Genomic DNA, 72,089 nt, shown 5'->3' on the forward strand with positions numbered 1-72,089 from the left:
TCTTGTGGAGTGGGCTATGTTCCAAAGGAACCAACAACTTCAGAGAAAGCAAGATGGATTTTTATAGGGTAAGGACACAATTATATAACAGAAATTTCCATGGAATACAGGAATATGATTAATATTAAAAAAACAGGAGGAGTTTGTTAAGGAATTAGGTAATGGAGGAGGGGTCCTAGCCTTAGTGGAATGCACAAGTCCTATCACAGAGTGGACCCTTCTACGGTTTGGTAGTTAAGCATTTTGGTCATGCTGCCCTCCAACCGGCTAGCTACTTTGCTTCTGTCTGGTCAAGATGGATATGTGATTGTAGTTTGAGTACAAGAACACACCTGTTCAAATATATGGAAGGGGTCTGTTGGGGGAGCAGTAGCTAGGTAGAGGAAGTGGCTGGGTTCCCATCACATGGACACATCTGCTGAAAATTTCTGTGGGAACTAAGAGTTCAGGGACACACCTGTTGTTCTAGTGAGTGGTGAGGCATAATTTAGGACACTGATGGGAATGGGGGTGTGTGAGGGTGGGGTAGGTAAGTACAGTGGACCTATAATGAAGTTAGAATATTGGGGCTGGGGACAGCTCTTTTAGGACTCCATCAGGCAGATTGAAGGAGGTGGTGGTCAGAAGCATAATTTTGGTGAGGAGGGACAGCAGCACTTGGCACCTACACAAAAATTGGTGGTGTATTGGGGTATAAATATCTCACAATCAAATGAAGAAAGGAAGAAGTTTTAAATGCATCATTTCACATTACGATGCAATAAAAATTATGCATAATAAAGGCCATGAAAAGATAGACTAAAAACTCACTGGAAACTAAATAATCTAATCCTACAATTGAGTGAGTTAAACAAAAAATCATAGAAACCATTAATAATTTCATAAAAAAGAAATACCATAATGAGACAACATACCCAAACTTATATGATGCACTGAGTAGTTTGTGGGAGAAATTTTACATTTCTGAAAACTTACAAGAATAAAATAGAGAAAAATGAGATCAATGAATTGAGCATACAACTAAAAAGCTAGAAAAATTAGAAATTACATATCCCCAAATAAATTGTTACACCCAAACCAAATCCTACCATGAAGCCCACAATTTGAGCCCACCATTAATCCCCTTTGAGCCCATCATTAATCCCCTTTATATTCCTCTCTTTGTCTCTGCCCTACATCCTGAAATGGCTTGAAACTACTTAAGGCATAATTCTGGGTACTGCCCAAGGCTAGTCCCCTGACCCCCACTTCCTCATGATTCAGCATTCTGTATATTCTCTCTACATCAGCATTATGTGCAAGGATCAGTTGCTAGGGTAAGGTATGGGTTTATTTTAGGAAGGAGCCCCCCAGTTGCCAGGTGACCCCACACCCTGGGTTGTGGTGCAGCTTTTCTGCTGGTCAAGCTAGGTCCCTCTACCCAGACCATAGCTGATCAAGTAGAGGTTACTTTCTGGAAAATTCCACCCTGAACTCTCCACCCAGTTATAGGAAACTGATTATGACCTAAGAGGGCCACCCATTCTAGGAAACTGACCACCTTGTGTCACAGGATGGTCGCACCCCTGAATCTCACCATATTTCCAAACTAGCTCTGAGCTGCTTCTACTTCTGCTTCTGCTAGCAACCCTCCCTAATTGTGTAATTGTGGTTTTTGCCTTTATGAACATTATAGTCCCACAGTTCAGGGCTGCCTGATTTGACTGCATACTCCAGGTAGTCATGTGCTTGGCCAATAAATCCACACCTAAATTTTCCTTGAACCCAGGTCTCGGGTCACTGTTATTTCTACACAACAAAATACCATATTAGAAATTCTGAAAATCAAAAGAGAGATTAATAAAATTGAAAGAAAACTATTGAACTAATATAATAAATAAAATTAAGAGCTAGCTTTATGAAAGAAAATAATAAAATAGTTGTATCTTTAGTTGACTTGGTTGACCAAAATTTTAAAGAAAACCAAATTACCAGTATCAAAAATGAAAAGCTTGAATTCACTACCAAAGAAGAGGAAACTAAAGCCATAATTAGGATTTATTTTGCCCTATTACATGATAATAAATCAGAAAAGCTAAGTGAGATGGATAAATATTTATAAAAATATGAATTGCCCACATTAACAGAAGAAGAGATAACCCCATTTTAGAAAAATAAATTGAACAAGCCATCAATGAACTCCCTAAGACAAAAATCTCCATGACCAGGTGACTTTACAAGCAAATTCTACAAACATTTAAAGAATAATTAATTCTGATTTTATATAAACCAGGGCTGTCCAAAACATGGGCCATGTGCCCCCATGCTGCCCTCCTGTGTCCACCACAAGCACAGAAATTGACGCAAATGATTTAGTTAAAGCATTTATGTCAATTTCCATGCCTGTAATAAACACAGGCGGGCCACAGAAAATCAAACTGTGAGCCACATGTGGCCCAAGGGACACACTTTGGACAGCTTTGATATAAATTATTTGGAAAAATAAGTGAAGAAGGAATACAACCAAATTCCCTTTATGGTACAAATATGACGCTGATACCTAAACCAGGAATAGCCAAAATGGAGAAAGCAAATAGGAGACAAATTTCCCTAATAATAAAAGTGCAAAACTTTTAAATAAAATATTAGCAAATAGTTTACTGCAATTTACCACTAGGATAACACATTATGACCTGGTGGGATTTATAACAGCAATACAGGGCTCATGCAATATTAGGAAAACTAGCAGCATAATGGAGCATATCAATAAGAAGACTAAGAGAAGACATATGATTACCTCAATAGATGCAGAAAAAGGCTTTAGACAAAATACAGCATCCATTCCTATAAAAAACACTAGAGAACATAAGACTAAAGGGAGTTTTCCTTAAAATGATGAGCAGTATCTATCTAAAATCATCAGCAAGTATTATATATAATGCAGATAAGCTAGAAGCATTCCCAATAAGATCTGAAGTAAAACAAAGATGCCCATTATCACCACCACTATTCAATATTTTACTATAAATGATAGCTTTAGCAATAAGAGAAGAAAAATGAATTGAAAGAATTAGAATAGGCAATGAGGAAAATAAACTACCATTTTTTCCTGATGATATGATGACCTAGTAAATCCTAGAGAATCAACTAAAAAAATACTTCAAACAATTAACAACTTTAGCAAAGTTGCAGGATATAAAATAATCCCACATAGATCATCAGCATTTACATTTAATACCAAAAGACCTGGCAGTAAGAGATCAAAAGAGAAATTTCATTTAAAGTAACTGTAAATATATATATATATATATATATATATAATATTTGAGAGTCTATCTGCCAAGAGAAACCCAATATGAACACAATTTCAAAACACTTTTCACAGAAATAAATCTAAATAATTAGAAAAATATCAATTGTTCATGGATAGGCCCAGCTAATATAAGAACAATGACAATTCTGCGTAAACTAATTTACTTATTCAGTGTATACCAATCAAATTACAAAAAGAATATTTTATAGAGCTGAAAAAAAATATTAAACCATCTGGAAGAGCAAAAGGTCAAGAATATCAAAGGAATTAATGAAAAGGAATGCAAAGGAATGTGGCCTAGCCATACCAGATCTAAAACTATATTATAAAGCTTAAATCATGAAAATTGTCTCTTACTGGTTAAGAAACAGAGTGATTGATCTGTGGAATAGATTAGGTACAGAAGACAAAGTAGTCAATGAATCATAGTAACCTAGAGTTTGATAAACCCAAAAGACTCCAGCTTCTGGGATTTGGCAAAAAAAATGCTGAGAAAACTGGAAAAAAAAAAAGTATTGCAGAAACCAGGCATCGACCAATATTGCACAGTCTGTACCAAAATAAGGTCAAAATGGGTACGTGACTGAGACAGAAGTGATGATGCCATAAGCAAATTAGGAGAATAAGAAATAGTGTTGTTGCCAGATCTGTGGAGAAGGGAAGATTTTATGAACAAACAAGAGATAGAGAAAATTATGAAATACAAAAAGGACAATTTTGATTACATTAAATTAAAATGGTTTTGCACAAACAAAACTAATGCAACTCAAAGTAGAAACAAAACAGAAATCTGGGAAACAACTTTTAGAGCCAGTGATTCTGATAAAGTCCTCGTTTCTAAAACATACAGAGAACTGAGTCAAATGTATAAGTCATTCACCAACTGATAAATGGTCAAAGAACATGAACAAGCAGTTTTTGAGGAAGAAATTGAAGCTATCTATAACCATATGAAAAAATGCTCTACTTCACTACTGATTAGAAAAATGCAAATTAAAACAACTCTGAGGCATTACCTCACACCTATCTGATTGGCTAAGATGACAAAAAAGGAAAATGATAGATGTTGGAGAGGATTTGGGAAAACTGGAACACTAATGCCTTATTGGTGGGGTTGTGAACTGATTCAACCATTCTGGAGAGTAATTTGGAACTATGCCCAAAGGGCAACTGAACTGCATACTCTGACTCAGCAATACTACTACTGGGTCTGTATCCCAAAGATATCCCAAAAAAAGGGAGGAGAACCCACGTGTACAAAAATATATGTAGCAGCTCTTTTTGTAGTGGTAAGGAATTAGAATTTGAGGGTAGGCCCATCAGCTGAGGAATGGCTGATCAAGTTGTGGTATACGAATGTAGTGGAATACTATTGTTCTCTAAGAAATGTTAAACAGGCGTATTTCAGAAAAAGCTGCAAAGACTTACATGAAGTGATGCTAACTGAAGTGAGTTGAACCAGAAGGATGTTGTATACAGCAACAACAACATTGTGCAATGATTGACTATGATAGACTGAGCTATTCTTAGCACTACAATGATCTCAGACAATTCCTGAAGATTCATGATGGAAAATGCTAACCACATAGAGAAAAAGAAGTATAGATTTTGAATGCAGATTGAGGCATACTCTTTTCATTTTTTTGTTTTGTTTTTGTTCTTTTCTTTTCTTGGTTTTTCCCTTTTGTTTTGATTCTTCTTTTACAATATGATTAATGTGAAAGTATATTTAACATGTTGGTACATGTATAAGTTAAATCAGACTCCTTGCTGTATTAGGGAGGTGGGAGATAGAAGAGGGAGGAGGGAGGTAGAAAAATTTGGAACTAAAAATGTTTCAAAAATGAATGTTGAAAACTATTTTTACATGTGATTCAAAAAATACTATAAAGGGAAAAAGTAAGAAAAAAAGAGGCTATCAAAGGGATTAGGTTATATTTTCCTTAGAAAACAATCCAAAAATTTTCATATTCCTTCCCAAGAATCTTATCCTAAAAAGATAGGTAGTTGCAATATTCTCTGGTTAGAAGAAGTTTTACTAGTTAAATATTATTCTCAAATGTATAATAAGTATATTTAAAATAAAAACAATATTTTCAGAATAAAATCACATATATAGCAAATATTAAATTAAACATAGTATCTATCAAAGTCACTATCTAAAATCTTGGGGAGTATTTAAAAAATAGTTACTTTTTCCTATGCCATGTTCCAGACCAGAATATGTTTTGTGTGGGCAAGGAATTATTTTCTTATTCTTTTCTTTTAAAACATAGATACATTTGTATATACCTTTCTACATAATAATATATAGAGAAATATATAAAAGTTTATAGAGATGTATCTCCATGAATATTTAGAAAGATATATTATATATATATATATTTGATTTTTACTTTTCCTTCACCTCCAAGAAATTTCTCCCCCCTACTCTACCTAGCATGAATAAAATTAGAAAAAAAAGGAAAAAAAATAACAGTTTAACAAATCTGACTCTTCAAATGATTGATTAATATCCATAGTCCCCCACGTCAATAAAGAAGCTTACTTCTTAGTAGCTTACTTCTTTTTTTATTAAGATTTTTTATTTTTAGTTTGCAACACTCAGTTCTGCATGATTTTGAGTGCCAGATTTTCTTCCCTCCCTTCCCCCTTCCTCCCCAAGACAGCATGGAATCCTATATATCTTCTACATATAACTTTGCATTGAACTTATTTACACAATAGCCAGATTGTAAAGAAGAATTATGACCAATGGAACGAATCATGAGAAAGAAGAAACAAAACCAAAAAAAAAAAAAAAAACAAAAGAGAAAAAAAGAACAAAAGAAAAAAAAAGGAGAGCGAACATTTTGCTTCAATCTGCATTCAGACTCCATAGCTCTTTCTCTGGATGTAGATAGCTCTCTCCTTCATGAGTCCTTTGGAGTTATCTTTGAACCTTGTATTGTTGAGAAGAGTGAGATCTATCAAGGTTGGTCATCACAGAATCCATATATCTGTGGTTGTGTATAATGTTCTCCTAGTATTGCTCCACCTACTCAGCATTATATCGTGTAGAATTTCCCGGGTTATTATGAAGTCTGTATCTTCCCCATTTCTTATACCAGAATAGTACTCCATTACATTCATATACCACAACTTGTTCAGCCATTCCCCAATTGATGGGCATCCCCTTGATTTCCAATTCTTTGATACTAAAAAAGAGCCACTACAAATATTTTTGTACATATGGGTCCTATTCCCACTTGTGTGATCTCTTTGGGATACCACCCTAGAAGTGGTAATGTTGGGTCAAAGGCTATGAACATTTTTACAGCCCTTTGGGCATAGTTCCAAATTGCTCTGCAGAATGGCTGGATCAGTTCACAACTCCACCAGCAATGTAACAGTGTTCCAATTTTCCCACATCCTCTCCAGCATTTGTCATTTTCCTGTTTTGTCATTTTAGCCAATCTGACAGGAGAGATGTGATACCTAGAGTTGTTTTGATTTGCATTTCTCTAATCAGTACTGACTTAGAGCATTTTTTCATATGCCTATAGATATCTTTAATTTGTTTCTCTGAAAACTGCCTGTTCATGTCCTTTGACCATTTCTCAATTGGGGAATGACTTGTATACTTCTTCCTTAGAAGAGACATTGTTTTCACATCTCCCTCAGGCCAGTATTTTGTGGTTAAAATTACATAGGATTAATTTATTTTGTTACTCTTTCCATTTTTTTTCTAAATTTTGTTTTCCTGGTTCTGCTTACTTTACTTTGCATCAATTCGTATAAATCTTCCCATGTTTCTCTGATGTCAATTTAGTTGTCTCTCAACGTACACTAATATTACATTGCAATTATGTAATATTACATTACAATTTGGTTATTCATTCTCAATTGATAAACATATCTTTTTTTTTGTTCTTCATTACTACAAAAATTGCTTCTGTGAATAGTTTGGTGTATATGGGAAGCTTCTTTATGTCTTTCACACTGTGAGGTAGGGCTGAGTCTTAAAAGCTTTGAGTCTCTCCCAGTGTCTTGGACAGGACCTTGCATGGGTTATATACAATATAAATGTTAACTTAATAAATAAAATTAAACTACTCATGTACAATGATAATTCTACCTACATGTCCAAAAGTTGTTATGTAACCTTTGCTTTATTCTCTCCATCAAAAACAGCCACCATCTCATAAAGCAGAACATTCCTTTAATAGATTGCTCTAGTTTTTACAAAAGGAGCTAACATAGACTTTATAATTTACAGTTGTTAGTTCTGCTCTTTTCTCATGAGTGAAATAGAACCAGTTTACTCCAATTTCCACATGACAAATCTTTAAATACATGAAAAGAGCTATCATGTTTTCTTTAAGACTTTTATCCTCCAGGAGTGAGATATTAGCAAAGTACTTTGCAAACATAAAACCTCAATGTGTATGCTACTATTACTATCACTACTACTACTACTACTACCACCACCACCACCACCACCACAACCACCACCACCGCCACCACCACTACTACTACTACTACTACTACTACTACTACTACTACTACTACTACTACAATTTCTTCATCTACTTTTTACTTTTTCTGGGATATGGTTTTCAGAAAGCTTAAAAATCTGGCCACACCTAACAGTGTGCAATCAATTTTGTTAATATTCCAATTAGTATGTGTTACCAAGAAACAAACATAACACATCAGAGATGGCCTGCTCAGCAAACTACTGTAGAAACATTATGTCCTGTGACCTAGACACTCTATTTTAGAGTAAGAATATGTTATGTTTTTTTAAAAGAAACCTCACCCTGCTGGATCACATTGAGTTTATTTATGGTCAGTTGAAATTCATTTTCACATTCATTGCTGTCAAATCATATTCCTGCCAAGCTAACCTTCTGCACTCAATTTTTAAAAAGTTAAATAGTGGACTTTTCTTCCCCATTTTTTCACGCTAAATTTCATCTTGTTGGTCTGCACCCAGCAGTCCAATCATAGAAAATCATTTTGAATTGTGATTCTGTGATATATCAGAGTACCTATCATGCCCAGAGTTGGGTCATCTGCAAAGTTGACAAGCATGCTATGTATTTATCCAAGTCACTCATAATAATATTGGATAAGTCAAAGTATTACTATGTTTTGAGCCCTCTAATCTTCAAGACCATCCTTTAATAGATAAATAGGAAAAAGTAAGAAAATAGCTAGCTGCCCTGAATAAATTCTAGTTATTAGAACTAAATGAACTACATCTGAGGAATTTGAATGAATTGCAGATGCATTTTCGTAGGTATTCTTAGCAATGTTAGAAAAATCCTTGAAAATAGTGCATTTTCTGAAGCATAGGGTTGAAGATAGGTAGATATGGTACCATATTCCAAAACAGAGGAGATTTTTTTGGTTGTTTTTTTTTTTTTTGCCCATCTGTAGATTGAGGAGTATGTATGCAATGAGATCACTATCTGGTCAAAGCAGATGTTAAAATCCATAACAAAACAGGAAATAGGATCAGAATAAGATATAGTATCTAATTAGAGTTGCTTCAAAGAAACATAATAAATATAGTACTAATTGAATTGAGTCCTGAAATTCCACAAATCATCCTCAAAGAAACTCATATTTACTCACAGAAAATTAGCCCAATCGTCCAGATGAAAAAAAAAGTGGATGAAAACTGAATATTGTTCAGATTTAAAATATACAATTGAACAGAATGCCTACTGAGGTTGTGGAGTTCAAATATAGTGTCTCAACTGTTGTTCCTAATGGAAGATATGCTGATAGAGGTATTTCATTTAAAAAAAAAAAGTTTTGCCCTGATGAAGCCAAGTTAAAAAAGTAAAGTCAGAGACTTGCCTAAGCTCTCACAAAATCTCTAAACAACTTTAAAAAAAAAAACCAAAACTAGTCAAAATGATTCCTACAGCAACAAAAGAATAGGGCAAAACAATTTTCTGGTCCAAGACAACTTAGAGGGTCATCAGAAAAGGTCAGTCTCACTTGGGTGAGAGTGGAACACCACCCAGAGTAGGCCACACAAGTGCAGGCTTTACCCCAGAAAGCCAACAACAGGTCTTAGAGGTGACTGAATTAACAGCTGCTCCTTCGAGAGCTTTCAATCCTTTCCCAGGTGTGCATCTGACTTTCTGGACTCCTGTGTCATGCCTCCACTATGAGTACTTTTATGCTTCCTTCTTTTCTAGTCTCTTTTGTGTGCAACTCCCCCCCCCCAAAAAAAAATAAGCTCCTTGAGGAGGAAAATTATCTTTCTTTTTGCTTGTATTTGTATTCCAAGTACTGATCACAGTGCCTACAGCATAATTAGTTACTCAAAAATGTTTGGTGTCCCATCTACATACCTCCCTATTAGCCAGTTTTAGACACATTTTAAAGGTGTCACAGAATTCTGTTCCAGGCATTAAGTTAATGTACATTATGATTCTTTTATACTTATCACTATTCATTCTGTATAGAAATAAGCTACGTGTCCTGAGACTTCTGCTATAATAAACATCACATATGGGATTCTGGGTATGTGGGATTGTTACACATTTATTAAACACCTACTGTATTCCAGCAATAGTGCTAAGTGTTGGGAATATAAAAAGAAGCAAAAGACATTCTCTTCCTTCATAGAGCCCATAATCAATGGAGGAAACAATTCACACACACACACACAATATACATATACATTATACACATATACACATATATGTATGTTTATATATACATGTGTGTTCACATAGATGTACATACATGTGTACACATATATACATATACGCCTACACAATACACATACATATGCATGTACATATACATGGAAGGCTTCCTGTAAGAAGTAGGATTTTATTTGAGACTTAAAGGAAGCCAGGGAGGTCAGTAGTCAGAGCAGAGGAGGGAGAAATATTCCATGAATAAAGGAATACAGGAGTAAATGTTAGGAGCTAAGAGGTGGAATGTCTTGTTTGTAGAATAGACATGAGGCCAGTGTCACTGAATAAAAGTACACATGGTAGGGAGTAAGGTGTAAGAAGACTAGAAAAGCAGGAGAGGTATAGGTTATGACGAACTTTGAATGCCAAACAGCATTTGTTTCAAAGGTGAAATCAACAGGTTTTGGCAACAGATTCAGTATGTAGGTAGAGCAAAAAATAGATACTAATAAAATGAATGAAAATGTGGTGCTTAATACAATTAATTAGAGTCAGGTATTCCAAGAATGAACAGAAAAGACTAGGTATGAAATAAGAAGCAGGAGACTATTCCAGCCCATGAACTCTACTCTACTCAATAAAAGATGTGCTTTTGCTCTATTGTTGAAAAGACAAGCCCTCATCAAAATCTTGACTCCCATTTTCTGCTGCGATTCCCTGGACTCCAGCTTTTATAGGTCTCTATTTTCAGACTATATTCAACTAAGGCTTGCATAAAATAAATCAGCAATTAAAATAACTCAGATAAGATCCCTGCCCAAAGATTTAACCGAGGTGAGGTAAATGAAGACCCTCATATGTACCGTCTACCTAAAACAAGGAACTGGCATAGAAATGTGATTATTTTAAGAGATCTTTGAGCTGAGATTAAAAAATCTTCTGTCATAATTTTCTACCTTGAAGCAATCCTGCAAAACCAATTTGTTTTCTTCTCAGTCACTTTCCACACAAAATAAAGTATGCCAAATACCTTGTCATATGCTGTATTCCTTTATTGTCTTTTCAAGAAAAAAAAAAAAAAACAATTCTAGGCCACCAGACATGGATCTCTCCAACATTTTGTTGTGTTATTTACCTTTGAGAATCAAATGATGTCTTCATAATAGAGGCCCTCAGAAGGCAAATTTTTTAAGATATTTTGGTGGGTAAGTAGTTTAAATTCCTCAAGGATATTTATTTATTGGCCACCCCTGAAAATTTTTGGCCACTGGCCCATCTGGAATCCTATGCAATTAATTTTCTAATTTGATCAACCTAAAAAACTTATTCAGGAATGTATCAAAATATTCAACACAGGTGGTGGTGGTGGTGGTGGTAGTGGTGATGGTGGTAGTAGTCAATTAACATTTATTCAATGCCTACTATGTGCCCAATATTCTAGTAAGCACTATGGATAAAAGGAGAGGCAAACAAATAAAGGTGTTCCTGCTCCCTGTATTCCATATTACTTTTCTAAGTATATATGATAACATAAGATTAGATAAATTGATAAATTTGGACAACAAGTGGCCTTGACTAGTTTGGCTTTTTCCCCTGAACTGAATGCTGTTTGTATGTTGGACTGGAGTAAGCTTGTCGGCCCCTTCACCTTGCTTCCCTTGCTTAAGCTGATGGAAAGAACCTGTGCTTTCCCGGTCAACCCCTTCACCTTGCTTAAGCAGATTGAAAGAACCTGTGCTTTCCCCGGCATACCTTACACCCTCGCAGAAGCTGGATGGTTAAAAGCAGCTCCTGTTGGAGCCAGAGGCTGCCACAGCCACAGCCACAGCCACAGCTGAAGCAGGAGCTGCCAGTAGCAGAGCTGACCTACGGGAGGAAGCTGAACAAAGACTTCAGGCCAGTGGGTAATCTTTTTACCATAGAGGGGGAAGCATGATTTTGCTTTATGCAATCATGCTTCTCTGTAGCCTCCTGGTTACTCTTGTAAGGCGTACTTATTGGGCCTGGAAACTTTTCATTAATATGTCAAAATGGGGATGCTGGTTCATGGGTTGGTTACTGTGGAGCCTAAATATATGTTTTGATTCTTCTGCCTTCTACTTTGAGAGTTTCTTATATCTGGCGGTTCCGAACCTTTCAGACATGTTTATGATCCTCTTTGAGATTATAAACTCTGCCCTCCTAATACAATTGTATATTTATTTTTCTTGTAGGGCAAACCAGTCAATTAGATATAATACAGCTGGTCCTGACTATTGTGAACAATGATATAGATGAAGTGGTTGAATTCACACTATACAAAGTTATAATTATATGAAATGTTGCTATTGTTTCCAACCCAATATACATTCACTAATACAGCTACTTCCCAGGATTCTTTATTCACACTAATCACAACCTACTTGTAGCTTAGGAAATATAACTAGATTCTCTGATTTTGCATTTATCTATCTATATATCTATATCCACACACACATGTTTATTTCAGTAAATATTTTCCAATTATATAAAAACAAAATTAATGTTTTTGTTTTTATTTTAATTTCCAAATTATCTCCTTCCCTGGGCTACCTACCCTCCCTGAGAAGGCAAACAATGTGTTATTGACTATATATGTGAAATCATGCAAAAAATATTTGGAAACTATTCATGTTGCATTTAAGGGTTTTAATTGGAGATTTTAAGTTTATTCTTTTTCTGGTTTTAGATTATTTATTTTTCAATTAATTTTAATTCATGACTCCAAGGCCCTTTACTGAATGCAATTTTCATTGCATTATGGTCTGAAAATGCTTCATTTAATATTTCTGCTTTTCTGCACTTGATTGTCAGGTTTTTAATGCTCTCCCTAATACATGGTCAGTTTTTGTGAAGGTGCCATATGCAGCAGAGAAAAAGGCATACTCCCATTCCCATTCAGTATTTTCTGGAAGTCTATCATACCTAACTTTTCAAAGATTCCATTTAACTCCTTGTCTTCTTTCTTATTTATTTTATGGTTAGATTCATCTTGATCTGAGAGGGAAAACTGAGATCTCCAACTAGTATATTTTTTACTATTTTCTCTTGAAATTCATTTAATATTTCCTTTAAGAATTTAGATGCTATGCCATTTAGTGTTGTTTAGTATTGATGGTACTTCATTGGCTCTGGTGCCATTTAGTAAGATGTAGTTTCCCCGCTAATTCCTTCAATTAGGTCTATTTTTACTTCTGCTTTGTCTGAAATCATGATTGCTAATCATGCTTTTTATACTTCAGCTGAATCATAATAGATTCTGCTGCAACCCCATATTCAACTCCATGTGCGTCTCTCTGTTTAAAATGTGTTTCTTGTAAGCAATGTATTGTTGGATTTGGATTTCTTATCCATTCTATTGTTTCCATTTTATAGGTGAGTTTATCTGATTCATATTTTCAGTTATGATTACTAAATGGGCATTTCCATTCATCTAATTTTCTTCTGTTTATCCTTCTCTTTTTAACCTGTCCCTCCACTAAAGTTTGTTTTCTTTGTGACCACTGACTTTTCGAATCTGCCCTCACTTTTTACCAGCCCTGCTTCTTTACCTTATTCCTTCCTTCTTTTTCCCTGTTGGGTAAGATTTCTGTTACAAGTTGAGTATATGTATATATGTATGTATGTATATACATATGTGTGTATCTGTTTCTGTGTGTGTGTATTCTCTCTTTGAATCCAATTAGATGTGACTGAATTTCAAGTATTTCCCACCTTTCCCCTTTCATTTTAAAAGTTCTTTATCATTTTGTTACTGTTGTTTTATGTGAGATAATTTACCCCATTCTTCCTTTCCCTTCCTCCTTATCCTGGGGTATCCCTCTTTCTCAACCTAACTTTTTTTCCAAAAAAAATATTGTCCCAACATAATCTACTGATTCCTCCACCCTTTCTGTGTAGAATCCTTCTAAATGTCCTAATAATTAATAAGCTCTTAGAAGCTCTCTGTATCATATTTCCATATAGAAAAGTAAACAGTTAAACCTCACTGAATTCCTTATGATTTCTCTTTCATGTTTATCTTGTTATGCTTCTCTTAAGTCTTGAATTTGAAAGCCGAATTTTCTATTCACCTACAATCTTTTTTTTTAATTAGGCATTCTTTAAAGTCCTTTATTTCATTAAATATCCATTTTTTCCCTTTAAGGATTATACTCAGTTTTGCTGGGTAGGTTATTCTTCATTATAATCTCTGCTTTTTTCTCATCCAGAATATCATATTTCATGCCCTTCACTTTTTTAGCATGGAACCTGCTAAATCTTTTTTATCCTGACTGTGGTTATGCAGTATTTGAATAGTTGCTGCTTGGCTGCTTGAAGAAACTTCTAGTTGAATTGGGAGTTCTGGAATTTTGCTATAATATTTCTAAGAGTTTTCATTTTACGGTCTCTTTCAGGTGCTGATCAGTGGACTCTTTCACTTTCTATTTTATCTTCTTGTTCAAGAATATCAAGGCAGTTTTTCTTGGTAATTTCTTGAAAGATGGTGTCTAGGATCTTTCTTTCATTATGGCTTTCAGGTAGACCAATAATTCTTAAATTATCTCTCCTCCACCTATTTTCAAGGTCAGTTGTTTTTCCAATGAGAAATTTCATATTCTTTTTTTTTTTTTCGCTTTTTTGCTTTTGTTTGATTGATTCTTGATGTCTCGTGAGGTCATTTGTTTCCAGTTGCCCAATTCTAATTTTTGAGAACTATTTTATTTAATGATCTTTTTTACATATTTTTTCCATTTGGCCAATTCTATTTTTAATGTGTCTTTTTCTCCAATATTTTTGTGCCTCTTTTTAGCCAACTGTTAATTGTATATTTCATAATTTTCTATTTTCTTTCATTTCTTGATTAATATTTTTCCTCTACCACTCATTTTGTAACACCTTGAGGGATTTTTGTTAGGCTTTTTCTTTTCCAATTCACATTTTCTTCAAGGCTCAGTTTGTACTTATTTTGAATTCATTGTCTTGTTTTTGTGCTTCAATTTTCCCTATCATCTGAGTAAGTTTTGATTGTCAAAATAACAACAACAAAAAATAATAATAATTTGTTGTTTATTTGATCAGTTTCCACCTTATTTCTTCATTTTGAACTATTTGTTAAAGTTGGGCTCCACTCCCAAAATGGGCAGGAAGGGACAATGTATCAATCTTCAACATTTTCACTTTGGATGACTATTTTCACAGCTAATTCTGGGGGTTGTAATTTTTCAGGGGTTCCAAGGTGGGGTGATCTGGGAAGAGTTATGGTCACTGATTTCTTATTCTACACTCTGGTCCTTGCTGAGGAAGACCCCTCATCTCTTAGTGTTGCATTTGATATTGCTCCTCAGGTCCCCTTTTCCATTGAGACTGAAGTTAAATTTTCCTTAGGGTCCCTGTTCCCTTGTGACTATAAGTAATATTATTCTTCAGGGTTCTTGACACCTTGTGACCAACCATGATGCTGCCCCTCAGAACTTGCACTCACTCTCAACTGACAAGGCTCCTGTCATCTCTTGAACTGTAACTAAGAACTGGCTATAGGCAACTGACTAGCCAAGCGATCTCTAGTCCTGTATCCAGTGCTAGCACAGGGGTCCCCTGTAGTCACTTTCTGAACAGCTGACAATTCCTGTTACTATCTCTGGCTTGAGAGCTGCTAAAGCTGCTTCTGCTTCTGTTGTCACCACTTAGTCCCACCGGTGGTAATCCCACAGACTCTGGGATAGCCTCCATCCCCCCTTCATGTCACAGATCACTTTTTATTGGATTTGCCACTCCAGAATTCAATTTGAAGCCTTGTTTTTAAAATTGTTTGGAACAGAATGTCAGGAAAGCTCAAATGAGTGCTTTTTCTGCTCTGCTATCTTGGCTCCATTGCTAGTATCCTACATTTATCTAATTGTTAAAATCACGTTATCTGATGCATCAAAATGATGAAAAAATTCTTGAAATCTTACTGTGAGTTCAGCTTTTGTTTCTCCCATAGTTAGGATATCGTTGAAATATGGTATTATATGTGAGTGACAATAAAATTCCCTAACTATAGAAACATCACTTGGAATGCTTCTCTTGAAAAGTGTTCCCTGTTTAGACATGAGTATCTGTGTAATAACTTATCAGTTGTTGGCAAGCTTTGGTAAATACATATTTTTCAAAGGCCTTATCCACAGAAAGAAAAGTAAGGTTTGATAGAATGAATGTTTCAATAATGCACTTTTACCATTATTAAGCCTTAGTTTTCACACAGTTGACATAATCCATTGGGCGCATTAAATAAGTCAGTGAGAATGGTAGACATAGTCTGAAAGACTTGGGTTCAAAGTTTGACTTAGATTCTTTTTTTTTTGTGACCCTGGGGCAAGTGACTTAACCTTGCTCAAGTTCAGTTTTCTTGCCTATAAAATTAGGATAATTACTGTAGCTGATAGAGTGTTCCTGACAATCAAATGATGTGATGTATGTAAAGCACTTTGTAAATCGTAAAACCATATATACATGTTGGTTATTATTATTATTGTAATTCTTATTTTATGCTATTAAAGCTAAGGGGCTTTATCATCATCATCATCATGTTTGTTAATATTAAAATAGTGCCAAGCATGGTATTTCATGCCTGTGTTCTCTACTTCGGCAGAGGCTGGTGGGTTATTTGAGTTTGGGGATTCTAAGTTACTATAAGGCTAAGACCAATTGTATATTGTCACTAAATCCAGCACCATTCTGATGAGCCCCTGATAAGGCATGGCCACCAGGCATCTCCGCAAGGGAGAAACTGCCCCATATTGGGAAGAAAAAAACAGAGCAGGCAAAGATGCCAAGCTTATTAATATTATTATTAAATCCGTAACTAACCACTCCATCCTGAGAAAAATGAGATAGAATCTCAATATTATCTGAGATATTTTTGTTGTTTCATATATAATTTTATCTCATTTTCATTAGTTCCAATCATAATTGTAGTTTTATTTCTTTCATTCCATATATGGCTATATGACAATAAAATTTCATATATAAATATATGATGTAATAAAATGAAATTGTAGTCATATATTATAATCTATTCTTCAGTCATTGGGCAAATGGGACATTTCTAGCTTTTTTAACTATCTTGACTGATTTTGCAAAGAAATTTCTTTCACCAAGGTTATGAATTAACATGTAATTAACTTTCTTACTATCTCTGAAGGATTTAACATTGTTAAACATTCCTTTCTCCAAGGTGCTCTTTCTGGAGTACCTAGATTCTTGTGACACTGCTTTCTCTAAGTTTTCTCATATCTATCTGACTGGCCCTTTTTACATTTGCTGGATGAACCTCCATGTCTTATTCTCTAAGTATGGGTATATTCAGGGTTCTGTCCAATAACCTCTTCTCTTCTCTTTGTAGACTGTAATCTGTATTTGAATAACTCCCAGATTTGTACTTCCCCCCTCATTTCACTCCTGAGCTGCAATCACATGTTCAGAATCACATAATCACAAAAATTTCCAATTGTAAGTAATCTTAGGGACCATTTAGTTCAATTCATATCCAACATAGAATCTGTTATAGAGCACAGAGAGTATCTATCTGGCCTTTGCTTACAGCCCTTCAGGGAGGGGCAGAAGCATGTGGAGAGGGAGTTTATTACACACTAAACAAGACAATTGCCTACTGAAGTGAACATTTCTGCCCTGATTTTCCAGAGGAGACTCAAACTCAATACATCAGGAACAGAGCTCATTACCTGGCCTCTCCAAACCCAAGATTGTGGCTAACTTTTCTATTTTTCTTGGGATCATACTGTCCTTCACAGCATTATCATTACAGCAATCTAGGTTGATGACCTCCATATAATTCAAAACTCCTCAACTTCACAAATTCTCCATATCCCTTTAGTTGCCAAGTCTCATTGACCCTCTCTCTATACTTCTTAGATCTACCTCCAGGCTCACCATTCTCTTACCATTCTGGGTCAGACATTCTACATCTCTTGCCTAGGCTACTACAGTAACCTCTTAATTGATCTATCTACCTTCAATCTTTTCTCCTTACATTGCTAAGAAATTGATGTTTCTAAATTCAAGAAGATTCAATGGCTCCCTATTGCCTCAAGGATAAAATGTAAATTTTTCTATTAGTCATTTAAAGTTTTTTGTAATATGGTTCTAATCATTTTTTCCCATACAAAATCCCCACTAATATTATGTTTTTAAAATCATGGTAGAGGGGAAAAATTCTGTGCTCCTATACTTTTTTTTATCATTTTAACACATGCAAGAATTATATTTTATCAAAATTTATATGTATAGATATAGATAATAATATCTTTATGAAATATATTATTAGTGTGATTTTTCATACTTATTTTCCTAATATTGACCAATACTTTCATTTCTAGAAAAAAATCTACCTAATCATAATCAATAATTTATTTTTGATATATCATTGAATTATATTTTTAAGCTTTCATTTAATATCATTGAATCAATAGTGATTAAATATAATTGTCTATCAATTAAATCTCAGATCCAGATCTACCTAACAACATTAGATTATAGATCAATTATTATTACTATTATTATTTGCTTTAGCATTACCAGGCTTGGGGAGAAGAATCTGTTCTGTTTCATAAAAAGCTATAAGTATACTGTTGTTCTTCTTCCTCCCTTGCTTTCCTCTCTCTCTCTCTCTCTCTCTCTCTCTCTCTCTCTCTCTCTCTCTCTCTTTCTCTCTCTCTCCCTCTCTCTCTCTTTCCCTTCCCCACTCCCTTTCCCATCCTTTCAGTTCTAGATCACTACCTGGCTGAAAGAAGACCACAAATATTCCACATAGATGGCCAGGTCCAGGAAGTATAACTTGAGCTTCCTTTATGAGATGAGTCTCTTTGTGTAAGTACACTCACTGTACAAACTTGTCAGACTTGGAGTCAAGAAGATCTGACTTTAAATCCTGGCCTAAACACTTACTAGCTGTGTGACCCAGGTCAAATCACTTACTTTTCCCTGCCTCAGTATCCTCTTTTATAAAATGGGGATAATAATAGCATCTACCTCATAGATCCATTGTGCAGATCAAATAATTTAATATATGTAAAGTATTTTGCAATCCTTACATGCTTTATAAATTATAATAAAATGATTACTTAAAATTTTCCTAAGCTAAAACTTCATTACATTCAACTTTTATTTTTAGGGTTTAAAAGTTAGATGGTGAGCTCCTTGAGGTTAAACTATTTCTCTTATCTCCCATTGTATTCCCAGATCTGAGTATAAAGCCTTGCACAAAGTATGTTATGAATTAATGTGAAATTCAAAATAATTTCCTTCAATTTATCCTTGACGTTAATTAAGCAGTTTTATCTGGAGATTATGTGCCACAGAATCCCATGTTTAAATCTGACTTGTTCAGAACTTTCCTTTTAGTGTCTACTAAGGATTCCTGAATGTCAATGGCCACCATCTTCACCAGGAGCATGCTGAAAGACCCCATGATCAAGCCATGGCAAAACCCAACTTTAAGTTAGCCTTCATGAAAACATGATCACAATAAAGACATAAGAAAGTGGAAGCTACAATGCTCTAATGACACAGATTTATCATCAACATGTCTGACAGGAGCAGCTGCTTTATGTGAGACCAGATGTTGACAGGTGAAAGCATGTGCAGACACACAAAACAAAGATTATATCCAGCCTCTCTTGTCTAGGTGGGAGGTTTTATTTGTTTGTTTGTTTGGTTTGGTTTGATATGGTTTGGTTTTTCTTCCTCTAAAGCCAATATAAAATATTTGCTTCCTAAGGAAATTTATATCTTATCATTTCCTTTTTGATATTGCAATAGAATATTAAAGTTAGGCCTCCTCAGTTACATTAATGTTAATCATCATACTCAAGCTCTGGGTTCTGGTGGAGGCTTACTTGGTATTGACTTTCTTATAGGATCATCATTTAGGGACAGGGTGGCAAGCACAATCACTAACTCTCTAACATCTTAATCTCCTTGCTTGTACTCTACAGCTTCTCCAAGTTTTTCTCCTGCATAATTTCCTGTGCTATTGTTAGAGAATAGAATCAATAAAAATACTTTCCTTTTCGTGATTGAGATTCATGCCAAAAAGTCATACTGCCACATTTCAACAGACCAAGGTGTGTTGGGGGTCCTTGACCTGCAAGGGACCCATCCCAGTATGGGATGAATGAGGCAGGAGTTAAGGTGGAAGCAACTCCAATTTAGTGGGAGAAATTCTCCATTTTTATAGGGGTTGCACTACATGAGCATAAGCAAGTGGCCAATGGGTATGAGGATGACAGCATGGGAAGGAACAGAAATGTTGCAGAGGGACAGTATAGCAATGTTGCAGTACAGGTATACTCTTGCACTTTGTTTCAGTCTGGGTATCGGTATGGGCATGGGAAGGATCTGGATTTTTGCAATGTATGGTGCACTATCGTATCTCCAAGGGTATGGAAAAGATCAGGACTGTTGCAAAGCGGTATCTGTAGGGGTATGGGAATGAGGGGAAATGTCGTACTACGGTATCTAGGAAGGCATGGGAATGCTCGGTCATGTTGCAAGATGGTATCAGAGCTGTATGGGCTACTTGAGACACGAGGCAGGATGTCCCCGTAAAGTATCAAAGATGTTCCAGCAAGTAAAGTAACAAAGCACTGCGTTACGCAATGGTTCAAGAGCATTAGGTAATGGCCAGCTGGGTCCCTCCTTCTGGGCTTGTGTGTCCCTCATGGACAGGCTCTGCCTGCATGTGTAGGATGACTACAGGGGCTTCCCAAGGGCGGAGGCCCTCCCTCTGGGTGCCTGCTGTTCCACTCCTACTAAGCCTGTATGGTTTACCCAGGAAACAGGCCAAGTGCTAGGATCCCAACAGCCCCGGGGTCAGCACCAACCCCTTACAAAGGTGTAAGAGGGAATGACCCTGAAATGTTTCTCCATTTCTTTTATGTCACAATTATCACTCACACTATTAAAGTCCTTTTCCATTCTGTAAACCTTATACACTTCCCCTATCATGGAAGAAAAGGATGGAAATCTTTTTGTCTCCAACATTCTTCCAGATTGATCAGATTTACAGAATTTCAGAGTTGGAATGGACCACAGTAGTCATTTAGTCTAATTCATATCTAATATGAATCCTCACTTTGACAGATACAAGCCTCTGCCCACAGGCCTCCAAGGAGGAACAAACCACTACCTCTCAAGGCAGTCTTTTGGACAGCTCTAATTGTTAGAGAGATTGTGTGTGTGTGTGTGTGTGTGTGTGTGTGTGTGTGTGTATGCGTGTGTGCTGATTGATAACAAACCTAAATTTGTCTCTTGTCAAATGCTCCTTCCCTCTCTTACTTCATTGTTCTTCATTCTGCCCTGTCCCAAGAACCAAAATATTGTAACCCTACCTACATGGGAAAGTTAGATGCAATGAGATGATTTCAATATACTCTGACAAATCAAACCAGTACCTACTATGTGCCAGGCCCTGTACCATGTACAAAGGATAAAAACATGAAAAAACATAGCCTCTGCCCTCAAGGAGCTTACAATGGAATGGGGTAAATTGAAGGTAAGGTAAATTGAAAAGTAAGGGTGGAGTATTAGAAGGAGAAGGTGGACTTGGAGAAATCAGTCAGATGAGTTCAAAAGTAGTGTGCCTCAAGTGAGAAATGAGATGTCCAAGCTGAACTCTCCTTAATAAAGGCTTGAAGTTCATAGTTCTTCCCTCATATCAGAGAGGTAGAGTGTGGTGATGAGGTATATAACCAAAGCTAATGAAATCTTACAGGATAATGAGATTATCCCAATAAAGAGCTTTCTGAGAGAAATAAGTCAGAAAAGCCCCAAGGTAGTACAGCCAGGTGAGGAAAAACAAACGAAAAGATATCTGTGCCCTAACACTTCTCTGCCTATTGAAATCTTTCCATAACTAAGGATCAGATGCCACCTATCCCATGAAGCATTCCCTGCAAGATTGGAGGTGGGAAGAGGGAAATTACCTCTAATTCCTTAAATATAGTATGGTAGTTTCCTTGCACACATCTTATTTTGTATGGTAGATATGTTTTATTCCTTCCTGATAAGACATGCATGTATTCATGTACCCACAGCATTCTACATTATGTGTATATGCATACAAAGTAGTTAATGTCTGTGAATTGAACTTAAATTGAATAATGTGCATGATTTTGTACCCACTGAGTTCCTACCTTACATGCCAAGTACTCCTTCTGGGTGGTAAATAGTTTCTGAATTGATTTCTATATTTTCATGCACACTCCCAAAATCTTTTATCAAATTTCCCCAGTGGTGGAGAATATACAAGGGGATGCCTGCAAAGATCCTGCAGTCAAGTTAAACAAATTTCCAAGGTTACCTTACTGAAAAGGCCCCAACCACAAAGGTGTAAATGACACTTTTATCAGGGTACTAGAAGATAGGGAAAAGATAAGATGTTTATTAATACTTTTTTTTTTCATCATAAAGAAGCTACTGAATTACAAACCCATTCCTAAAACTCCCCAGAAGAAGAAAAACAATCAGAAACAATTGATGGCAGATTGTTTATTTGAAAAGGAAACAGGATACTCTGAAGGTACTGACACTTATTCAAGCTCTGCTCTGGTAAGAGAGAGGCTGTGCACTCCTCAGAGATGCACCCGGAGACAAGAGGCAAACCAAACCAGCCCAGGGCAAAATTTTCATCAACAAAGCTTTCCATTTCTTTTTTTTTTTAATTTCTTTATTTATTTTTAGTTTACCACACACGGTTCTACATAGTTTTGAGTTCCAGATTTTCTCCCCTCCCTCCCCCCTCCCTCCCCAAGACGGCATGGAATCTCATATAACTGTCATGTATAACTTCGCATTGAATTAATTTATGCACTAGTCAAGTCGTGGAGAAGAATTTTGACCAATGGAATGAATCATGAGATCCATTTCTAATCTAACTCAGTTCCCTAATACTTTCTCTTCAAGACACACGAACTGCATGCTAACTGGAGATCACTATTCTTTGGGGCAAATAGAATAGATAATGACCTCAATACTCAAGACCAAGTAGACAGAATCCAAGAAAGGAGTAGCAATTCACATAAATATATGTTCATATGTATATACCTTTGTGTGTGTGCATATATGTATATACATGCATACATAAACATATACACATGTACACACATATGTAGATATAGATATACATATATATTTCTTAGTCCCATAGGCATGGAGGTCCCTTGTTCACACAGTTCTGCAAGTGAATCAGTCCTCTCCCTGGCATCCTTTCACTTAAGAAGAGATCTGCAAAAGAGGAGGATTGTGGCCAGGTCAGTAATCACATGGGACCAATGATCCTGCCAAAAGCAATTTGTTTGTCATTATATTTTGACAAAGGGAATTGGGGCGGTGGTGGGGCTATTTGTAGTTCGATTGCAAGCACCTGTAGATTCACTCTCATTCATCACTGCCAATTGTCTATGAGTGATATGGCTTTCTTGGATCCATGGGTGATGGGTGATCTTTTTTTTTTTGAAAGCTTGCCTACACTGAACATTACAATGTGAATTACAAGACTTTCCCAAGGATTTCCATCCTCTAGACAGCCTTCATCAACTTTATTCCTGTGGGCATTCTTAAAGCTGCCTTATAGGATTGCTGCATTTTCTGTACCTAGCAGATATCAGGAAAAATTAGGAAATATGTTCAGATGGAAGCTTGGAATTGGCAAGGGCTACTCCTGCAACAGCAAGAACCACTGACTATATTCAGAGGGGATGGATTGGATTTATAATACTGATGTGAATTTTTACAAAGGCTTCTGTCATTCTTGACAGATCTACTATCTGATCCTTGTGAGATCTAAGGAAAAGGTAAAAATAAAAATAAGAAAAATAACAACAAAAGCATTACTCTTGAAGATCTGTTGTTTATGATAGTATTTTAAAATCTCAAGTAAAGAAAAGATAATGTAGCAAATATTTCAAATAGTTTTGCGTGTGATCTATTTATTTTCCTCATTCTGCATCTTCCCTGCTACTTCCTCAATTTAGCAGGTCAGGGACACTTAAAACTTTTTCAAGTAATCTAGGGATACTTCTAACTTAACGTCATTGTTTCATACTGGATCTTCTCATTCCTGATCCCTGAAAGAAAAAAAAATGACACACCTGAGATATATTCACTTTGAACAAGAGGAGCCTACCCATTAGTGGACTTCAAAGTTCACTGTGTGTGTAACATACTACTGGAAATACAGTTCAAAATATTTCCTGTGCAACTACCCATTCTCATCTCATAAGAACTTTATCAGACCTTGTTGATTCTGATTACACCTCACTATGAATATGTTATGTTGTCTTGCTCTGTAACAAGACCCCACTGAGTACTCTGTACTTCTTTCTGCATCCACTACCTTGCCTTGTCAACTTTGAATTTCATTATCCTTTCTTACTGGACCCTTCCTGGTATTTCACTTGCCTCTTTCTTAGATTTTTATTTGTTGTAACTACCATTTCACTAACTTTCCTGCACCATATGAAGATGACTATTCATTAGTTATAACTGATAACTAGCCCTAATGGTATTTCTCTGTTGTCCACTTCAGATCCTAATGAAGTACATAGGATCCTGGCTTATCTTATCTATTTAAATTTTAAATTAAATTTTTTTCAATGAGCAGAAATCAGTTTCATTTCTTTCTACTCTCCACTACCACTGACACAAGAAAAAAAATTAAGAAATATTCATAGTCTATCAAAACATATTTCTGCATTGGCCATGTTAAAAAAAAATATATATGTCTTACTCTGCACCAAGACCCTTACCTGCATGAGATGGGAGCAGAAGTGGTATGCATCATCATCACTCCTCTGGAACCATGATCATTCAAGTCCTCCTGGTTTATCCAAAGAACCTTTCTCAATTGCATCAAAATAAGTCTCCCTTGTGGTAAGCCAGTGGAAAAGTTGTGGTCATACACATGTGCTATTTCATTAGTACAACATTTTATAATATTGAAAAAAATGAATGCCAATGTTTATATTGGAAATTAGATGTGCCATTCTGGGGCAGTATTTTATGTGTGTCTTGGTTATTCAGCAGCTGTTTCACAATGATGATGGGAAAGGGCCTCTTATATCATTTTGGCCTGGTGCCCTGACTAATGTGCCCTTTGCCTTCATGTATCATATTTTAAAGGCCTTTCTGAGAGTTTTTTCTGGTATCTAAATTTTAGGGGAATATCTACACTGGTGTTGTTATAGTAATGTGTTACCTGCTTACTGTCTGTTATAGGCCAGTCCTGAGGTTCAGGTTTGGGGTCAAGAAATGAGACATACATAGACGATCTAGCAATTAACAAAATGAAGTTTAAATAACCATCATATGGAAAGCATATTCAGCAAAGATATAGTATTAATTCTCTGTTGGCCATACTATCCCATCCATCAAGCCTGATGCAAGAGTGCTTTTTCTGGCTTCCACATTTAGGCCTCTAAAAAGCTAAATAAATGGTATGAGGTTTAGCAACCCTGGAAGGATTAAGTCTTAAGGTTGGTTTCAATACCTTTTAATGAAAAAAATGACCCAATATACATAGCAGGGTCCTCATTGAATACTGCTTCTAACATACTACCTCAACTGATAAAATTTTCCAAATAGATAAACCTAGAATAAATTATGACAAAAAAAAACCTCTCTCACATCCTGTGTGCATCATACTCAGCCTTTAGCCACAGGGGCACTTATGGATTTATACAATATTCATTGGCCACACCTCTGGTACATCATGCATGGAAGGGTTCTCTACTCTCCAAATAGCCAAATATTATTCCAGCATCCCAAGAGGCAGTTAGGTATAGTGGGTAGAGTGTTGGGCTTAAAGGTAGGAAAACCTCAGTTCCGATCCTGCCTCAGATACTTACTAGCTTTGTAACCCTGGGCAAGTCATTTATTCCCTGTTTGCTTCAGTTTTCTCATTGGTAAAATGAGAATATTAATGGTATCTCCATCCCAAGGTAGTTGTGAGAATCAAATGAGAAAATGTAAACCACCTAACATAATTCCTGGCAATTGCAGATACTATATAAATTCTTATTTCCTACTATCCTCTTCCCCCTCCCCCAATACAGTAATCTAAGCATTGTTCCAAGATTTGCAGAATATTGAATCTGGGAGGAGATCTAAAGATCCTGCAGGGCCCAGAGTTCTTAATGTATGACACGTCATGGGCTATTTTGGCAGGCTGCTCAAGTCTATAGATGTTTTCTCAGTATGATGTTTTTAAATTCATAAACTAAAATAGAAAATGATTACAAAGAAAACCACTTATGTGAAATGTAGTTATCAAAAATAAGGTGAAAAATCTAGTAACGCTATTTTTTTTTCTCTACATGATAAAAGGCAAAATACAATGATCAGGACTAAGATGATGATCCACCAGAAGATATTTTCAAGGAGGAGACTCTAAAGATGTAGTCAAATGGTTGAATATTTATTTGAGGTGGGAGAAACAGATAAGATATGTTTCTATGAGACAAAAAGCTATAGTGGGAAGGATATGGAAGAGATATCACTAAGCAACCCAGCTGATTGGACCATGGGAAAAGGATCAAGAAGAAATCAGATTGTGCCAGCTTGCATATGCTTTGGAAATGAATGCATAGATTTACTCATTTGGGTGTATATAACATCCATCCATTCATAGAAATTATTGTTTGTCTGTCCTGTGGGACATAGGAGTCCCATATTTGACCTCATGGAGAAGCCACAGCAATGCTTACTGATTCTTATTTAATACTAGTACTAAGGAAGATATATGACATGTATAAAAAACTAATGGTGCATCTTACAAAATATCATCGATGCCAATAATATTTTTGTCAATGATACCATCATTTACTCAGGAACTGATATTTGAAGGCTCATAATCACCATGAAATCATCACTCTTTTTTTTTTATTAAATTATCATATACAGATGGTCACCTAGACCTGAAGATTCTGCATTTCTTATTTATGCTTCTTGTGTTTATTTCAACTTTTCCTTTCTTATTGTTGTCACCCAAAGTTAGAATTTTAGAATCTAATACTGCATAATTTGTTTAGCAAGCATTTTAGTGCTTATTATGTGCATGATTCTGTGCTAGGTGATATATAAGATATTAATCATGATACCTTGAGAATCTTCCATCCTGGTAGGGGACAATTACAATTAGACTCTACCAGTCTGTAGTCTTTTTCACCTGCAATCTGTTCTGTTCATTGTAGCTTAAAACCATGTTTTCATTGGGCCAATGACCTTTACAGACTCTTCCATGGATCATTTTTATTTTAAAACAATATATGCATTCCTCAACCCATCATTGAAGACCATCTCTATTCTCTCCTCAACTTACTCTTTTTAACCTTAGCTTCTACTATTCTCCTACATTTATCCTCTTTTCATGGCACACTAGAATATTCATTGATTTCTGAACATATAGTGCATACATATTTTGGCTCACATATTTCCATCTTCCCAAAATACTAATACTCCAAGATACAGCTTAAGTCTCACCTTTACTGTGAAGTTTTTTTTTTCACACCACAAGCTACAATTTTCTTTCTTCTGAACTCTATGTAATACATCTATCACTTTTTTTTTTGTTTTTAGACATAAGTTCTAGTTTTTCCAAGTAGACAGTAAACTTAGGAGGGTAGAGATATTCTTTATACACTACCTAGTCCAGTATCTTAAACATAGTACTTAATTCTTACATATGTCAATACACCATGGTGCAATGTAAAGATACCTGAAAGTAAGTCAGTACTCTATTGGCACAGTATTTAAAAAAAAAACAGAATCACCTCTGTGCCAATCAATAAGAATTTAATAATTGCTTGTTTTGTTTCAGGCTTTAAAGGAGCTCAGGATCTGTGGGGCGAGACATCATGTACCTATATAAAAATATGTTCAATAAATGCAAACAGAATAAGTACAATATGAATACAAGTTAATACATGTTAATAAGATACAAGGTATTTAGGTGAGAATAGGCTGAGTCTTCAAGGAAGTGAGATGACAGGGGTCACAATGAGGCTTATGTTTGCCACTATGTTCATTAAGTGTATACCTCTTGATAGATTATTACTTATGAAGTTTCCACTGCTTCTAAAAAATTGATATTTGGTACTTCAACCAATTCTACTAACTCAGGATTAATATCCCCAACCACTCAACACTTTGACAATTTTTTCTTCCTATACTTTTACTCTTTATATTTTCAAAGTGGACATGTAGGCAATAACATTTGAATCTCCCCTTTCAGTCAAGTCAAGAAAGTTAAGGAGAATTTAAAAATATATGATAAAAAGTTTTAAATTATATATTTCCCAAATTTTCATGAATATTTTTAAGCCAAAAGGATTTTTAAAAGGAAATTAGCAAATTAGTATCATGCATTTGACTACATTTTTTTTTCTGACAGCATTACAAAAATAAATCTATTATTGGTATGTATTCATTTCCCTGGAGGCTTACAACTTTCAAAGATAAGATGTTTATAGATTTTTTTAAAATGCAATAGAATTATATGTTCTGACAGATCAATAAAATTGCAACATGCCCTTGTGGGTAAAGAGGGAAGGGGAAGGAAATAAGTACTTTTATGTTGTTTATTATATGCCAGGTACTGTGCTAAACATGTTTACAAATATTATCTCATTTTATCTAAGATTTGAGATTTGATTTCAGTGATAGCTAGTGTAAAAGTTAGAAAGATTTATTTTGAATACCCCTACTTTCCTCCCCACATACTGGCTGTGTGACAGCAGGCAAATCATTTACCCCATCAGTCAGTGTTTTAGACCAGAGGAGTCAAATATGCTGACCACATTATGCCACCCACAACATAACTGAGAGCAGCTCAAACCAGATTAAAATTTAATTGGGAACTATATAATTAATTAAATAAAAAGACAAGAGAACTTAGATACTGTTAATATGTGATTTTTTCTAAATCAATACTTGTGGCCTGAAAAGATACTCATATACAGACAAGTGACCCTCATTTTTATTTGAATTTGATGCCACTGGTCAAGGTGTCTTGGAAATGCTATTGTTTTCAGGGTTGATGCTGATCTCCATTGGTTAAAAAAAAAAAAAAAATTCCTTTATCTATGGGACTGCAGGTCTAGTTAAAATCACCAAAGAAAACAAAATAAAATCCTGTCATAGTATAAGCCTTCCTGATTTTCAGTGAGTTAGTTTAAAACAATGAAATTAATGAAGTCTTTAAATTCATTTCACTGTGTTTTAATGGTAATTTTTTAAAAAAAATCTTCTATTTCTAGTAGCAAGGGTTTTAAAGTAAACATTTTAATAAATAATAAAAAAAGATCCGCAAGAAACAAACTACTGTTTGTGTGTGTGTGTGTTTGTGAAAGTGAAATACTAACTCATAAAATGAGGGGGAAAATGATAATTTCTTTATTTTTTTTAAAGAACTGAACCTATTTCTTATCTAGAAAAAAAATGTATTACCTTTGCTCCATATGACCACATACCTATTTATTTAAAAAATATTTTATTACCCACAAAACATAAAATGATTAGATAATATTTTCTAAGGATCTTAAAATCTTTTGGTAATCTCATGGTCTTCAAAAATACTTGTATTATTTGGGGTCCAACACTTCCTCAAAGTAGTACAGTACCAATGTGAGCTCTCTGCTCTCCAGCATGTACCAACACGGTCGGGAAGTAAGGGTTTTGACAGAATAAATGGAGTAGTGTCTCTTTGAAAAAAGAAGAAAATCAATGACTCTGTATTCAGCAGCAGCGCCCTGCCGGTCTCAGCTGTCCACTGCTGGGCCATCAATTTTCCTCGTTGATACACAGTGGCTGCCCTATTTACTCTCTTAAAAAGTGCTCTTTCCAGATAACAATGAAAGAAAGATAACAAGCATCAATATTGTAGGAAGTTCCTCTTACAACCTCTCTAGTAAATAGAAGTTAAAAACTATAAATCAAGTATCTGTTTGTGAAGAGTTGGTTCATAAGGCTAAACTTAGCACCTTGCCACTATTTGTCATATTCCTATAATATTCTAAAGCAAGTCTCTTGAAGTATTATTTTCTTTATTTCTACAAGCTGCTGATGTTTTCAGGTAGTACCAAAAATGTGAGTACATTGTTCCCATCTAACCTTTTAGTCTTATTTCAAATTAGTTCCCTTTGAGTTTTCTACTTTCCTATCAAAATGGTCTGCCTTAGCTATTCTTTATCCCTATAGATAATATTGATGAGGGCACAGTCTCTGGGAACCCCTTGAACCCTTGAACTCTCCTTGAATCTTCCCACTTGATCTGGCCTTGGCCTGAGGTTATAACCATTAGGCTCAACCTTTTACCTTGCCTAGCTCTCTATTGTCCAGCTGTTTCCCACCCTTAATCCTGATCAAAATATCTATGCCCTAGCTCTGTTACCCTAGCCCTCTATTGTCTGTCATTTCCATGTAGCCTTCAGCTATTTCCCACCCTGGAGTCTGACCTCATCTCGGTCCCATCAAGCTCCTCCTTAGACTCCTCCTCAAGTCCCTCCCTAAAGCCCTCCTCTGGTCACCCCAGCCACCCCTCAATCCCTCCCACAATCTTTGTGTATATAATCTCCATCTTGCCACCATGTAGGTGGTCGGATCCAATCTAGCTCAGATTGATCTGGCCCTCTTTCGTTACAGGCATCACAAGGGGTGGGATCTCTTGGGGCAGGCCTATTTGGCTCACTCTTAATAAACTTTGTCTTTTCCCTTGGCTGAGAAAGCTTGAGTCGAATTCTTTCAGCAGGACCCGGTGTGTCGGTACTTTGGAGTGTCGAGCACCCCTCACCCCAAACCCTCTTCAATGTTACAGTCCTGGCACCTCACCTTTGCCAAGGTTGTTCCCTATGTTGAGAATGCCTTTCTTTCTCACCTTTGCTTTGTAGAATTCCTAACTTCCCCCAAATTACAACCAAATTGCCTCTTCCTAATGAGAACTCTCCTAATCCCAACAAGCCATTCTCACTCTCCTGAAATTTCTAGGCATTATTTTGTACATACGGTGCATTTACATATTGTGTACATGTTATCACCTTCCTCCGTCCTATCCCCATGAAATTTTGAGGGCAGTACTGTTTCATTTTTCTCTTCGTATTCATAACGTAAATTACACTGATTTTTGTATATGACAAACTTAATGCCTGTTTACTGAATTGGATTAAATTAATTCTTATCTTCTTAAATGAACTTACAATTTAATATTAGCCAAGTTATTGTAATTTTAAAATAAAAATCAAGTATATGTCAAGAAACAAAGAAAATCTTTTATTACACACACAATACACACACCCGGGCACATGAAACCTCTTTCTCCCTGAAATAAAACTATAACTTCTGGTAGCCATTACTCTTCTGCTGATAAGAAATCATAAATTTCCAGGACCCAAGCAAGTGTCACTTACAGAAGGCAACTCTAAGAAACACTCAGCTTCCCTTGCTATCCTTCCCCAGTCTGCCTTCTTGTAATTCTTTGGCCTTGTGGGCTACACTTCTGCACTCAGGCTTTGATTAAGATGCTTCTCATCACTTGCCAAGCACAGCTCTGATTTCCACACACCTCCTTGCTTGGGGAAGACATTAAAGCTTTTTATCATTTCCATTTCAAAGTCATCTTAGCAAAAGTAGAAGCAGTCACAATTCAGCTTTTCATGGAATGCCATTGTTGGTAATGCTGTTGCAGTAGTGTCCTTGAAAGAACATCTGTAGCCCACTGTCAATATTTTTTTTCCTTTTTTTATTCAACTGTGGCTCCCCTGCCCTCAATCATATTAAAGCTATGTTTTCATCTTGAAGACATCTGTTAAACTACTTAAATAATTGTTTTATTCCAGCCTTCAGGCATGCATAGATGTTAGTCACAATATAGCTCTACATTTCAAAAGATCTGTGGGTGCATACTTTCTCCTGGGCCTCAAAGGCAGTTCACTGTTTTCTGTGAATTCATCAACGAGTTGGTGATAAGTCTTACCCAAAATATTTAGCCTGACCTTTGAACAAGAGAAAAAAAAAATTTGTTTGCTGGGATGCATATGTAAATGCAGTCCAACAAGCATTTAATAAACACCTATTGTGTGCAAAGGATATAATGACATAAGAAAAACAAACAGACAAACAAACAAAAGGACACTGCCCTCCAAGGAGAATGAAAATATATTCCTGGCAATGCTTGCAGAGTTTCTAGAGCCTTCAATGACCAGGATTCCCCTAAAGTCAGAATGACTATCAAAGGAAGATTTTAGAAGAGAATACATGCTAAAATACTGTCATTTGCTAATATAGTGGAAATGTAAAACTACAATGCAGTAATGAATTTTGTTAATATAAGCATTTGCCTTCTTTCAGTTTGTTTGTTTATACTTTAAGTTTTGTTTACAAGTGAAAGTGCATTTTCTAGGATGGCATTTTGTAAGAGCCTCCAATGTAAAATTCACGAATAGAATTAATGTGTACTTTTTTATAGAATAAATGTTTTTGATAAATCATTGCTTTTGTAAATGTCAAATAACATTAAATGTTAAATGGTAATAGTGTACATATGGAAGAAAATTCTGGGGCAGGGATTTAAATAATTAACTTTTTACCAAAATACAATATTTCTTCAAGAGCAGTATGTTGAGCAAATGGCCACTTATATCCAGTAAGAAAAAGATTAAATTTGGGGTGGAGGTGGAGGAAGTAAACCTTCTTCATATTAATAAACAGCATTATCAGGTTAGCCCCAGCTTCTTCAATAGATTAATCACTTCTTAAAGGATTTTGTGTGAGTGTTGTATATTTATAAAATTGGATTAAAGGAGATATAAAAAAAGATTTGCTGAGAGGTATTGTGACATAGGTTCATAAGTATGAAGAGGGTTAGCCTACATAGTAAAAAGACCTGGGTATGAGTACTGCCTGTAACACAAATGCACACACATGACATGTACACATATGCATATACACACATACAGACACAGACACAGACACATATACACAAATACATAAGTACACAGAGATAGAGACAGAGAGACAGACACAGAATGATAGAAAGAGATAGAGACAGAGAGACAGATACTAAGTGCTTTGAAACAAACAACACATCTAGCCAAACGTAGCCAGTAAGTTGTTAAGGCAATCCAACTTTGCCCTGTTCTTCCCTTTGGGGATGCTAAGACTATCAAGCCTCTCTTTTGTTTGAATTGGTGGTTTGAATTTGCTGTCTTTGTCTTGGAATTTCTCAGCATTAAGACAATCAGGAGTCACTGATTGTATATGATTGTATATTTTGTATATTGTATATTGATCTGATTGTATATGACACTGATATTGGGGATGGGGAACTTTCATACACCCAGCCTGGGTGAGGTTAGAGTCCTCAAGGCTCTGAACAGGATATAATTGAGGGGAGCTTGGTGTTTGACTTTTGGAGCACACTCATGGAAAGAGTGTTGAGACTCTGGGCAAGCCGTGTAACTGCCCTCCAGCTTTGCTAACCCTGACCCATTGGTTCTTCTCTGGTAACTATGTATTGAGATTTGATCAGACAAAGTCTTTCTGTCGATGTTTGTAATTTCTGTCTGTATTTTCCTTGAAATTCATGTGGCTGATTTTTTCCCCCTGAACTAAGTGATTGATATATGTATGTTTAATTAAACTGAGATTGTTAACCCCTTAAAGTTGCTTTCCTTAGAAAAGCAGATCAAAGAGCCTGTATTGGCAGCTTTCTGTGAGCTGGTTGTTGGTGGGTCTTACACCCGTACAGCAGCTGCTAGAAGATTGTTGCTACATAAGCCTAGCTTGACATAGTCCATGCCATCACTCATTGTATGCTGACAGAATGGTAGGCATAATTTTTAGTAGGAATTTAAGTAGCTTCTTTGTAGTTAGCCCAGAAAACTCAGATCAACTAAGGAGAAAGTAAAAATCAGAGAGAAGAATGGACTAAATTATTACTTTGCTTACTGAGTTCAGTCAGTACTGGACATACAGCAAGAAAATATGGGTTCAAAACTGAGGTCTGTTATATAATATTTTTATTAGCATTGACAATTTTCTGAGTTTTACTTTCCTCCTCTCTGAAATGGGGATAATAATATTTGCATAAGTTTCTTGTTTGTGAAAAGCATTCTCACTCTAGAAAGAACAATACTCATTGTGATGCCAGGAGAGTTCTTATTTATTTTACATTCATTGTGAATGGGTAGCTCCCTAATGGAGTATGCTTGCTCAGGCAAATGAAAACCTTTTTATGCTATTCCCACTTCAAATTCCCCCTCTTGTTCTCCATTGGCTAGATGCAATTTCCTGAACTGACCACTTCATGTTATCTTACTTGATATGCTGCCCCCACAAACAGCTCTTTAAGCATGCATACAAGCTTCTGACCTTTTACCTGATCAGAAGCCTGGTTCTGCTAGGTCCACAGCTCTGATTAGAACCAGTCATCTTGGACTTACATTCTGCTATCACTCAAAGCTGAGAGTACTTTTAATCCTGTAGAAACAGAACTCCTTTTGTTTCCCACATTGTTGTTAAGGAAAGATCTTTGTAAACTTTGAAGCACTAAATGGATATGCTATGTTATTTTTACAATAATAGAGAATAATTAACATAAAGCTACTGTTTAATAGTATATAAAAACTATTTAATGTGCTATCTTCCATTTGCCTTGATTTCATATAACACACATAATATTTAAATCAATTATTAATATTCTCTGCATCAAAACAGTTATCATCCAGAAAAACTTTCATATTCTACTTCACATATTGCTTTTTATTAATAATCATAATGACCTTCTTTATTTTTAATCTCTTATAGCATTATTTATTAAATTTAATTAGAAAAAAAAGTTTTTCTGTTTTCTATTTTGTCTTTTAAAAAATCCCACAATTCTGTATTATTTGAATATGGCTCTCATTTGGACCTGGGGAATTTTATATCTGACAACAATGATTTATTAGATACCATCTGCAAGGTCTTGAAATTTAAATTTTGGGACTTCTATAGCTCATCTTTTCAAGCAATAACCAGGATATTCTTTGGAATTTATGCATGCATGAGTCTTTTATTTCACTGTTTCCAGACTGTCCTTAAACATTTTCAAACTGTTTGATTTTTTTTCTAAAATAAATTTATTTATTACTCTTCTACTAAACTCTAATACATTTAGTTATGTTCCACTGTTTATAACTTGAAAAGTTTAATAATGGCCCTTATCCATCTCTAAAGCCACATTTTGTATGCTGGTACCCTTGAGATTTCAATGGCTATGCAAGTAGAGAAGAAAAGTTTTGCCAAGGTGGAAATGAAGAGGTAATTGGTAAAAACGATGATTGCAAGGGAACCATAGGTTTCTAGGGGTGCTCGAGACCCCAAAATACTGACAGGCCGGGTCCTGCCAAAAGAATTCGACTCCAGCCTTCTCAGCCAAGGGAAAAGAGAAAGTTTATTAGGGATTTACCATAATGGGCTGTCTTAAGAAATCCCACTCTTTGTGATGCCTGTTTTCACAATCGGGCCAGATTCAATCTGAGCTGAGCTAGACTGAATCTGAGCTGAGCTAGATTGAACCTGAGTGCCTTCATGGTGGCAAGATGGAGATTATATACACAAAGATTGTAGGAGGGATTGAGGGGTGGTCTGGTGTGACTAGAGAAGAGGTTTAGGGAGGGTGTTGAGGAGGAGTCTAAGGAGGACCAGATGAGGTCAGAGTCCAGGAACCAAGAGAATGGCATTAAGGATGGGAAGTAGCTGAAGGCATGGATATCAATAGCATCAAGGTTGGGAAGTAACTGAAGGCATGCATATCTGTAGTAACAATAGAGGGCAAGGTTTAGGTAGAGATTTGGGCCTAATGATAATGTGAGGCTTATGGCCTTAGGGAAAAACCAGATCTAGTTGGAAGATTCAAGGACAGTTCAAGGGGGCTCCCAGAGACTGTGCCCTCATCAGAAAGACTTCAAATACTGTGCTAAAGACTCATGATTTGACAGACATCCTAAATTCCAACAACATTGTCACTGAGATATTAGCTACCAAGTGATTATTTGGAGACAGTAAGGGACATGAAGGAGCTCAGCAACTCAGAAGACCAGGACAAAAGTATGTATAAGCTGGAATCTGTATCAGTGGAGAGAGTACTAGCACAATGAAATCACAGAGATCATAATGAAGAGGTAAAAGTTTGAGAGGTGCTGGACACCCCAAAATATTGGCGCACCAGGTCCTGCCGAAAGAATTCAACTCAAGCCTTCTCAGCCAAGGGAAAAGACAAAGTTTATTAGGGATTCACCACAACGGGCTGTCTTAAGGAATCCCCCCCCCTTTGTGACGCCTGTTTCCACAAGTGGGCCAGATTCAACCTACTGAATTAGATTGAATCTGAGCACCTTCATGGAGGCAAGATGGAGATTATATACACAAAGATTGTAGGAGGGATTGAGGGGTGGTCTGGGGTGACTAGAGGAGGGGTTTAGGGAGGGTCTTGAGGGGAAGTCCAAGGAGGGCAAGGTGAGGTAATGTGATTAAGGGTAGGAAGTAGCTGAAGGCATGGATACTGATATATCAAGGGTGGGGAAGTAACTGGATAATAAAGGGTGTGGCTAGGTAGAGATTTGGGCCTAATGATAATGTGAGGCTTGTGGCCTTAGGGGAAGGCCAGATCCAGTTGGAAGATTCAAGGACAGTTCAAGGGGGCTCCCAGAGACTGTATTCCAGATTCAAGGGGGTTCCCAGAGAGGGTGCTCTCATCAATAAGATCTCCTCCATTATTAGACTGTAAATTCCCTGAAGGCAGGGACTGTCTTTTCCCATTCTTTATACCCCCAGAACTTAGCACAGGCTCTGGCATATAGTAAGTGCTTAATAAACATTTATTTATTTATTGGTTGGGTATCTGGAGTTGGAAAGGACCTTAGAGGCCCCCAGTTCAACCTATTTATTTTAGAAATTAGAAAATTGAGACCTAAAGAAATTAAAGGATTTCCCAAGGTCATGTAGCCAGTGTCCTAAGTGGGATCTGGACCCAGGTCCTTTCACTCCAAAGCCAGTGGTATTTCCCCTGTACTAGTAAAATATTCTCTTGTCTCTACATGTTTAAGGTAAATTATGACTCTTCTAGATCTGTCTAGGAAGTTGCTAATTTGTGGATTTGCCTCTATCAGTCCAGATTTGCTCACATGATTCCTGTCCCTTCCTTCTACATGTATGTTTCTGTCTGTATCCACATGCACTAAATTATTTTAAAGGAAAGCAAGGGACAGGAGAGAGCAGAGAATTATGTGAGTTTGGCTGCCAGTCTCCATATGCTGCTGCTGCCACTGTTGCAGAAACCACAAAGAAGGTAATTAATCTTGATGCCAGAGAACCAGGCTGAACATAGTCCTAGACAGCCATCCATGATGCAGCGCGGTGGGAATCGGTGTCTCCAAATCATAATACATATCACAAGAGATATCACAGCCTAATGTCTTGATTGATCCTAAGGCATTATGTGAATTATCAGCACCAAAGTGACACAGTGGCTGGTGAGCCACTGTGAGCTGAGTTAGGACAGCCAGAGTTCAAATACTGACTCAGACACTTGTTAGCTACACAATCTTGGAAAAATCAGACTCTGTCAGTCCCAGTTTCCTCATCAATAAAAAATGGTGTTAATAGCACTTCCTTCATAAGGTTGATGTGAGGATCAAATGAGATAATATATGTAAAATAATTTGCAAATTTAAAAATGCTACCTATTGTCATTATCATCATTACACAGATCTATGAGCTGTTGACATTGCCAGTTTGGAAGGCAATGTCTGTTTTTGTGGTAGGGTTGGGTAAAACACACACACACACACACACACACACACACACACATTTTGTTTTAATTAATAAGTGTTATTTTCACCTACTCAAAAGAATTTAAGTAAGCTAGTTTGGAAAAGTCATTCATTGTGGTGATGTTGGGGTGTCTTGAGTTTCTAATCTTGTATATGAAGTCTCTTTGAAGCTCAGGTTTCTGTTCACTTTAGAAGACCATCAAATGGAGAATCTCTTGACTGTACTCCCTGATAATGTATGTTATGTTCAGGCTATTGATAACTGACATTAAAATGGTGCTTTAATATATGTCCATTTAGTTCATCCTTTCTCAAAAGGATTAAGGGATTCATGGTCATCACAGGTACTGTAAAAGGGAAGTATCCCTGGAATATAACTTACTTTATTTGTTTGGGATTGTAGAAGTTATCAGCTCAGAGACCAGGACAGTTGGATGCACAGTGGAGTGGCTCAGGATTATGCTATGCTACAGATTTGTAGAAGTCTATTGAAGCTTTTACAGCTAGGACACGCTTGATTCAGAGGCCTTGGTCTCCCATATTCAGGTGATCCATCAGCAAGTATTTATTAAAAACATTTTGTGTTTAAGGCATTGAGGACAAGTGTACAAAAAAGGAAATGATATCTACTCACAATTTTAGTTTCCATTCTAATAACCAAGAAGACTAACACATATAAAATATGTATACAACATAGCTATAAAGTTAATAAACACACATGTGTGCGCATGGGTGTATGTGTACATATTCTACCCACCTACACAAAGTAGCTATGAGGAAATTTGGAGGGCAGTAGTGGTTAGGGGGAACCGGAAAGGCTTCATGCAGAATATGGTAGGTATGTTGGATACCTGACCTGCATATTAGAGGTAAAAGGGTTGATGAGAAGGGATTACAAAATATAGGACTCAAAGGGACCACTGAAGTAACTTAATCCAAATTTGCTTAACTTGGGGTTCCTCAAACTTTTAATTTCAATACTTTCTCAATATAATTTCTTTTCTTCTTAAACACATTACTTTTATTTTGTGTATTTATAAATATTATTCTGAGAGAGGTTCCATATGCTTAAGATTGTCACAGCAATTGATAAAATACATGAACATATGCACACACACACACACACACACACACACACACACACACATACGGTTAAGATCTCTCAATCTAAGCCAACCCCTTCTTTTTACAGACAAGGAAACTGAGACTCAGGGAAGTTGAGAGGTCTAACACTACAAAGGCAGTAAGAAGCAAAGGCAGAATCTGAATACATGGTATCTGACTCCATCACCAATGCTTCTTTCCTTTTTCCATGCTGCCTCTCAGAGATCTCCAAAGGTTGGTGAAGTAAGTGACCATTTTTAGAGATTTGAATTAGAATATTTCAGTTCCATAAAAATACAGAGAGAATGCTGATTATGCTTGCCTTAGGAGAGATGACGCTGGTTCTTCCACAGCCTCAGAACACTGCAGTCTTGAAGATTCTGATAAGGCAATTAGAACTGGGACAGCAACAAAGAATCCTTTGGTATCATATGGTCCCTATCTCCTAAAACTCCCCAAGAAAACCTTACAAATACTATATGATCTCCTCTCAGTGGCATGTCAAATACTATGAGACAGACAGAAGCACAGGAAACTTGGATGAACCAGGGGAAACAGCAAATCAGTGACAGAACTGAGCTGAGCTCTCCCCATTCTTCTTTCAATGATCCCCGGCCTGGATTATGCTGGAACATGAAAAAAAAGATGTGGAAAAATAAGAGGTTGTGACTTATATTTTCCTCCTGAAAACACTGTCATCATGATCCACAGAAGTACTTAAAATTTAAGTATTGTTGTTTTTTTCTCTTTTCCCATCACTAAACCTTGAAATAGAGTCATTAATCTGTTTCAACAGAGAACTCATTATCTTCTGAGGGCTGCCATTGTGAAGGTCTCCTTGTCAAGGTTTCTGCAGTGGCTCCCCTTTGGTTTCACATTTTTAATTGGTTTAACCAAAAAGAACATAATCTCTACCTGGTAACAGGAAGATATCCAAATTTCATATTAGCTTTTTTATCTCAAGTGGCTATCTTGAAAACGTAGAGAATACTAATGAATGCATCCTAAAGACCTCTGTGAGAAGGGGAAGAAAGGACAATCTTTACCTTCAGCTCCTTTCACCACTGGACTACATGACTGTGTAATTTCCTCTAGTTGCCATCTCAGGCATATTGTAAGCAGAGTTCCAATGAGCTGGAATCTTTTTTGTTAAGGTGTTATTTTGCCAGGCTGTTAGAGAATTGCAGCTGGGGCCAAATTTGTTGGCTTTCTCGACAAGGCTGAAAAGTGTCCATAGATTTTCTGAGCCCCTTCCAATATACCACAGCAGCTGCTGTGTTTATGCACAATACCACTGAGTAAGTGTCAATTAAACTACAAAATTCAAGATACGTAGTTGGGGAGCAGCAGGTAGTCAGTGCACAACTGGCAGTGAGGGGAAGCAGAAAAAGATGCCCACCTTTGGGATGTTTAGTCAAACTAGCAAATACTTCTTTGTTGCATACAGGATATGGATTTTTTTAAAACAACCATCACAACACTTTTTTGACCAAAATAAACCAAACTTCCTAAGGTTTAGAAAACATGAAACAAAGAAGTGCATTGTCCATTGTTTCTGCACATGCCTTTTTCATTTTTGTAACCACAAGTGACATGAAGACCTATTTTATTTAAAAAAAAAAACTGTAGGAAGTTACAAGGCTGCCAATAATGGATGTCAATGTGGCACTTTACTATATCTTCACCTTAGTCCATCTTTTCTCAGAAAGACAAAGGGGGTGCTGGTCATCAAAGCTCCTGCAAAGGTGTCCAACGGATGGAAAAAGTCATCTATCCTCTTATCCTTTCTGCCACAGGAGTTGAGCTGCTGTGGCTGTTTCCATCCAGGGGCAGCCAAGAAAATATTAATCAAAGACATTACAAACCCTATTATTCTCCCTCCCCCTTTGAAATCTTCTATATTAATTGGGCCCAGCAATGTAAAAAAAAGAAAACTTGCCATGGCAGGTCAGAGTAGACTGCCGTGCTTCTTTCTCTGAATATGGCACCAAGGGGCACATTGCGATAGGGCACAGTGGTCCTTCCAAATGTCAACCTGGAAAGATGTACCATAGGTCATACCAGCTTCTATTAATAACACATCTTTCATGTTTTGACTTCCCTTTTTCTCCCTTAAACTTTTTATTTTTCAAGGAGATGTGACTACCACACCTAACCCAGTTGGGAGTTAATTGATTTTTAATTATTTATGAGTTTATTAAAGACTCAATGAAATGTATGCTGCTTTTGATTTAATTAACTGCTCCTTATCCCAACAACTAATGGGGGAAATGTGAAAGGCAAGGATCCAGAATGTGTACACAGAATAAATCAAAAAGAGTAGATAACTAGCTTTTCCTTTGCTACATTTGCTCTCTCAAAGTGATGACATGTATTTCTCTGATTTCATATACCGTATCTATCTATTGGACATATATTTCAACTAGAACAAGTATAACCTTCTATTAATGTGCATTTGCATTTCTGGGATATATCAAAATAGTGGGAAAAGCAGTCATGTTATGGCCTATACTCAATCTTTTTTTGGGGGGGGGGCAGGGCAATTGGAGTTAAGTGACTTGCCCAAGGTCACACAGCTAGTACATGTGTCAAGTGTCTGAGGCCACATTTGAACTCAGGTCCTCCTGACTCCAGGGCCGGTGCTCTACTCACTGTGCCACCTAGCTGTCCCCAATGTTATGGCCTATAAATATAGCTGCATACAAGAGAGGAAATTCCTTAGGATGTCTTACCAAAGGGAATTTTTTCCTGACCTTTTGACGTGGGGTTATCACTTCTAGTTCCCTGTGATTTTCACCAAGATCTTTAACTAAGGGGGACAAGGACACATAAGTCTTTACTGTTTTTTTTTTTTTTTTGGTTGGGGGGAGGTAATAAAGTTATACCCTCCAAGAATCTTCCCAGAGAAGAATGTCATCATGGCAGGGTAGGGATAGAAAAGGAAATCTAAAGAATTTCTGTAATAGCAAAACTTTGCCATCTCATTGATATCTAAGATAAGGAATTAGTTTTCCCCAAGTCCTCATCTGCTTACCAATTTCATCAGGCATTCCTGAGCAAGGAAGGATTATATTTCCCAGGATGGTTTGATCCAATGTATGAACACTCTGGTGGAAAGCAATTATATTCCCAGGTGGCCATGTGTCCATAACAGAGTGGGACTGGTGGTAGAGACTACTGGGCTAATGGCAGGATAATGCATGTGCCTGGATGATTCGTGATGACATGGTGAAGAGAGATGATCCAGGGCACCATGAAGATGGTTCTGCATTGAAGATTCCAATCCAACATATTTCAGTGGAAGAAAGATAATATGCCCATGGATTTCCTATAAGAGTTGTGAATTTGTAGGACACATAACCCCAGTTATTTAGGGGAGAAAGGGAGCATAATTCTAAAACTAAGAACAAAGACTCTATTTTGCTTTACTATTCATTTCCACACTCAATTAAATATTGTTCTGTTGCATATGATTTATTGCTTTGGTTTGTTAGAACTGAAATTCATTGACGACCTAGATTGGGATTAATTTCAGAACAAGTTATCAAGATTAGACATTTACTAACCAGAATCATCATGAGCTCATCTGTGAAAAATCTAGAGCCATTTGCCCCCAAAATTTTACATTATACCTCATTGGCAGAAGTACAGGGCCTAATGTGGAGATCAAAGGAGAAGTATTGATCACATGAACTGGTTATTGAAGTAGAAATACCAGGGAACCTGCTCCTTTCTGGCCTCACATTTCAAGTAAGCTGCTTCCATTGTTGTGTGTGGTGTGATGTGGTAAAAACAGTACTATATAAGAAGTCAAAAGAAGTATTCCTGGATCTGCTATTTTTTAAGTATGTGACTTTGATCAAATAATTTCACCTCTATGAATATCAGTTGTTATCGTTTCAGTCATTTTATTCATTTCTGACTCTTTGTGACCCCATTTAGGGTATTGTGGGCAAAGATACTAGAGTGCTTTGCCATTTCTTTCTCCAGCTAATTTTATTTTTATTTTTAATGATAATTTTTTTTCCCAATTAAAAGCAAATACATTTTTTCCACATTCTTTTTTTTTAATTTTGAGTTTCAAATTTCTTCCCTCCCTTCTTCACTTCACCCTTTCTAAGACATAAAACAATTTGATATAGTTTACATATGTGAAATGATGTAAAACATATTTCTATATTGGTCATGTTAGAAAAGAAGAAACAGACCAAAAGAAAAAATAACCTGAAAAAATTGAAAAATAGTTTATTTCGATCGATATTCAGACTTAATCAGTTCTTTCTCAGGATATAGATTTTTCTTCATGAGTCCCTTGGATCATTGCAATGTGAGAATAGCTAAGTCATTCATGTTGATCATTTTACAATATCGCTATAGTGTACAGTGCACTCCTACTTTTGCTCATTTTACTTTGCACTAGTTTGTGTAAATCTTTCTAGGTTTTTCTGAAATCAGCCTGCTCATCATTTCTTATAGTAAAATAGTATTCCATTACAATCATATACTACAACTTATTTAGCCATTCTGCAACTGATGAACACCCCCTCACCCAGCTCATTTTACAGATGAGAAATTGAGGCAAATAGGGTTAAGTTTCTTGTCTAGGGTCACACAACTAGTAAGTGTCTGAAGCTGGATTTGAATTCAGAAAGATGAGTCTTCTTGACTTCGAGGCCAGCATTCTATCCACTCTGCCACCTAGCTGCCCTATGATTCTTAGTTCTCCTTCTGGAAAATGGATATATTACTACTTACTTGCTTCAAAAGTTGTTTTTATAAAAAATAATATTGTGTATATGAATGAACTTCTTCCTTAATTTGGGTATTCATAATAGTCAAAATGACTTATTCACTCAAAGCTGTTCTTAAAACAATAATGCTGTTAGTGTATACAATGTTCTCCTAGTCCTGCTGCTTATTTTCCTCTTCATTATTTTGTCCAAGTTTTTCTAAGATCATCAAGCTCATCATTTCATATAGTAGAGTAATATTCCATCACACAGTCATATACCACAACTTGTTTAGCCCTTCCCTAATTGATGGAAATCCCTGTAATTTCCAATTCTTTGCCACCACAGAGAGAGGTGCTATAAATATTTTAGAATATATAGGTTCTTTTCCCTAATCATCTTTGCAAACAGATCCAGCTGTGATATTGTTAAGTCAAAGGTTAATAGCAGTTTAATAACTCTTTGGCATAATTACAGATTGCTCTCCAAAATTATTGGATCAGTTCACAATTCCACCAATGATGAATTAATGTCCCAATTTTAGCACATCCCTCCAACATTTATTGTTTTCACTTGTAATAATTTCAGCCAATCTAATAGGTATGAAATGATATCTCAAGGTTGTTTTAATCTGTATTTCTCTAATCAATAGCAATTTAGGGCATTTTTTTCATATTAACTATAAGTTGTTTTGATTTTTTCATCTGAAAACTGCTTGTTTATATCATTTCATTATTTATCAATTGGGGAATGACTTGTATTCTTACAGATTTAACAAAGTTCTTTATATATTTGAGATAAGAGACCTATATCTGAGAAAATGTAAAGTTTTTTCCCCTCAATTTTCTGCTGTCCTTTTGATCTTGGCTATATTCATTTTATTTGTAATAAAAAAATTAATCAAAATTATCCATTTAACAACTCACTGTGAATTCTGTCTCTTGTGTATCCATAAAGTGTTCATTTATCCATAAGTCTGATAAGTAATATGTTTCATGTCTTTCAACTTTTCTACTAATATCTCTCTTTATATGTGGGTCATATATCTATTTTGAACTTATCTTGGCAAATGGTTTAGGATATTGGTCTATGCCCAATTTTTGCCATACTGCTTTCCATGTTTTCCCATTATTTTCTCAACAAAATAATGAATTCTTAGACAGGAAATCTTTAATAGAGTGACCATGAAGCTGGCATTTGGCTATTTAAAAGTTTTTTTTATCAATTACTTTGATGAAGAGTTAAATGATGTCCTTATCAAATTTTCAGATGCCACAAAGCTGTATGGGCATGAAGAGGCATGTTAGATAGTTAACAAATTGGATGACAGCATCAAGATTGAAAAAAAAATTTATAAACTAGGATATTGGGGAAAATCTATTAAGATAAAATTGAAAAGAGAAGTATGAGCCCCTATATTTGTATTGAACTTCAACTATAGAATGGCAAAAATTTAGCTAAATCATACTCGTTGATATAATCATCATAGAATTGATAATAGTAGCAAGAACATTAGATATTATAAGTATTTTTGTGTCATTGAAAGAATAGTAGTAGTTTACCTTTTAAAAGTTTTGAGGGTTTTAGTGGGCTTCAAAGTAAATATGAGCCAACAGTCTTATCTGACAACCAAAAATTTAAAAATATCTCATACTGCACTGAAAAATATAAAATCTAGACTCAAGGGTGTCATTGCTTTCCTATACTATCCATTATTCAAATCATATTCAGAATATTGTGTTAAGTTAGAGCTCCTGTAATCTAGGAAATACATTGGGATGCTATAATTCCTCTAGAGAATGTCATTCAAAAATTGGCTAAAGTACCTGGAAATATTTACTATATAGAAAAGTTGACCTAGGGACAAAGTATAAATGCTGTGTTCCAAGATTTTCAAGAATTATTATGTGGAAATGGGATAAAACTTTTTTGTTTATGACAGTAGAGAGCAGGACTGGAAGCACTGGGTGGAAATTTGAGATAGACAGGCAGGTTTAAATTTGATTTCTATCAGATTCATTCAAAAGTGGAATCATTTGCCATAGGAGGAATCTTAGTAGAGTTTTCTTTCCATCTTATGTACCAGAGTTTTGAGATTTACAAAAAAAAGTAAACAAAGACTTCTTAAGAATGTTTGTTCAGATATACATTAAACTAAATGGTATCTCAGCAATGTTCCCTTTCTGGTTTGAGCCTGTGAGGCTACCATATATTTTCTTTATTTTGTTTCTAAATCTGTTCTTCCAGAATCTCTTATTCATCATAGACTCTAAGTTGGAGCTTTCACTTTCCACTAAGATTCTAGTTATAGAAATAATAAATTTTAGCAAATAGCTTTTCTTTCTTGGGTAGAATCGGACCCAGTATTTCCTTGCTTGGTTTTTTTCAACTTTTTAAATTTAAAAAAATCATTAAAACAATCTAAGAATTTATCAGCTGCTCTGTCTTCAGCAAAGAAGTCCAACATATCACCAGGTAATTGGCCTCTCCTTACCTGCTGTGTTTCAGATTTTTTACCCAAACTTCTTGTCTACTTCTTCATTTTTTCTATAATATAATAACTATTTTGGCTGGTTAGTTGGTTGTTATCCTTCGTTCTCAAAGAAGACTGAAATAATATCACTATGCTTGAGTCATGATTCAAAGTGTCTGACTGTGGCTGATCAGGCTAATACAAGCTCAGAATGCTCTACCACAGGTTGCGCACAAATAGTCCACGTGAACCTTTTGGGTAGATATTCTAAACTTGTGCATCCTTTGTTTCCTTTGAGCTGTATCAATTCTGTTTTGCTCCTAGAGTACAGCACCTTCTCTTATGTGGGAATGCCATGCTGAATGGTCCTGTGCTAATGTCTCCCATGTCACACAATCAATTCCAAAGTTCTTGACAGAGACCTTGAGAGTGTCCTTGTATCACTTCTTCTCACCACTATGTGAAGATTTGCCCTGTGTGAGTTCTCCATAAAATAATCTTTTTGGCAAGTGTGCATTTTGCATTCAAACAGCTTGGCCAGCCAATTGGAGTTGCACTTCCTGAAGCAGAGTTTGAATGCTTGGCAGTTTAGTTTGATGGGTATAATGGTAAAAATGGTATGGGTGATGTCTTCTGATTCATGTGTAAATTGGATTTAAGTGTGGCAGAGTTGCATGAAGTTGTTGGCCTCATTCTCTCCTCCAGAGTCATCACAGTCCAGGGGCAAGACAGCATCAAGACAACTGGTGATGGCTCAAGATGCAGTGGATGACCTTGGAGTCTTTGAGGTCTAATGAAGCTCTAAGCACTCTACAATGCCTGCTCAGCTGCCTTCATGGCTGTTGGAACAAATTGTTCTCATCTGCCCATTCCACCAGTGGAAGTCTGCACATGCTTGGGGTAGACACTCCTCTAACTCACCAATGGGTTTGAGACCCCTTGGTTACCCTCAACCTGGTTTAGCCCCTCTGCCAAAATCGTTTACCGAGGTGTAACCACTGCGCATGCCACAGCTTCTTGGAGCCACAGGTGACAGTTGACTATTTTATCATCTATGGATCCTCAACTAAATGCTCATTTCCTCTGATAATTATATGATAATATGAAATGCTATGCTATCATTATTTCTTTTAAATAAGGTACTACCATTGAAGAGGCCATTCTCCTTCTTTTCAATCAGGTTCACAACCTGGTCATCCTTGTCTCCTCTCTCTCCCTCACACCACATAGCCAATCATTTCTGAAGTTCTATCAAAGTCCTATTGATTCTACCTTTGTAACACCTCTTGTATCCATTCCCTTATTTCTATTCACATAGCTAGCACCTTTGTTCAGGCCCTTGTCACCTCTTAACTAGGCTGCCTGTTTCAATTCTTTCTCTTCTCCAATCCATGCTACACACAGAGGCAAGGATGATTTTCCTAAAGCAAAGGTCAAATCATGTCACTTCTCTACTCAATAAATCCTAGTAGCTCCTCTTTGTCTCTAAGATTAAATACAAACTTTGCTGCTTGTTATTTAAAGCCTTTAACAACCTGCTTTTCCAGGTGTAACAATAATAATAGCTAGCATTTATATTTTACTTTAATGTTCACAAAGCATGTTACACTGATTAGAAAAATAAAAATGAAAACACCTCTGAGGTACCACCTCACACCCATCACATCAGCTAATACAAAATAAAAGGAAAATTACAAATCTTGGAAGGGATGTGGAAAAATTGGGACACCAACACACTGTTGGTGGAGTTGTGAAGTGGTCCCACCAGTCTGGAGAACAATTTGGAACTATACCACAATGGGCTAAAAACTGTACATATCCTTTGACGCAGAACCCCACTATTAGGTCTGTATCCCAAAGAGATCAAAGAAAAAGGAAATGGACTCATATGTGGAAAAATAGTTATAGTAGCTCTTGTGATAGCAAAGAATTGGAAATTGAGGGGATGTCCATCAATTAGTGAATGGTTGAATAAATGGGAGTATATGATTTTGACAGGATAGGATTGTTCAGTAAGAAATGACAAACAGGAAGGTTTCAGAAAAACCAGGGAAGATCTATACAAACTGGTGCAAAGTGAATTGAAGAGAACGTTGTCCACAGTAGCACCAATATTGTATGAAGTTCAGCTGTGGATGACTTAGCTCTTCTCAGTGATACAACGAGCTAGTGATATAATGATAAAATATTGTCTACCTCCAGAGAGAGAACTGATGGAGTCCGAGTGCTGATCAAAGCATGATTTTTCACTTTATCTTTCCTGCCTTTTTTTGCAACATTGATAATATTGAATTATGTGTTACATAATTTCATATGTATAATTGATATCACATTTCTTGCCTTCTCAATGGGTGGGGAAGGGTCTGGGGTGGGGGGATGAAAACTTGGAACTCAATTTTTTTTTTATAAAGGAATGCTAAAATAAATAAATAATGCTTCTTTAAAAAAAACTGTTATATATTATCTTATTTTATTTTCACAAACAGCTCTGTAAGGTAGTTGCTATTATTGTCGCCATTTTACAGATCAGATAACTGAGTCTAACAGAACTTAAGTAGCTTGCCCAGGGCAACACAGTAAGTATCTGAGGGAACATGTAAAATCAGTTCTTCCCAGCTCAAAGATGAACACTATTCACTATATTACCTAGGTCATTATGTATTACTCCCAGCCACACTCTATTTTCATGACACTCCTTCCCCCCACCTGCCTCCCATGCCTATAATAAATTACTACTTATAAATACTTCTTAGAATCCTTAATTTCCTTCAGAACTCAGGTCAAATATCACTTAGATGAGGGCTTTCCTCATTTTCCCCTCCCTTTAGATATGCTGGAGTCAGTACTAACAAAGAACTATTAAATTTTCAATATGTAAATTTTCTTAAAAATCTTAGAAATCCAAATCTGTTACAAATCAAAGCTTGATTTATTGTTTTGTTGATTGCCTTAAGAAAGTGATGAAGAAACTCTTATTAGCAAAGATCGAATGTAAAAATGTGTCATGAATAATTTTTCCTCCTCTAGAACCAGTTATAAAACCTTTGTTAGTATATACCTATCTGCCTCTACATGAAAATTGCCTTGTATTTATTTGATACATGTATTCCCCATACTTATATATGTTGCCTTTTGCAATAAAAAGTAAGCTTTTTAAAGACAGAAAATATTTAATTTTTGGCTTTGTATTCCTGTTATCTGGCATTTAATAGATGTGCATTGATGATTAGAAGAAAATTTCTAATTAATTTGATGGATCACAGGATTAAAGATTTAGACTCAGAGAATATCTCAGAAGTCATTTAGTTGAACCTCTTTGGTGCCCAATTTACAGATGAGCATCTGAGGCACAGAGAGATAGAATGATTTGCCAATGATTGCACAGTAGAAAGTGGAGCTAGAAATTCAACCCATGTTCTTAACTCCAAATCCCATACTACAAAGACATGTTCCCTGTCATAGATGTATTTTGATTCTGATTCTTGTTCTCCGTAATCTGTTACAAATTTTCCTCAACAGTAGTTCCTGGTCTCATTCTAGCTGTGAACTCTAGATCCTCTAGATGTGTTTCTCTCCCATGATCCTCCTCTTCCATGGACATTTTCTCCCTCTACAAAGGTTACAGGTAGTGCTGTTTAGACATAGAATGTGCCCATATTTTTTCATTATGGCTCCCCAGTTTTGATCTTACATATCCCCAGGTTTGATGGGAGATAAGGATTAGATAATACCCAGAATACAGCCCAACCTTCACACTCACCCTCACATCTGATCCCACTGAATCACCTGGGGCTACTAACCTCAGACTTCACATTCACTGTTTCTCTCAGGCTCTCTCTTACCAGACTCTGGGCCTAATTTCCACCAAGAGATTCCTAACCACAACTGGTATGAGCAACATCAGCTTTTTTCCTAAGAAACCCACAAGATAAAGGATCCTGTGAGCAGCTGCTTGCTCCTGTAACTTTTGCAATCAGCTATAGCTTCTAATGGCACTCCCAGAGTATCTTTGAGGTCAAATTTGCTTCAAGGGTGAATTTACCCTGTTTGTTACTCAGACTTTGTACATTTCTGAAAAAAAATCTAAGGCTGTCATTTTTATTTCTTGCTATTGCGATGATCCTCAGAAAAAGATTGGAATGTTTTAGTAAATACTTCCAACCCAAATCATCTGTACCCTTTAGATGTGACTGCTGGTGAACATGAAACCATTTGCCTGAATCAACTCACACACTGACCTTATACTTAGATTTCTTTGATTGTTGGGATTCTAATGTCAGAAGTGACTAGAGAATGGAGCACACATTTTCCTTTCTTGGGCTTGAGATCCCACTACTTATTCCTCTCCACGAAAAAAAAAAAAGAAAAAAAACCCCAGAAATCTGCTTTACTCAATTCTGTTTCCTCTACTTTTTATTACCAATTTCAGACACAAGATATTAAGCCATAAAGATTCATTAATTAAGCCATTAAATTCATTGTTACTTTAATGTATTCTCCACAGAACACAACGTAAAGTAGTATGGAAGTCAAGATGAAAAGCAAGGCACAAATTCTACTCTTCTGGAACATAAGAAGATATAATAGGATAAAATATGAGAGAGAGGAAAAGAGAAGAGAAAGAGAGAGAGAGGTGGAGAGAGAGAGAGAGCGAGAGAGAGATGGAGAGAGAGAGAAAGAGAGAGAGAGATGGAGAGAGAGAGATGGAGAGAGAGACAGAGACAGAGAGAGAGAGAGAGAAGGAGAGAGAGTGCCCTGGAGTCAGGAGAACTCATCTTCATGAGTTTGAATCTGGCCTCAGACAATTACAAGCTATGTGATCTTGGGCACATCACTTAATTTTGTCTTTGCCAAAACCAAAACTAAATGAAATAAAAAACCTGAAAGCCATCAAAAGAGTCAGATATGACCGAAATGACTGAAGATATATAGATAAAGACACTCTAAAGCAGAATTTGAAACTGGCAAAGGGGAGTTCTTTATAAAGTGCTATGAAACATGTTGATGCCAGATGACTGAGATTAAGATACAGTTATTTCACATCTGCCTGGAAATGACAAAAAAATAAAAATTAAAAACAAGAACAGTAAATGACATAAGTTATCATTCTCAATAGTTATATTAGATGGTTTTGTTAACTATTTGTTTAATAGAAAGAATTATGGGGAGGGAATTGTTAATTGAGAAGTAGAAACTGGACTTTATAAGAGTAAAAATAGAATTTATAAAAAGTTAGAAACTGCAAATGATAAAAGGAATTATTTTGATAGCCTGACATTGAAAAGCTTTTGAATCTACTTAATGTAATTGGGCTAGAATGGAAGTGGTTGAATGGAAAATTTTTTTTTTTTTTGCATCATGTATCTCTGATAAAGGCCAGACAGCTAAAATACACAGAAGAGTGCAACAAACATATAACACCAAAAAATATTTCTCAAAGAATAAGTTGTCAAAGAATATAAATAAGAATTATCAGAAGAATTGAGAATTGCTAAACCATCTAAAAATTTTTAATTCATGAATAACAAGAGAAATACCAGTCAAAGCAACTTTGTTTCATCTTTCACCCAGCCAAATAAAAAAGATGAGACAAAATAAGAATAGTCAATATGGGAGGAGGTATTGAAAGAAGGACAGGCTACTGCACTGTTAATAGAGTTCTGAATGGGATCATCTCTTTGGGGTAGAAAATTGGAATTATACCAAAAATTGAGTAAAATGCATATAGCTTTTGACCTGAAATCCCTCTGTTCAACACAGATTCTAAGAAGGGCAAAGACAGAAAGAAAAATATAACTTAAGCTAAAATATTTATAACAGCCTTTTAAATAAAAAGAGCCCCCCCCCCCCTTCTCTTTCCCCTACTCTGGAATGGAACTCTGTTTTTCCCCCATTTCATCCCTTCTTTCACTATTGCTTTTTATGTACAGCTTCCTAGGCCTTCCACTTTTTAAAACTAGTTTCATGTAGAGAATAAGTAAAGAAAGAAGAAGAAGAAAGATAAAAAAAAAGAAACAACCACATTGATTGATAGTTCCTAGTCAAATTGCGGTATGAGAATGTAATCAAATATTATTTCATAAGAAATAATGAATATGAATATTATAAAGGGAGGAATGGGAAAACATGTGAATTAATGGAAAGTGGATTAAATAGAACCAGGAAAAAATATGCGTGACAAATACAAGTAAATGGAAATAAAAACTACCCAAAATGTCAAAACTTAAAATTGTTACTAGAATTTCTGTTTGGCTTGATCCCTAAATAAGAGATATGAGAATTCTACTACCTTCTTTGAAGAGGCAGGAATTATAGATTTCAAACAGTGCATTTAGTGTTAGAGTTGATCAATGGGATTTCGATGGGTTTATTCATTTTGCCAAGGTGGTTTTTTTCCTCTTTCTGTTTTATTCTTTAATATAATAGATGGCTCTTTGGATGTGGAAGGGAATGGGATATTTCAGGAATGAATGTCATATTTTTTTTAAAAAAACTATCAAATATAAGAGGAAAAAGAATTTTATTAGAATTGTGATGGAATGATCATTTTAACCTTAGGGAAATTAAAACAGACTTTATGGAATAGATGGCCCTTGGTTTTCTCCCTAAAGGGAGAGACTTCATCACACATAGAAAGTCCACTCTAGCCATAGGGATGAAAGGAATGGGTAAAATGTTGATCTAAGCAAAGGCACTGTGGAAGAAGAGGGCAGAACAAACACTAAGCCACCTATCACAAGGAAATGTTTAATAACAGACAAACAGCACTTCACATGTGCTGGGTTGTATACCCACAAGCATTTGACAACATTAATAGCTGCCATTCTTTGGAACCTGAGCAACTCAAACCAGCCTCCCAACTTTATCCTACCAACCAGAGGCCCACATAGACCAGGAAGACATCATTTCTCACAAAATGTACTCCTTGCATTCAATCACACCATCATCATCATGTCCCCCACTCCCAACCTCAGGAAAATCTCATCATTGCTAAGATTGCATCAGCTTTGGAATTCATACTTCATTTGTACCCTTAGTTGCCTCTGTCCCTATGATTGGAATAAAAAGGGAGGAATGGGGAAAAAAGTAAAAAAAACAGTAAACAATTCTCCCAAAGCCTCCATTTAAAGAGGCCTCAGAAAATAAATCGTCTCTTCAAGTCCCCCCAGCATGTTTTCTCTGCAGCCAAGGGTCGGAAGGTAGCATTATTCTTCTGATACCCTACATTCAAAGAATGACAGCGGACTCTCTTTCAGAGTTCAATTTGTTTATTAGGATTCCATAACCCTTGACTTGGAAGAGCCTCCCTGCTTCTACCCAATTACACTGAAGAAAATGGGAAAATGATGAGAAGGAGTTATCAAAGACTTGAATGTCACTAACTTGATGACATAGGGTCACTATTTTCCGGGGCATACTCTGGGCCTAATATCTTAAGCAGTTTATAGCATAACCTATTAGAAGGGAAGGGAATACACATTTACATCAGGTTTACTATGTGACAGGCAAAAGAGTTTTCCTGAGAATGCATGTGACAGTATGGAACATAAACAATGACACACAGGGGAAAGTATCTAGATAGACACTGTAAAGGAAGGTGGATGAACATTGTGGCTGTGAGTTTTGTGGACATCTCCTGTGTGAGGTAAATAAAATGTGAAGACTTCACAAGGAAGATATGTATGTATATATATGTATATATATATGCACACTAAGAAATGTTTAAAAATCAAGAAATAGAGAAGTAGAAAAATTCTGAGGCCATGAGAGTCTGATGGCTCAGCCTCTGGGAAAGTTTACCCTGAAACTTTTTGTTCTTTCTTCTGGTTCTGGTTTAAAGATTTGCTCAGTAAGGATAGGGTCACTGTGACCTGTTTTCCTTTACTATAAAAGTACTGTAGAAGAATGGAGAGGGTCTCCCCCCCCTCTTATCCTATTCTCCTTCTTCAGATTTATAGATGTCTCCTCAGTTGTAATCATTAACTAAGGGAATGGGAATTGGAGTTTCTGTGCCTCAATTTCCCAGTTCTTTGTCTAGCTTTCATGCTCAGATTGTAAGCCCACCTCCCAGCCAATGGTGAGAAGGGTCAGAGGTGGGCGGGAATTCTCTTGTCTTAGGTATAATTATTGGTGCTTTGCCTCTTGTAAAGCACCTCCTTTGCCGGTTCTGCTCTGTGCTAGCAGAGGATGCCCAATTCTCGAGAATTGAATAAAATTTATTTCTGTTCCCACCTTGAGATGACTTCTTATTAACTTTAATTGGTGAGGGTCTTTCATCCCACATATCTCTCCTCCAGAAAAAGTAACCTAAGAAGACAAAGAAATAGAGTTATAAGGATGTGAAAAGAGTCTCTGCTTTTACCCTCCATACTGGCAACAATAGAATGAATAGAATAGAAACCTGGTAGGTTTCAGGCATCAAAATCTTGGGGTTTACTGATTAGATTTGTTTTTGAAACACCATGCCTAATACCCAATTCACCCTGTCTCTCAAGGATTGGCCAACAATAGTTCCCTGACAAAAAACCACTTAATGGTTATTTTTTGGGGCCCATGGCTCAGAGTGAATGCAAATAGTAATTGTTTTTTCTTCAGCCAGCAACCTTGAGGATCTTCCCCTCCCAGTTTGAGGCTTTTGTTTTGTTTTGTTTTGTTTATTAAAGGGGCCATTCTTCAACTCACTTCTTAAACAGATCTAATCACTGAATTGGGCGTTGCTTCAGGCAAAGTGAGAACTCAGAAAGACCTTAGCTTAAAAAGGCCAAGGTCTCTCAGTGCATCCTGGGCTATCTCCAATTGTCCTGATCCATATCTGGCCACTGGACCCAGATGGTTCTGCTGGAGAAAGTGAGGCTGGTGACTTTGCACAGCCCTCCCTCATTCAAATCCAGTTCAAATGCAAGTTATGCCATCTTTCTGATGTCATAGCCCTCTTAGGGAAGGAGGGGCAAACCACATACAACAGAATGAGCCTGGATCTATCTTGCACCATCTTTCTATCTGCACCATCTTAGAGATTTACTGAAAACACAAGATATTCTGATAAGAATATGTTTGTGTACTTTAAGCAAGTCTAAAAAGTTTTAAAAATCCTAAAATGCTGAATCTGCTCACAGTCTTCCTTTATGTACTAATAAATTTATTTTCTATTCTGTTCATCTACTGACTTCTAGACCCTCAATTTTTCAGACCTCCTACTGGCTAACAGCTCTCACAGAACCCAAGCTGGGAAACTCACGCAACTGCAGACAGCCCAGATCTGTTCTGCTTTGCTGCAAAGAGGATGTTCTTGATTCTTTTGTACTCCTTTCTATTAATGCACCCACCTCTGCACTTGCAGGGTAAGCACTAGCTTAGGGAAGACCAGCACAGAGCCTTGGCTATCTCTGCTTTTAGCCACTGCTTAGTCAGCCTCAGAGTAAAAGCTCAACTCCCTCCCTTCTTAAGTCTACTAGCAGCAGCTGCTAACTTCTTGATCTCACGGCTCAACTGCCCTGCCTCCCTCACTGTGACAACACTATCTGGAGGGATCACTGCTACTTAATCCATTCTCAAGGTGACCTGTGATCATAGTGACCATATTTCTGAGGACAAAACAAAAGAGAAACACGGTCTGACAAAGGATACTTCTTTTGAAAAATTGCATTAAACGCTATTGACTTGAAAGCAGGACTATTCCCCAAATCGAGAACTTCTGGTCAGATATCAATGACCCAACTGTGGAGTCTTAGAAGAGATTAGAGAATCCTACTGTAAAGGAAGGACCACATCAGAGCTCTTCAGTTTATACCATTGTCCTATATTACTGATAAATCAAAGTCATATGATGTGAGTTTCTTTGACTCCTGTCCACATTTAAAACATTCTTTTCCACTTATTTCAGAGGAAAATGTTACCTTCTTCTTTGCTAAGGCTAACCCTTCTATAAGAGTCCCTGGTCCTATTCATTACTGTCTCCTCCAAGATCTTCTTCCATATCACTCTCTCTACCACTTTCATCTTTAGTATGATTATGTCCACTACTACTTCAATAACCAAAAATACATTAAGTTCTCTCTCTTTTTAAAAAAAAAATAACATTTCTTATTCTTCCCCACCTTCAAATCCTGTCTTATTTTTCCTCCCTTTTTTGCCTTTTTGGAAAGAGTAGTTTATATACTTGCTGCCTCTTTTTCTTAACTTTCCATTGGTCCCCCATCTCATTGCTGAAACTTGATCTCTCTCTCTCTCTCTCTCTCCCTCTCTCTCTCCCCCCCTCCACTCTCTCTTTCTCCCTCTCTCTCTTTCTCCCTCCTTCCCTCAAGGATCACCAATTGCCACAACCAGTATCTTTTTCTATGTCACCATCTTCCTTTAGTTTTCTATAACATCTGACTCTGTTTACCACTTAATAATATCTAGGCTGTAGATTTCCCAAGAGCCCCAGGATCCTAGCATTTCTCCTATATATCTAGTCATTCTTTCTTTCTTCTCTGGATTCTACTCCTAACAAATAAATGTAACCGTTTCCCAAGATTTTGTATTTATCCTTTTTCTCTTTCAATTGCACTTTCTCCCTTGCCAATTACCTCCCTTTTCATGGGTTCCATTATCACCTTGAGTAGTATGATTTTCAAAATCTATATAAGTCAGACTCTCTCCTGAGCTCCATCTGCCTACTGAAAATCTCCACTTTCATGTCTCAATAGCACATCAAAAACTAAACTCATCATTTTGCCCCCTAAACCTCCTTACCCTATAAACTTTCCAATTTCTTTTAGTGGTACCACCATTTTCTCTTGTCGACTCATGCTTGAAATTGTATTTCCTTCTTTAGTCTTTTACTTGGAATCCTTGATTCTGATTCCCCAATTCCAGGTAAGTTGTTTTGAAGGTCTGAATTGGGGTAGAGGCTTTGAGAATGGGAAAATGTGTGTGTATATACATATACGTATATATTATAGCCTCATAAATGATCTCCCTCACTTCAGTACCCCCTCCACCCATTCTATACACTATTACACAATTAATATTTTAAAGCTGGATACTGATCTTACTCTTTGTTCAAAAAGCTTCTATGATGCCATACTATTCATAGTCCATTGCCAAACAGCAAATACTCTCTATATCTTGCTAATTCAACTTTTGCACAGCTGTTCTCCCTATACTCTGTTGTCTATCCAAAACAGAACTATTGTCATCATGTGCTCCACTCCCTTTACTCTATTAATTCCTTCACTCTATTCTCTATGCCTTTGATAAACCTTTGTCATTTTTGCCTATGTCAAATATTTAAGCATCAGCTTTAATATCACTTCCTCTAAGAAGCTTTTCCTGATTTCCTTCATTTAAAAACTGTCTCTACCCTGCAAACATTCATAATGCTTTGAACCTTTTGTATGTACTCATCATGTTTGTTTTATTTTAAATTATAATTATTTCTTCATACCTCTTACTTGATTATGAGAACTTTGAGGGCAGAGATCTGTCCTGTTCGTCTTTCTATCCTCATCAACATCTATAAATGTTTGCTGAATTTAATTGCTTTGAATGAAGAGATCATTTTATCTTAGACTGTAATGGGGTTAGTGAGAGAAATAGAGACTGGATCTATTATTTCATTAATATAAAGAATTTCTGGATGAGAAAACTCCCTTTTCTGGTGGAAGTTTTCACATTTTCTGCTTGCTTATTGTTTTAGCTGCCTACAGCATTGAGTGATTAAGTTACTTTTCCATTCTTACATGAGAAGTAAGTGCCATAGGGACTTAAATCCTTGTTTTCCTGATTTTGAGACCAGTTCTTTATCTTCTCTGCCACTCTGCTATCAAAGATTGTATCAAGTACTGAAATAAATCAAATTCATGAGTATAGGAAAAGGTGTCTTTAATTCAGATAAGGAAGGATGAGAGCCTAGAACACTGCCATGAATCTGAGTACATGGGTATACACCAAGAAAACTTACAGAAAAGCTTTTTTTTTTTTTTATAAATTCCGGTGTGGGGGTGTGCCACATGAGGACCTAGGCCTGGTGGTGAGGTTCCAGCCTCCTTTGCCAGTGTGAATAAGAAAGTCCACTTCATTCTGGTTATTTTACCCTTCATGATCCAACTTGCCTAAATCTTAATGAAAGAGACAAAGACACTTGGAAGTCACTTTCTGTAGCCAAAGCTAGCTCAGGTTAGTTTCCATTTATCGATAAATTAGGCTTGGATTCCCAAGGTCAAGAACCTCCCAATGTAGAAGAGTGAGACCTTAAGAGAAGGAATACAATGACATTCCTAGGATTCTTTAGAGGGAAGGGATTACCTTACTTACTCAGCCTTTTGACTGAGAAGGGAATATTATATTTGATATTAACAATATTAAAATTAATTTTCCTTTCAATTTCTATAAAATTCAAGTAGAGGGAGAGATTTCATCAAAACTCAAAGAGAATGAAATTGCTGCTGGTATATAGTTTTTATATGGTCCAGTGGAAGCTTCCTGTTCAATCAATCAATAAACGTTTATTAAGCGTCTACTATGTGTTAGGCACTGTGCTAAGTGCTTGGGATACAAAAAGGGGCTATGTAGGTGTGTGTATGTATGTTTATATGTATACATATATATTTATATATACATGTATATATGTGTGTGTGTGTGTGTGTGTATATATGTATATATACATGTATATATACATATTCCCTGCCCTCAAACAGCTTGCAGTCTCTTTGCAGTCTAATTCTAGCACACCTAGAATAGGATGTTCATGGAAAAGCTTGGGCATCTGTAGGCTCTAGGACATGAGAACCACCTACAGGAGCATCTATGAGCAAACCTCCTAGAGTCTTACTGAAATTACTTGTAGAAAGAACAGAAATAAGATGGGACACCTGGGTCTTAATGGTGCATTTGTTTGCTCTCTATGCTTCATATCCATTCTTGACTATCATTCCTTTGCTTTCTGTAACTCTCTTCTTACTCCTACTTCAATACTTTGCATAGTAATGTTTGTGCCCTACTTAATAGTGCATGTGTGCAGCCTCTGATTCTCTCCGTTCTATGCACAACTAACAAATAGCTAAATTCCCCATAGGAATAATCCATGGGATATTTTTGAAGCATGTAAACATGGTTCCTAATCCAAGGTCACCAAAACCAGTGGTGATTAACTGCCTGAATTTGACTCAGATGATTTCCTATATGGGCCCACTCAAGAAATCAAGGGGCTCAGACTTACTTTCCTTACAAAGCAGGGCAACATAATTGCTTTTGGTTTGATTTCCCAGTAAGAGTGACCTTGCCACTGAGATGAGTCATGTTAAGCATTACTGTGAAAAATGATTATTAATAACCAATATCTTGGAGATTCATAGCTTCTTGTAGTCCCCTTCTTCCAAAGTCCTTACTTTAAGTTCACTTTTTCTTCATAAGGACATTACCGATGATGAGATAGCATTGACTCTCCTTTTCCTGTTGAGCTGCCACCGAGTTTACAAGTAATTTAATCTAAAGTAGGGAAGCCTATTGTGTTCTATTCAAGTTTGAGTGGAGACAGGTTCTTTTGTCCAGATAGCCCAAGATTGGGAGTGGCCTGGCATTGGTGGGGTGGTATTTTTCTCTGGTCCGGGAGTGAAATGATGAGGGAGTGCTATCAGGTGCTGTTGGAAGGGTATATAAACTCTGCACCCTAACCCTAAAAGGGAGCTCAGTTCCAAACTGACTAGCATGCATACATGCTACCACTTTGAAAAAAATAAGCACTAATATGATGTAATCTTGTTTGTCTTTCTTAGACAGAAGTCTGAAGGTTGACAGGATCCTCCTGGTTTCTGAGGTAATGTTATAGTACAGAAATAGTGCTAGACTGAAGTATGGAGAGCTAGGTTCAAATTTAGTCTCAAGGATGTATTAATTGTATGATCTTGGGTAAGACACAAACCTCTCTGTTCTTTATTAAATGAGAGAGTTGGAATAGATTTCATTTAGGATTCCTGATATCTGTGCCTAATTCAAAGCTATTTCATCTCTCAAAGCCTGGATTCCTTATCTGTAAAATGGTCACACTAACACTTCCATTGCCTATCTCTACAAGCAGTACATAAAGTGCTTTATAAACATTAACATGTCTTGAAATTATATAATTTTATCCTTGTCATATTAATTTATTCACTATGTTATTGTAACTATAAATGTGAATTGATGACTATAATTCAAAGATACAGCATGGCACAGCCTAATGAACACTAGATTTGGAGTTAGGAACTGACCTGGACCTGTGCTCAAATATTAGTTCTAACACACACTAGCTGTGTGACCTTGGACAAGTCACATTATTTCTGTAAGTTTCTAAGTCCACATTGTAAAATGAAGATAATAACACTTGCACACCTTACCTCACAGTTTTACAAGGCAGGGAGGGACTGCACTTCAAAGAGGTTGAGGTATAAGGTGGTGGTGAAAGTTGCTTTACATTTTACTGTGGGCCAATAATCTGGTGTAAGTATGAGTAGAATACAGTCAGGGTGCAATAGCTGAATCAGGTCAGTGAATGCATTTCATGTTCAGAGTGTAGATGACAGGGAATGAAGTGTTTTGTTTCAATGGTACTTTTTACAATTTGCTTGAGTAGGTCTTTTGAAGTAGCTGCTTCATCTTTTCTTTGAAAACAAAAATATAAACCCTTTAAATACAAGAAAGGGATTCTGCCAGAGGGAAAAAGGTCTTTTGCTTCTCTTTCTATGGTCAACCCAAACTAAAGATAAAGTGCTCCATTAAATCTCTTTTTAATTGTATAAGTGCTCTGATGAAATTGTCTCACTATACAATACCATTATGTTAGACACAAACTAAGGCATACACCAGACATTACAATGGTATTTAAAGTGAAATATTTATGAAGTGATTTAAATACTAATGACACAGCATTCCTAAAGGAGTCACAAAATTAAAGGATAAAAACATTCTGCAGCAGCCCCTCAGTCTATGGGGCTATTGCACACATTGTTTTCTCATTATTCAAATACAGAGACTTAGCCAGGAGAAAGGAGAGAGCAAAGGCTTGTGGGGAATAATAATGACAAAAAAAAATACTAGAATGAAGATGGCTCTCACTGCTGACTTACATTATTATCATCAAGTATAATAGCACCTTAATTATTTTGTCTTCATGGACCATAGTTACAAAGACAGAAGGGAATAAAAGGAGCCTTTGAGCTGGTGGAAGAGATTGCAAAAAGAAAATAATCTTGACTCATAGGCTAGCCCCTAAGTCCCACCTTTCCTACACTTTCTGCAGAAAAGTACTTCTTGCTCAACATATCTCCTTTTCAACACATATTTATAATTAATTAAATTATAATAAATCATTGAAATTTCTATAGTACTCAAAGATTTACAAAGTTCTTTTCCTATAATGTAGGAAGTATAAGTAGTACATCCCCATTTTATTGATGAGGCCAGTGACACTCAGATACGTTAGCTGACTTATCCAGTATAACACATTAAATAACAACTCTAGTACTACACCCAAAGTTTCCTGACTCCAAGTCAAGTACTCCACTATGGCACAGGATTTAAAGCCTGCAGGAAATTTGCAGCAAGAAATCAACATAGTAAGTAAGGTAGGAATGTAGTAAGCTAGAGGCATGCCAAGAGTATGAAGCACTTCATCATTATCTTCTCCTACTTGGTGTTAGATTTGTCATTCTCTTGATTCCTTTCTATTTCTATTTTTTTTGAATCCTCATCTTCTCAAATAATTATTGTGTTTTCCCAACAATCTCTCCTATCTTCTCCTAAATTATTTCCCTAAACCAAGGGTTCTTTTCCTGGAATCCATTAACTTTTAAAAAGATAGATAGATAGATAGATAGATAGATAGATAGATAGATAGATAGATAGATATATGTGAGTGGGATGGTGAAGCCCTCTCATGGAATCTGGATCTCGGCCTTTCTGTGAGTTTAGTGGAATGAATGGGGATGGGGACCTTTCCACATGGTCAGGGCTTCTGATTGACAGCTAGGTCTCAGTTTTGAGTTACTAAAATCACCTGAACTGTGTCCTTGCCAAATAAGGAAAAAAGTGTTTTTAAGAGTTTGGCATTGGCTAAATTGCACCTAGGGTAGTAAATTCCTGCGAAACTGTGAGCCTGGACTCAACCAATGAGAGTAGAAGGCCATTTTTGGTAGGGGGGGCATGGTGGTGGGGGAGGGGGAAGTGCCACTGTTGTTTACATTAGAGTAAAAAGCTAAATTCTGCCCTCTGGGCTCCGCCTGTCCCTATAGATTGTCTATCTGTTTGGTCAGAAACCGCCCTTTCCCACGAGATCCTAATAAAGAAGCCTTTCTGTTTCTAAATTTGAGAGACCTCTGACTTTTTTTAAATTAATTGCTGGTGGGTGGTTTCACCCCACACAGATGGATGGATGGATAGACAGACCAACAGACAGACAGTCAGACAGACAGATAGATAGATAGATAGATAGATGGATAGATAGATAATTATATCAACTGTATTTCAGATTTTTTGTTTCCTTTGTAATCATATGCATTTTATCTTATATATTTAATGCTTTTTGCTTTTAGCAAAATTTGTCATTTTTTGTATTACTTAATGAATAAAGTTCAAACTTCTCTGTCTGACAAGACATTGCCCACAACAATTTGATGGCACCCTATATTTCAAGCATTTTTATATTATTTTACTCCCCTCCACAGAAGCTATACTTCCATTAAATTTGTCTGTTCTCTCCACTGTAGTCATTCCCTGTACCCACCTGTGTCCTTGTATTTGCTCATTGTTTTCTCTGCTTGGAGGGTTCTTCTGTCTCTCAATCATTTGAAGGCCCAACTTATTGATGAAATCCCAACTAAAATGCAACTTCTCCAAACTCCTTGAGTATGACCACCCCCCTCACACCTCAGCACTTTCTTTTGTACTTGTCTAATACACCTGTCTTGCAATACACATGCACACGCACACGCACACACACACACATATATAGTATAGTTCAATATTTTCAATTATTCTTAACCATGTTTGTGACTTATCTCCGTAATGGACTAGAAGGCTTTTGAGGAGAGTGACTGTTTCATATCACAATTTTGCATCCCACCCAGTGCCTAGAACAGTGCTGTACATATTGTGTGCATTTACTAAATGTTTATTATATAAGGAATGAATCAGCAAGACTGTATACTGATACATGATTACATTATTTAATATACAAAGAAATTAAAAGCTGTTTCCACTTTTAATCTCCCCATCCCTACTGTACCCTCAAATATTCATATAATTCATTTTGAAGCCTTTTTTTAAAGGGGGTAAGTTTTCAGAATATGAGGGGATTTGACTAGAAAATATCTCCTATGTTAGAAAACAAATTCTTAATCTAAAGTAGAAACTTCTATTCCTAAAATAAGTGATATTAATAATTGTTATTTTAAATCACTATCTCTAGCACATATTTCAGTTATTTTTTTTAAGACAGAGTGGCCAAATGAAAACTTTGCAAATAGACTGAAGAGCCATTCTGAATATTGAAAAAAAAAAGGCTAAGCTTTTTGAGGTACTACAGGTTACAGCATCTTCAGCATAGCAAAGTACTTCTGTTGTAATAGCTCTTTCATTTAAATTACTATTTTAGTACTTGTACTGCATAATGAGAAGATACAACTTCATAATTCTCGCAGCATTTTCTGAATCTGGTGGCAACTATGGTCAGAGTACATAACCTGAACTTATTCAAAACAAAACTCTCTGCTGGAACTCTGCATGATAAGATCTCTGAAAAAGCCCAGAGGATGAGAGAGGTCAGATGGCCCAATAGGATTATGTTGCCACCTCAAGATTATGAAGACTTTATTAACAAATGTGCTGATATAAGGAAAATCGCATTCTCCCCATCTTACCACAATGATAAAGGGGAAAACTTTGCAAAGAAGTTTAAGTTGGACAGCTACTTTCAGTTACCATTCTAGTCTATTCAATTTGACAAAGATTCATTATTGATCTATTAGGTGCAAGCATCACAGTAGGTGCTGGATAGACAAAGACAAAAGAATGCTTAAGTTTTAACCCTAAATTTTATAATCTAGTAGTTTTTCCACAAAGGACCTTGCTCATGTATTATTGCAAAAATGGAGTTTTCATTTACTGTTACTGTTTAATTTATTATTCATTCAGTTGGTTCAGTCCTATCTGATTCTTCATAACCCCGTTTGGAGTTATTCTTGACAAAGATACTGGAGTGGTTCACCATTTCCTTCTCCAGGTCATTTTACAGATGATGAAACTTGAGGCAAATGGGGTTAAGTGACTTGTTCAGGGTCACATCTGGTAAGTGTAAGTCCAGATTTGAACTAAGGAAGATGAATCTTCTTGATTCTAAGCCCAGTGCCCAATCCACTGTACCACCTAGCTGCTGAAAATTGAGTTGTTTAGCCATAAACACTCTCTTTTCTTCTACCATTCACCTCAAAGTTCTTGGACATCAGTCTCCAATCTCTCTTAATTCCAATTTCTAATGAAGAGGTGATCCTTCTGATGAGAGCACAGTCTCTGGGAACCCCCTTGAATCTGGAATACAGTCTCTGGGAGCCCCCTTGAACTGTCCTTGAATCTTCCAACTAGATCTGGCCTTTCCCTAAGGCCATAAGCCTCACATTATCATTAGGCCCAAATCTCTACCTAAACCTTGCCCTCTATTGTTACTACAGATATGCATGCCTTCAGTTACTTCCCAACCTTGATGCTATTGATATCCATGCCTTCAGCTACTTCCCATCCTTAATGCCATTCTCTTGGTTCCTGGACTCTGACCTCACCTGGTCCTCCTTATACTCCTCCTCAAGACCCTCCCTAAACCCCTCCTCTAGTCACCCCAGACCACCCCTCAATCCCTCCTACAATCTTTGTATATATAATCTCCATCTTGCCTCCATGAAGGCTCTCAGGTTTGATCTAGCTTGGCTCAGATTCAATTTAGCTCAGTAGGTTGAATCTGGCCTGTTTGTGAAAACAGGTGCCACAAAGGGTGGGATTTCTTAAGACAGCCCGTTATGGTGAATCCCTAATAAACTTTCTCTTTTCCCTTGGCTGAGAAGGCTTGAGTCGAATTCTTTCGGCAGGACCCGGCGTGCTGGTATTTTGGGGTCTCAAGCACCCCTAGAAACACATGGTTCCCTAACTATTATCATTTTTACTTATAAACTCTTCACTTCTTTTCTCCAAGGTCCACTAGTTATAACCTTCATTGAACCCCATCCTCTATATTTTAGGAGATTGTCCTCACTATCATTCACTTTCTGGTTCCTTACTCAAGTCTCTACAATTCAAACCATCCTCTAGTCTATCCTTCATTGAACTAATCTGAACTTCCTAAAGTGCCCAATTTGATGTTTTTAAAGCTCAAGTGTAATAATGTCTCCTTTCTATTCAGCTAACTACAATGACTCCCTAGTAACTAGAGGATCAAATCTAAATTATGTGTTAATTTTTTAGAGTCTTTCATAAGCTGTCCCCTTCATATCTTTCCAGTTTTATCATAACTCTCTTCCATATTTCTAAGATCCAGTGGTACTGATGTTCTTACTATTTACTAAAATAAGATATTCTATTTTCCAGTTCTTCAGATATTCCTTAGCTGTCCCTCATTCCTAGAATTCCATTCTTCTTCAATTCTATTTCTTGGCTTCCCTGGTTTCATTCAAATTTCAGATAAAATCCTGCTTTCCGCAGGCAACTGTGTCTGAGAATCTTTAATGCTAATGCCTTCTTTCTGTTGTTTACCTCTGTTTTATCCTGGAAAATTTTGTTTCTAATATTTTCTCTCTCACATTAAACTGTGAGCTCCTTGAGAGCAGGGACTGCTATTGCTTTTCTTTCTTTGTATTTGTATTAATTTCTGGTAATTAATACAGTGCCTGGCACATAGTAGGCTCTTCTTAACCAATGATTGTTGATGACTTCTCAACATGCTCTTACATGGAGATATGAGCAATTACTAAGGGTTCACTTAATATTTCAATTGATATCATCCTTAAATTTATGTTTTCAGCTCTAGTCTAGTTTTGAGCTCTAGTCCCATGTCACCTTTGTCAATTAGTGTCAATTACTTCCTATTTATCCTGCATATATTTTGTTTGAACATATTTACTAATTGTCTTCCCCATTAGATTATGAGCTCCTTGAGGGAAGAAATGGTCTTTTGCTTCTTCTTCTTCTTCTTCTTCTTCTTCTTCTTCTTCTTCTTCTTCTTCTTCTTCTTCTTCTTCTTCTTCTTCTTCTTCTTCTTTTTGTATTCCTAGAATTTAGCACTGGGTACACATGTAATAGGTACTGAATAAATGTTTATTGACTGACTAGTCAAGCATTTTAACTAAAACTAGCTTAATAAGATTATTTTCTATTTATTTTTTGTGCATGTGAACCTGAAAAGCAGATCAGAATTATTGTGTTTTACTTCACTTCCTCCACGTATTATAGACAGGCCATTTCCCAAAATGGGAAAAATGGCAAAAGTGATCTGTGGGCCATTGCTATAATATAAGCAGCAATCCATTTAGCTGTGAAAGAATGTGAGCAGTGAACCATACCACTGATGCTAATTGTGCCATTTTCCACCATAGCAGTTGTATATTGATATAGTAATATGTTGCTTCTCCACTGGCCAAGAGAAGTTCTTTGTTTTCAGAATATGTAGTTAAGGGAGGTCCCTGATTTATGAATAGATTGCATTCTAAAATGCCAGTTTTAAGTCTAGCTGTTCAAAACGTTGAAAAGATTTTCCCACAGAAACAGCATTGCATTTGGTAATTAAGATCCCTGGATCATCCACAAAGGTGTCTTTATTCTATAGTATAACTGAACTACACTATTTGGTTTCAAAACCTAGATCCCTTAGGGAGTTTGATCAACTGGTCCCAGGTTGAAATAAGAATTGGGTTAGAGGGAGTCCACATTGTCACTAGGACATGAATAAGATAAGCCAAACAATAAACATTAGAAAATTGATATAAATTAACTACAAGTTCTCCATGGGGACTGGCAGCAGGGTGGGTACTACCAAGACAAAGAACTATAAACATGACAACTCAAAGGGGCCCTGTAAAAATTGTTCACTCTGAGAGTTTAATCCTTGCTCTGGTTTCTAATTATATTTGCCCATACTTTCTGAGGTCTTGACTGGAGTTTCTGCAAAATCCTTAAATAGGGATAGGCACTCAGACTAGTCTGAATTATTGATCCTGAAGACAAAGACTATTCATTAAAGGAGAGATGAAGAGAAGGAGGAAGCTCCTCCAGCCTTTCCTGGTTGCAGTGCTGATTCAAGGTAAAATGCTATAATTGATAGTTTTCTTTGGCTCCCTCTCATTTCCCTTTTAGATCCCACTCTCTGATTCCTAGAATCTTTTAATTTTTTTTTAAATGAATAGAAATCAATTTCTTTCTATTCACAATCCCATGGGAGAGAGCAGAGAAAGGAAAATTCTTTGTGACTAATATGCATAGTCAAGCAAAACAAGTTCTCTGATTGGTCATGTTCAAGAAATATTTGTTTGATTCTGATCTCTGAATCCACCACCTGTCAGAAAGTAAACAGGATATTTCATCATGAGTTCTTTGAAATTATGAATAGTTATTGTGTTAGTTATAGTTCTTACTGCTTTCTGAGTTGCTTGTCTTTATGGTGGTTCTCTTTTTGTATTCATTATTTTCTTGGTTCTACTAATTTCATCCTTTTATTAGCTCATAAAAGTTGTTGATTTTTTACATAATATTGATGATATATAGTATAAATTATTTTCCTGGTTCTGCTCAGTGCACTCTGTATCGGATCATACAAGTCTTTCCACATCTCTTTGAAATGGTTTATTTGCTCACTTCTTATAGGACAATAGAATTCCATCATGCTCAGATAACTTAGTTTGTTCGGGTAGCCCACTGGAAAGAACTGCTATAAATATTTTTGTACGTGTACGACCTTTTCTTCTTATTTTGCCATCTTCCATATAAGTCTACCAGTGGTTTAGCAGGATGAAAGGATACATACTGTTTAGTAATATGCTTATGTAATTCCAAATTTGCAAAATAGTTGTATCCATTCACAGGAACATCAACAGTATCCCAATGTGTCTATTTACCCATAGCTTCTCCATCAGTTGTCATTTTGCTTTTTTGTCATATTTGCTAATCTGACTCCATTCTAAAATTCCTTTTCTTTTTAATTTGTAAATGTCCTTTGTTTGCCTTTTTTTTTAACCATATAAATTTCTAATAGTTAAGCAAGACCACTGACACAATGACCATGAAGCATTTTCATTTTCTTATACAAATCTTTAATGACATCTCTCCGGCAATAATGTAAAATCCAAAAATGCTTCAGAATGTGACTTACTATTTGCTAATGGTAGACCATATAAGAGAAAGAATACTGAACTTGAGAAGAGAAGGATGCAGATTCTTATCATTCCTATAGCACTTAATAGCTTTGTGCTCCTGGGTACATCAACTTACCCCCTCTGAGAAGTTATGTTTTTTTTTTTTCCTTGTAAAATGGGGGTAATAGTACTTTATGCAACCTAGCTCACAGAGTTCTTATTAGAAAGGTGTTTTGGAAATCTCTAAAAATGTGAGCTATGTATCCCCATAACCATATTGCCTAATAATTATCTATACAATTACCTGAGGGGGAAATGATTACATATCCTCAAGATCTCAGTTTGTGGGGAAAGATCTGGGGGACCTAAGAAATCTAATATTCTTGCAGTCATGGGTAAACTTAAAAGCACATAGGAGTCAACTACTTCCATCAGCTTTACCTTATATGAGGTAATTTGGCAGATTTCAAGGCACTCCGAGCAAAGAAGGGTCATGCTTCTATTACAATTATGTTTTGACATCTCAACAGCTCAAGATATTTTATAGGCAGCTGAATTTCCACTGAAGTTTGTTCCAGTCTTTTATCGTGAATATTTCAATACTGCTGGGAAATGGAATTCAGTAATTCGGTTTTCGTGTGTGTCAAATTCTATTTTATCTTCTACACATGATTGCGTTTTGATCACGGATTGTTGACAAAATAACAGAAATCTAGGGCCCTTCAGAATTTGCCTCAAAGAACTACTCTTCAAGCAGCTGCAGGATACCAATGATTATCTTGGTCAATTCCAATGTAACCAAGTCAGAGAGCTAGCATTTAACTTCTCTGCTAAAAAAAATAAAAATAAAAAATAACCCTCATAATAGAAGGGAAAAGTGAGGCCCAGAAAGGTGGCACAATTCATTCCTCCAGAGAATGGGAATTGAAAGTAGAAACAGCTGAGTGTATGTTAACAGCTGTGGGACAACAATTTTGGATTATATTGAGTTTCTCCCTTTTTCCTCTCCCACCCCAGAATATTGTTTAAATATAGCTTAATAAATCAACATCCAGGTTGGTGGACAAAATATCCCACCTATTTATTTTGTACACCATGAAACACTAATATTAATTACTAGGTACCATTTTTAAAAAAGTGGTTTTGTATCACAACTCAGATGGTTAATTTGATGAATCATTTAAAATTATATTCTAAAAACCCTCTTTTAAAATCATAGCTTTGTGGTTCAGAATGTCATATTAATATTGAAATTAAGGTCATAAAATAGAAAAAACAATTTTGAAATTATATTTTTCTCAGTTAAGCCTATAAGTTATTAAAGAAACTGGGTTTTAGTGGTAGTGGTAGTCCACAGAAACAAAGTTTCATCAATAAAGGATTTGGTAGTCCATGAAAACATAGGGTCATCAATTTGGGAAATTGAATATTAACTCAAATTCCCATAAAATAATTCATTTATTTTACCTTTCTCTGAGTACTTAATTGTATTAAATGTTATTTAACCTTAACCATTCATTCATTTAATAAACATTTGTTGAGCAACTACTGTCCTGCACATCCCAACAAGATTATAAGAGAGAGAGAAGGCAGAAAGACAGACTCCCTGCTATGCACTCAATATATTTATAATTCTCTTGCAGAGGTAATTTAGCTCTTGCCCCTACCTTCACTTATTTGGAAACAAAATCAGCTTCAAGATAATGCGATACAAAGCATGTACTGTGTAAATAACTCATTAAATGCCCAATAAGAGCATAGCCATTGACTGATCTAACTTCAGAAAGGTTTCTGGAAAGAAGTGCAATGTTTAAACACATCTTGAAATAGCTAATGAACATGGATGGGCAGAGAGGATGTGTGAAAGCTTCCAAGCAAAAGAAATAGCAGAAGAAAAGATTCACAGACAGAAACAAGTTAAGACTCTTCAGAGTATTATGGGATGGGCCTATTGAGCTGATGTGGAGTGGGGTATATTAAATATTGTATCCCTTTTAAACTGATGCACAGAGAAGTTAAATAATTTTCTCATAGTAATACACCTAATTAGTGTAAAGGCTGGGATTTGAAATCAAGTCAGATTTACAAAAAGCTACATTTTAAAAAAATAATACCAATACTAATTTCAAAAGAAAAATTTTCACAGTGATTAGCAAGAAAATTGCTCTTCTTGCTTCCATTTCTTTCTTACTACATTTCAAACAAACTTATAGACAATGTCAAGTAATAACAATAATGTATAATGATTAAGTATGAATGACTTAGCTATTCTCGGTAATACAATGATCCAAGACAATTCCAAAGGACTTATGATGAAAAAAATACAATCCCTTACTGAAGAAAGAACTGATGAAATCAAAATGCAGTTCAAAGCATACTTATTTAAAACTTTTTAGTGTTTTCCTTGTTTGTGTTTTCTTTCACATGACTATGGAAATATATTTTCCATGACTGCACATATATAATTTACATCAAATTGCTTGCCTTCTCAGTGACGGTAGAGGAAAGGGAGGGAGAGAATTTGAAACTTGAAATTTTTTTTAAAAAGATGTTAAATGACTGTTATGGAAATGTTTTCCTTCTCAAGGACAGGACTGGGATAGGGGAGAAGGGAAAGAATGTAGAATTCAAAATTTTAAAAAGAAATGTTAAAAATTGTTTTTTTGTGTAATTGGGGAAAATAAAAACAAAACTAAAAGGAAATATAAGTGATGTGATTCAAATCAATCCATGAAGCACATTTTGAGCACTTAATAGGAATGAGGGAAGGAGAGACAAAGGAAGAGTGGAGGGAGGAGAGAGGAAGGAGAGGAGGATGAGAGGTAGGTCTACATTCTACTACAGAAGGTAAGTAAAAAAATAAAATAAAATCATTGTAAGGGGGAGAGGGCTAAAACTAGAGTGATCAGGAAAGGACTTATACAAAATATGTGTTTTAAAAGAGTTTAGGAATTCTAGAAGACAGAGATGAGGATGGAGGGCATTCCAAAAATGGGTACCATATGTACAAAGGGTCAGAGGTGGGTAAGTTCTATAAGGAGGTGGCACTGGCAATACAGAGGCAATGAATGCAAAAAAAAAATGAACTTGGTTTTGACTAGAACCAAGCTCATTTGATTTTTTAGTAGGCAGTGTTCTCTTCCTCTCTGAACTAATTTTAGGCAGCATGATATTCTTCTTGTTAATGAGTCTCTTATCAGCAATGGACATTATCTTTAGTCTTTGCTGTAACACTTTTTCATGAAGTTCGTTGCCCTAAGTTATAAAATAGGTTTTGCTTGTTGAGGCAAATTCTAATAAGTGCTCTTGAAATCTTTTTTCTCTTGAGTTAGCAAAGTTTTCAAATGATACACAGGAAATAGGCCTCCCAGTATGGTTCAAGCTTCCCAAGCCCTGCCCCCTCCCCCCCACCCCCTACCCCTGTGACATTCACCCTACCAAAAAAACAAGTTAGGTATTTTTTGGTGGTGTGAAAAATGATGTGAAATCTTAGAAATCAGTGTGTTGGAGACTCAGAGTTTTCCCTTAGCCCCCTCCCCTTTACAAATTCAGTCTCTCTTTTAGGAGGACAAACTCCAACCCAGGCCTGAATTGATTTAATCTGTTCAAGTTTAGGTGGAGATAGATTCTTCTG

The sequence above is a fragment of the Trichosurus vulpecula genome, chromosome 6 (assembly GCF_011100635.1).
Source record: "Trichosurus vulpecula isolate mTriVul1 chromosome 6, mTriVul1.pri, whole genome shotgun sequence".
NCBI lineage: Eukaryota > Metazoa > Chordata > Mammalia > Diprotodontia > Phalangeridae > Trichosurus > Trichosurus vulpecula.